The following is a 72,089-nucleotide window of genomic DNA, read 5'->3' as shown; positions in this document are numbered from 1 at the left end:
TTTATAGATAAAGTATCGTGTGTGTAGGGGTGTGTGAGAGAGCTTGAAGCCATGTGGGTTATGGGTAGAATCTGCCTGTCTTCCTTCTTTGCTTGTGACTGCTTCTGTTGGGGACTTGGTATGTGTTATTGGTGTCAGGAAGAGATGAAAAGAATTCTACAGCTGTTTAACCTTCTGCTAACATCTGGTTACAAGAAACGTTATTTCCAACTTCCAGCAGTTTGTTAGTGTGAAATATACAAGTTAGCTGTAAAATGAACCAGTTAAGTAAAAATATGGCTTTACATGGATTTTACCTTGAAAGTAGGAAATATAAGTTTTCCCCCTTGTATTTATTAATGTTGTCTGTTCCTTGAAATTACATGTAAAATTCTGAAAACACTAGATTCTGTTTCTGTTCTCTTTTTAAACCTTGGATCAATTTTCTCCTGGGTGAAGTTTAAAATAATAAAAAACTGGGAAACCATTTGCTCAATGCCTCCTGTTGCATAGCAATGTAAACAAACAGGTCCCTTTCCTCTGTTAGGAACATAAGAACATCCAGTGAAACAAACCACAAAGGTCGAGCTTTAAAAAGATGATTTCCAGGACATCTAAAAAAAAAAAAAAAAAAAAAAAAAAAAAAAAAAAAAAAAAAAAAAAACACCCAAACTTCCTTTTTAAAAAAAAAAAAAAAGCAGAGGGTTTGTTGTTATTGTTATGTTTATTTTTCAGCCAAAAGAACTCAGTTGACTTCTCAGGGCTTCACACCTACACAACTGCACAGATTAGAAAATGTTTTCATTAACTGGGTATCGTGGAGAATTGTCAGGAATTTGAGATCAGCCTGAGACACATGGGAGGCCTTGTCTTAAAGCAGCAGCAGCAGCAGCAGCAGCAGCAGCAGCAGCAGCAGCAGCAGCAGCAGCAGCAGCAAGTTCTTCCTTTAGTGTGAACCCAGAAGAGCTGGGCTGGACACAAGCCACCCAACTCAAGAAAACATCAGGAGCACCCTGAGCTGGCCTAACTCTTCTGCATGAGGTTGGTGCTTCCGGGATGCCTTGTCTCCTTACAGTCCTCTGGAACACCCTGTGTTCCTCTACTCTTTCTTACCTACAAGTATGGTCTCCAGAATAGTAGCAAAGAACTTATTTGCTCAAGGGCCCTAGCAAAGAGAGATGGGGGAGGATAAGATGGGTTATTTCTTTTCCTGGCTCTCTCCCGGCTTGCCATGGGCAGATTGGCTGTGTTCCTTTACCCAGAGTTACAGGCAGCTTCTTCCAGACAGCCTTCTTTATACACCTATCCTTCTTGGGCTCCAGGGATTTCTCCTTCCTCCTTGCCCCTTCAGGCCGACTGCCAGGAAGAGCAGGATGCTGTGGTGTTGGTAGCACTGCACTGAAGTTTTACTGCCAAGTCTTCCCACAATGCCTGTTGGGTAATACACTGGCTATCATTTTTACCGTATATACTCTAGTATCTTAGAAGCATTGTTTAAGATTTCATTTGTCTTTATAAAATCATGAGCTTTGGCACTATGTAACTTTGGCACTAACAGTAATCTCTGTCAATGAGGAAAGCTCACATGAGCTATTAACCTGGCAGAAGATCCCTGTGTTTAAAAAGTGAATGGACAACAGTAATGCCCACCTTCCGTGGCACAATAGGAATTCAAAGCTTTTAATATAAAATATGGCAGATAAATAGTTTTGTTACCCTCTATCCTACTGCTAAGGGCAAAAAACAAAAAACAAAAAACAAAAAAAAAAAAAAAAAAGAAGACAACAAAACAGACACCCCCCCCCCCAAAAGAACTGGCCACAATTTACTATGCTTATTATTATATACTGTTTTAAGCATTTTGTACCCATTTCCAGCAATTCTGTAGAGTATTTGGTCTATGGAGGCACTGAGGGATAGAGAGTTTAGGAAACTTGACTAAAGTTTACTAGGACATAGAGGAGATCACTAAATCCCAATTAGACTTTAGAGTTTTCAAGGCAAAGACCCATCACATGCCACATTTTGTCTTGCTTTTCACAATGTCCTATGCTGTCATCCCTACAGTAGGTGTTCAATAAATGTTGGTTTTATTCCAAGAGCAGAGGCAGTTAGATGTGCTTTGCAATAAGCAGGAGAGCAGAAACATGAATGGCCAAGCAGCTGCTGCTTTCTCCGAGCCCAGGAACCTGTGTGGCGAAGAGCTGGTAGGCCGAAATTCTGATAACCAAGAGTTAGGCTGCAGCAGACAGACAGAGACTGGAGAGCAATTGGGAGTGGAGTGGGGACGGCAAGGCAGGAAACCTAAGCCTAGGCCCATGGAAAGCACTACAAACTAAGCCTGAGCAATTCTCAGCATGGCTATTGGCCCCAGTGAGACAGTCAGCCTCGCTCTACTCCATGTCAGGCGAAAGCATCTTTAAGAATACCTAGCCCCCAGTGAGACAGTCAGCGTCGCTCTACTCCATGTCAGGGCGAAAGCATCTTTAAGAATACCTAGCCCCCAGTGAGACAGTCAGCGTCGCTCTACTCCATGTCAGGGCGAAAGCATCTTTAAGAATACCTAGCCCCCAGTGAGACAGTCAGCGTCGCTCTACTCCATGTCAGGGCGAAAGCATCTTTAAGAATACCTAGCCCCCAGTGAGACAGTCAGCGTCGCTCTACTCCATGTCAGGGCGAAAGCATCTTTAAGAATACCTAGCCCCCAGCTGATCAGACCTTCCTGCTCCTTTTTTCACCGGAGGCAACAGCCCCCTGAGCTTTCTGGGATTTCTGTGAAAGCATTTAGATCCCAGAATCCTTTCCCACCAACTTAATGCCTGCTCACATCAAGCCTAGGACATATGGCTGAGCATCTGGGAGGGGGCAGACTGTCCAGGAGTGCTGGCAAGCGGCACATGCTTTCATTATAATAGATGTGTCACAGTAAATCATGTAAATGTCCCCTCCCCCCTTCTTTGCATAGAGAAACATAAAGGAAGACAATTACTCAAGGCACTATGACATTGTTTGAGTATGCCAAAGCTTGGGCTGGAGGCACTTACTGACATCTCCTTAAATATCTTTTTAATATCTTGGCCCGATCAGACATACCAATGCCGTTACAAAGTTCGCAAATCAATGCCCCAGCTGTTTTGGTTTTTAATAAAACTGAATATGATCTATTTAAAACGATTGTTTTCTAGGGCTTTCCCAGAACAGGGCTGTGGGCAGCCCTGAAGGCAGGTCTTGGCTCTGACAGAGGTTCTCTTTCTAGATTCCACAGGGTGGGGTGGAAGCCAGGCCCCTGAAGGATTACTGCTGTCAGCCTTTCCTCAGCCCCCCAGCCTCACAAATGTGTGCTTCCCGATGAGTTTACCAAAACGTTACTGAAGAATCTTAAGGTTTCGGTTTTTAAAAATCACAGTTTCTCCATCTGGGATCAGTTCAAATGATTCCTTCGTAATTTTATTAGAGGTCCTGGGTCAGGCAAAGTCTTTTTAGCTGATTACTGCCATGGTGGAAATCAAAAGAGACTCTTTGAAAACAAATTTAACCCTCTTGTCCCCAGGAAAATAGAAGGAGATAAACAAAATGGTCACCTCGGCAACCATGATGTCCACAGTCCCCAAAGCTCTCAATTACAAAGTTCTCATGCAAAAGGGAGGTAGTCTTATCAAGATTGGGGTCTAAACAGAAAAAACCACAATCTAAGTGCCCATATATCAATTTTATAATATTGATAGTTGAACGCAACTCATTTGGGCCATAAATGTGACATTCCAATAAACAAGTCCTTTTGGGGGCTGTACTTGAAGACGATTCCACTAGTTTTGAGACACTGCGGTGTGATCAGAAATGCGTCACCCACTCACTCGGTTTGCTTTTATTTGCTACAGTTTATATAAAATGCCTAAGCCCATGTTGCCTGGGCTACTTGACTGCAGACCCGTGTTCCTGTGGCCTAGCCAAAGGAGAAGATGGAGGCCTCTCTGGAGCCTTCTGAGCTCTGACTTCTCACCAGCTCATCCCAAGCAACCGAACAGTCTTCTTTCTCCCTCTCTTTTCTTTCTCCTCTCCCTTCTTCCCTTCTTTTCTCCTTCTCTTCTTTCTCTCCATTTCCTCATTTTTTCCTAACCACAGGCAAAGCACTGTCTCCCTAATTCTCTAAAGTTATCTATTCCTGAATTTTTTCCCTTAACCACAGCAGAGAAGATTGAATAGCTGAGGTCGGGAAGTATGGGAGGAATGTCAACAATTTACCACTAAAATATACATTAAGAATATTTCCAGCAGTTTAATCTCCAGGTTGAATTTCTAAATCTAGGTTTCTCTTGTCACATGACTGCCCGTTTTCACATTTATTTGTGCCACTTTCAGCCATAATTTATCCTGTCCTAAATGAGCTCTCTGAGGGAGGTAGAGATGAACAAAAATAAACGAATCATATAAACCTCAAAAGGGGGAGGCTAAGATAGTTGTCTTTCCCATAAGCCAGTATATAAATACCATTAAACATTTTAAAATTATATTTGTTAATTTAGTCACTCACTCACTCATTCATTCATTCATTCATTCAGTGGGCACATCTGTGCTCTAATTGTGTGCAGTTCTGCTTACCACACATACCAGTTTGGCAAATAAGTGACAATATGTGTCATCATTGTATTAAATCTGAAGCAGACATTTTGTGGGTTTGGTCTTTCCAAGTCCGATTTTTAAGGGATTAAAACTATCCTCAGAGTAAGGACCTGATGACCTTTATCATGACATCTTTAGTTATAAAAAAATCACATATTATCTTTAGAACGTGGACTTTCTTTAGAGATATTCCCACTTCTATCTCCCTTTCTTACAGAATTTAGTAATTTTTTCAACATTTCTCTACATGCTCCCTAATTTGGGGGCATGAAAGTTTGAAATCCAATGAATAATTATCAAATATAAGCATAGTTTGATAGGGGCAGGAGAGATGGCTCAGCAGTTAAGAGCACTGGCTGCTGCTCTTCTGATGTGCTTGAAGACAGCAACACTGTACTCATATACACTAAATAAATAAATAAATAAATCTTTAAAAGAAAAAAAAGAAAATTGAATGGTTTGTCATTTTAATCATTTAAAAAATAGCTTGATAGCTTGGCACAAGCTGTTTCTTCTTCTTCTCCTTCTCCTCCTCCTCCTCCTCCTCTTCCTCTTCCTCCTTCTCCTCCTCCTTCTTCTTCCTCCTCCTCCTCCTCTTCTTCTTTGTATTTGACCTGTGTAATGTTTATTTATTATTTCTTGTCTATCACAATCCATTCTGAATCCCAACATTCAGTTTCCCATTAAAGAATTGTATTCTTCTCATTGTGTGAGATCTTGGAATTAATCTGAACACCCATTTCCTATTCTGGGAGTTTGAAACGAAAATTACTTTTTGTATAAATAATGTATACTTTATTTCATGTGCAGAAACTAGATTCTTTTTTTTATGTAAACATGCTGTTAGGAGGATAACTAGTTGGTGGGGTTGAGGAATAAGAGAAGAGAGGGAAGAAGAGAAGAAATATTATTAAAGTGTATTGTAGACATGTATGGAAGTCATTATACCTATTATCTTGTATAATTAATATAGAGTAATAAAAAATGTCCAGTCTCATAGACCTTTGGTTTCTTCTTTGATTAAAGAATTAAGAGGCAGAAAGAGTTTGAAAGTGAAACAAAGCCAAAGTTTATTCAAAGAGGACAAGTTCCTAAGAGTTTCAAAAAATATCCCAAGGTAGGCACACTGTAAATCTCAGCAGCTGCCTGGAGGAGGAAAATGGAAGAGAAAAGGAATGATGGCTTCTGGAACTGTGCTACAGACCATGAATTCTGGGAAATAAAAGTATAGTTGCTCACTGAGAGGAATAATTATTCTGCCTACTTCTTTAGCATAGATTAAGGTAAAATGGTATTCGGACTTCATAAGGATGGTCTTGTCTTCCTGAGGGGTGGTTTTTTGGCTAGCCGATTGGCTGACCTAACTGGACTAGCTTGTTTGCTTATGTTTTGGGCACTATGCACTAGATCTTCACCAGGCTGGAGATTTCATCCTCTTGACCAAAAGAACCTAGGTTTCCCTTAATGGACAATTGTTACTGCTGTGCTGCTGTCAGCTTTTCTGTCTGCCCCTGCTTCATTATTGTTTTTGTTCCTGCTGATATCACTCTACGGACATCCAGGACAAGGGTATTCTACCTAAATGCGACCAGTTAGTCTCTTCTGGCTTGTTGAACATTATGTAGTTGGCATGAGGACAGAGAATATACTTTCCTTTGCAATGTGAACCTATGACACGGTGAGGTCAACTTGACTAGATCTGCAACCTCTTAGGAGACAAACCTCTGGATGTGTCTGTGAAAGTTTATTTCCAGGGAAGATTAAGTGAAGGGGCAGAACTTAGATGGGATGATCTTCCCACAGATGGCCTAGATGTAAAGAGGTCTGAGTAAAAGACAATGTTGCTAGCCTGACTTCACCTCTCCCAGAGTGAGTGTGTCTCTTGCTGTGACTACTGTCATCTCCTACTGATGTAAGATTCATCTTTTCAGCATGGGATGAACATCAGCAACTCTCCAAGGATTGTCTAGGCCATCAGCACCAAACTGGGACTGCTGAAGCTTTATACACTAAGAGGTACCAGATTCTCAGCTTCTCCAGCTTGCATCCAGTCATTGTTGGACTACCCATCCCACAGCATGCAAGCCAATCTAATAAATCCCCTTTTATAATGTTTATACATTCTGACCATTCTGTTCCTCTAGAGAACCTTGCCTAATACACACTCAGCAAAGAGTGCATGAGACTGCATTTGAGATTTACAAATAATTAATAGCAAGGGTTCATGTAGCAGGACCATCTGGATTTCCAGCCTCCAAAGGTTTTCTGTATGCTTCTTAGCAGTGGAAATCCCTCCATTTCTCAGGCCAACTTCATGGCTTTATAAGGCCTTCAGTTGCTCTGTGCTCAGATGTCTCTCTTCCCCCATGCTTGATTCAACAAGTTTCCTCCTTGAAATTTATAGTTTTTGAACAAATAAATCCACATTTAAAAATTCTTCAAGGCTCACAAGTTATATATCTGCCTTCAGTCTTAAGGTGGCCATTATTCTGAGTCTTCTGATGATTCTACTGGATTCTGTATACTTCTACCATTTCTGTGCTTCTGTGGAAATGTTTCTTCTCTTTGGAACATGCTGATGATCCCTGTCATAAAGCCTATCACTCATATGATTACTGCTTCATATGTCCAGGTTCCATGACTCTCTGTTCATTTCTTCCTCACTATATTTTGTTTTGCCTAGGTTTGCCTGTGGTGACTTCTATTGCTTACATACAGCTAATGAAATAAAACTGGCAATCTATTACTGAAAAACTCTTGACAGAGTCTGCCCATCTCTTTCTTTCCTCAGAAAAGTTGCTATACTGTTGTGTACTAGTTACTTTCCCCTTATGGTAAGAAAACACCATGATCAAAAGCAACTTATGGGAAAAAGAGTTTACTCTGGCTTAGGATTTCAGAGAGACAAGAGTCCACCATGGCAAGGGGGAAAGGGCTGGCAGGACTAAGAAGCTGTGAGATCACATTAACTGTAAACACGAAGCAGGGAGAAAGTGAACTAGACATGGGGTGAAGTTACAGGCCTGCCTCCAACATCACACTTCTTCCTGCAAGGCTACATTTCCTTCCCCCTAAGTGTTACTATCAAATACCTTGATCCTATAGGAGACATTTCTCATCCAAACCATTTCAGGCTGTTAATAGATGTCACATACCACTTTCTTGGAGAATACCCATAACACATAGGACACCCGTGTCTCAATAAGTTATATCCTCTTGACTTCAAGGTAAGCAACCCACATAGAACCAACAACTTTTTATTTGTAGGAGCTCTGTACTTGGTCTATCATTGAAGGTGATCTGCAGGCTTTGTCAGAAAGACACTGTTGACACGGCACAGGGAAACTTGACCACATCAGGGGAAGCTGAAACCACAATGCACACATGGATGGCAGCAGAGGCAGTAAGGTGTCTCAGGGTATTTTTGTTGATGGTGGCACAAAAAGCAGAAAAGAAAAATGGTGCCTACCAGATGTCTCTTGAACCTCTGTGGCCCTTGTGGACACTTCAGTGTTCTATGAAGCTTGGGTTTATGAATATCACAATACTTTGTTCTGTTTCACTGTTTCTCTTCATCCTAAAATAAACTTAAAACACATGTCTCCGACACTACTCTCGAATTGGTACCTGTAATGAAACCCAGTGTACTTACTAATTTGACTTGAGATTCCGAAATTAACCTTCCTGAGGAATCGCTGTCCTTATTAACAACAGTGCTTCTGTGTGTTCTGGCTCCCCAGCTCATAGGCAAATGTAACAACTCAAAGCAAGTCAATCTAAACATGACAACCCAATAAAAGGGACTTCAAGTAGATTGCTTGCCACATGAATTGACTCATATTCAGGTTCTTGTGTCCTTTTTCCTTCTATGTCCAGTCTTTTACCTATATTTAGGACATTAGCATGTGTCACCTGATCCACCTGATTGAAGTTGGCTTTCCTACTTTCAGCCTTTTTTTTTTTTCACAACTTCATAATCTAGGAGCCTGTAGCTCAGTGGTAGAGTGCCCAACATAGGCAAAGCTTGAGTTTGACCCTTAGTACCACAAGATAACAAATATAAAGTGACATTGTTGTCATTCTAGAAAAGAAAAATAAAGAAAATAGAAAATTTTATACTCCCAAAGCAGGGAAAGCAATATTGAAAATTTTAATCAGAAAGTGAGATTCTACTGTTCTGAAGATGTGGCCCTAAGTTCTTTATACACACATAAGATTGTGAAGTAGCTCTTTCTTGCCTTTCAATTGTCTTATTTAGGGTTTTATTACTGTGAAGAAACACCATGACCATAGCAACTTATAAGAAAAACATGGAACTGGCTTACAGTTCAGAGGTTTAGTCCATTATCAGTATGGCTAGAAACATGGCAGCATGCCACAGACATGGTGCCAGAGAAGGAGCTGAGAGTTCTTTATCCAGATCAGCAGGTAGCAAAAGGAAAGAGAGACACTTGAGCCTGGCTCGGGCATTTAAAACCTCAAAACTCACCCCAGTGACCCATTTCCTCCAACAAGGTCAAACCTATTCAAACAAGGTTACATCTCCTAATGGTGCCACTCCGTGGTGACCAGGAATACAAGTACATGAGTCTATGGGGGCCATCCCTGTTCAAACCAGGAATTTGGGGTATTGCTGTGGTAGGCTGGAACATGCTTTTGCTTGCGGGAAATATGGGGGTTTAGACCAGAAAATTGATTGGACATTTTAAGCATGGCTTATTGGGCCATCCTAGTAGAAACATGAAAGACAGTGATATTGAGGGTGATTTGAACTGTGGGGGTCCAGCTCAAGAGGTTTCAAAGAAGAATATTATTTGTATGTAACCTACAGAACATTCTTTTGCCCTTGTTCAAAAAGTCTGCCTGAGGCTACAATGAAGAGTTTTGGGTTAATTGCATGGGCAGAGAAGATTTCAAAACAGCCTAGTGTTGACTGTGTTGTGTGGTTATTAGTGGCTTGTTTTATGCAGATCTATAATGAAAAGGAGCAAACTGAGCAAGGAAAAATACAAAACGAGAAGAAAAGGAACACCAGGAAATGTAAACAGATTAAAGAAAAGGCTGATGCTAACTGGAATGGAGGGAGTGGTGACCTCAGAGCAAGATCCCACCCAGCCAAGCTTCCAACTTATGACAAGAAATTAAAGTAAAAGCTCAGGACCAGGTGTGGTGGTGCACACTTTTAAATCTAGTACTTGGGAGCAGAGGCTGGATGATTTCTTAAGTTTGAGGCAGCCTGGTGTACAAAGTGAATTCCTGGACAACCAAGCTTAGGCAATGAAGGAAACCATCAAAACCATAAAGATGGTGAGAATCTATTTGAACATGAGGGCTATGTTCCAGCTGCAGCAAGCACCAGAAGTTGGGTGCTTTGGCCACTTGATTCTGACTTTAGAGTCAAGAATAGAAAAGAAAAAAAAAAAGGTTATGAAATGTCTCTCTGAAACTAAGGAAAGCCACTAAAGCCAAACATATGTGAGGGGTGTCCATGCAAGGAAGCCTAGAGTGGCCATTATGTGAAGCTGTGAAGGTGAGGCATGGAGTGCCTTGGAGACTCTAAGATGTTGGAGATACCAGAGCCATGGGATATCTTCAGAGGAGAGCTTCTAACAGGGGATGAAGCCATCCCAAGAGAAAGAAGTGTTTTGCAGTCAACAAAGTTGAAAGGAGTTGGAGGTCTGAAGAGTGTTTTGATATCAGACATGGGGACACAGACTTTGGAGTTTACCTAGATGGTTTTTGGGTTTGCTTTGGTCCAGTATGCCCTTACTCTGTTCCCTTTTACAATGGTAATGTATATCCTGTGCTATTTGTACATTAGAAATAGTATGTGATCTCCCTACTTGCTTTCTGATTTTATAGGGGATTACAATGAAAAGATTTCCATGAGTTTCAGAAGAGACTTCGGGCATTTAAATAGGGTTAAGAATGATAGGCCATGGGGACTTTTGAAGTTGGACAAGAGTATAAGGACAGGGATGAAATATGATGGTTTGAATAGGAATGGCCTCCATAGACTTACGTGTATGAGTGTCTGGTCACCGGGGAGTGGCACTATTAGAAGGTGTGGCTTCTTTGAAGGAAATGTGTCACTGTGGATGAGTATTGAGGTTTTTAATACTCAGGCTTAGTGTCTTTCTTCTTGGTACCTACAGATCCAGATGTAGAACTCTCAGCTCCTCCAGCAGCATGTCTGTCGCATGTGCATGCTACTGAGCTTCTGCCATGGTAATAATGGACTAAACCTCTGGCCCTATCAGTCAGCTCCAGTGAAATGTTTTTCTTATAAGAGTTGCTGTGGTCATGGTATCTCTTCACAGCAATAAAACCTTAACTAAGACACCAACCTTAACCTTACTACCTTATCTATGTGCACACCACCCCATCATACTCTTTTTTTGTTGTTGTTTTTTTTTTTTGTTTTTTTTGTTTTTTTTTTTTTTGTTTGTTTTTTTCGAGACAGGGTTTCTCTGTATAGCCCTGGCTGTCCTGGAACTCACTCTGTAGACCAGGCTGGCCTCGAACTCATATCATACTCTCTTATTAACTTAAATTCACTTGTTTGCCTATTTATCTGGTTTGTTTGTTTCTAAAGAGTTATCTTATATTTATTGTATGTGTATGAGTGTTTTGCCTGCATGTATGTAAATGTACCACCTGTGTGTAGTACCAGAAGAGGTCAGAAGACAGTGTCATATGCCTTAGAGTTCCTGAGACTAGAATTACAGACTGTTGTACATCACCATATGGTGATGTACACCTAGGTCTTCTGTATAAACATCCAGTGCTCTTAAACCTCAGAGCCATATTTCCAATTCTGCTTATTTATTTTTGATACAGGAACTCAGTATGTAGTCTTGTACATCCTTAAACTGTGTTGCTCAACTTCCCCCTGGAACACATTGTCCTCCTGTCTGGGTTTCCTGAGTGCTGGTGTTGCATGTGTGTGCAGATATTATTTTTTACATGAGTGTATTCCTGCTTCAAAACTTTTCCTTGTCTCTCTTCCTCATAGAATCCTATTTCCTTTTAAAACTGTTTTTGTTTGTTTGTTTGTTGTTTGTTATGGAAGGCATTGGAAAGGGCTAAGTCAGAGTCTCACACTGTAGGTTTTAGCTAGCTAGGTAAGTGAGGCTAGCCTCAAATTGGTGGCAATCCTCCAGCTTCCACTTCCCAAATGGTGGGACTGCAGATTTGCAATACCATGACCAGCAGAGCTTTAACTTAGGTGTCTCTTCCTTTAAGAAGTTCCCCTGAATCACAGAGACAATGGTTCATACTCATCACTTTCTATGAGAGGGCAAAAGGTAAACAGAAGGCCTCTGACAGACTCCTTTAATGCCAGTCTTCCTACTTGGACTTTCATAGCCCTTACAGGCCCAAGCCTGGTTTGGGGAGCTTCTGAGGAGCATGCACTATTGCATTGCTGCAGGTAAGAACAATCTATGTTCCATCCTTAACTATCCAGGCTGCTGCATGGTAAAGTTTTGAGACTATACCAACCCAAGCCTCAGAGGTAAAAGAAAACACTGTTCTTATAACCGTGTGTGCTTGTCCAGACTGGCCAAGTGGCCTTTATATCTATGTGATCTATGGAAATAGATGGGTACATTTTCCCTTATGCTGCAGACTAATTTATAGTTGGTGCTCAACTGATGGGCCCTCACCTGTGCACTCATGGAAACCAATGAACACTTGACTTTCAATGTTAGGCATCTTACACTTTTCTTAAAGCAAGTCTGCCCTGTCTGAGAGAACTTTGTCACAGCTAGTGGGCAGTCTTAAAACGCCCTAAAAACAGGTTCCTGAGACATGGCCCCCACAAAAGAAAGACTACTCTCTTTTGTAATCTGGGTTCTATTGCTGTAATAAAACACTATAACCAAACAAACTTGGGAAAGAAGAATTTATTTCAGCTTACAGTTCCACATCACAGTCCATAACAGAGAAGTCAGGGCAGGAACTGAATCAGGTCATAAACCTAGAGGCCAGAGTTGAAGCAAGAGGAGTAGTGCTTACTGGCTTGTTCCCACATACCTTCTTATAGCATCCAGGACCACCAGCCCAGGGATGCCACCAACCACAATGACCTGAGTCTTCCCATGTCAATCATCAACCAAAAAAAATATATCACAAGCTTGCCCACAGGCCAATCTGATAGGGACATTTTCTTAAATGATGTTCCAAATGAGGCTCTAGATTATGTCAAGTTGACATGGAAACTAATCAACACTACCCTTCAGAAATTATGAATGAATAAAGTCTTAGGGAGACAAAAAAAAAAATAGAGAATCCATTACTACCACTGGCCCTGTGGGAACTTCTACATTTGAGAGTTAAAGAAAGACAACTACAATCATGACAACACACAAAAGCATGGAACTCCCAAGTATGGCATATATAACAAGTGTTATCAAGACAGAAAAGTATCAAGTCTCAAAGATAATCAAAAATAGAGGAAGATCAGAACAAAGCATAAACAAACAGCCAGAAAAAAAAAAACAATTAATGACAGGAGTAAGTTCTTATCTATCAGTATAGTCTTTATGTAAGTAGATTTAAAATTCTTCATTTAAAAACTTTAGACTGTAGGAGGGAGTTGTGGTATATCTCTTTATTCCTAGCACTCAGGAGGTAGATAGAGGCAGGCAGATCTCTATGAGTTCCAAGGGAGCATGTTCTACATGGAGAGTCCCAGGCAGCTAGGGATGCAGATTGAGACAAAACAACAAACCAACAAACAAGCAAATAAAAACCTATTTTGGAGTGGTGGAATGGAGGCTTTTCTTTTCTTTTTTTTTTCTTTTTGTATTGTATTGTATTGTTTTGTTTTCATTTTTTTAAAAGAGACCCAAGATAGTGTGGTCCATAATAACGCAGACTAAAAGTAAAGAAAGAAGAAGATGTATCTCACACAAACCCAAAACAAAAGTGAGCAGAAGTACTTACACTTAGATAAAGCAGATGTATCCAAAATTATAAATAGACAAAGAAATGTCACTATAAAATGATAAGGGAGTCAAAATAACAATTACAAATATATATGTGTACTTTATTCTAGATCACACAATTACATAAAGCACACTTATAAATAAGTGGAAATACACTTAATATAATAATATTTAGAGACTTCAATATTCATTTTTATCAACTGACAGATCAGTCACACACTCCCAAACATATCACCAAAGTAACATTTAGATTAAACTATATTACAGAACAAATGGAAGTAACAGATGTTTGCAATAGATTCCACCTGTCAGCAACAGAATACAAATTTGTTTTATCAGCACATAGAACATTCTCTAAGATAAACTGTAATAGATCACAAGAAAATACCTCAAAGAATGTTTTAAATTGATCATATTATGTGTCTTCTCTAACCACGGTGAAATAAAACTAGAAATAAAGTAGGGGAACTTTGCGAATTGGGTGAACAATGTGCTCTGGAAGATCAATAGGTCACTGAAAAAATTCAAAGGAAAGTTTAGATTTTTCTTTAAACAAATAGAAGTGGAAACACAATATACCAAAGCTACTGCACATAAGCCAAGAACAAAAATCAATGCCATGAGAGAAATGTACCGGAATACACACCTACATTTAGAAAGATTTCAAGTTAACAATCTACTGATGCAACTCAAGACCCTGGAAGAGAAGAACAAGCCAAATCCAAAATTAGCCACAAGGAAAGCAAAAACATAGCTGAGATAAAGAAAAGATGGGCTAAAAATAAGCCAACACCACAGATTAACAAAAGGAAGAACTGGGATTTTGAAAGGATAAAGAAAATCAACAAGTCTTTTGTTGGTTTAGACAAGATAGGAAAAGGAAGAAACCCAAATAAATGAAACCAGGCCATTGTATAGACCAACGAGAAAGATATCATAGCACATAACCCAGAAACTCAGTGCATTGCTTGGAATCGTTTTGAAAAATCTGTACAACAACAAACTAGAAACCTGGAGGAATGGGTAGACCTGGGTACATCTAACTCATGGAAACTAAGTTACAAAGTCACACAGAGAGGTCTCATGAAGGAAAGAGACCTTCCTTGAATTTATTGGGAATTCTCAAACAAGTTCAAAAATATAAAATGAATGGAAAAGAAACAGTCTTCATACACTCAACCTATATGACCAACTTCATCCTGTTCCTTAAAAAAAAAAGATTCACTTTTCTTATTTATGTGCATATGTGTGTTGCTGGTATGGGTTTTTTAGGTTCCCTGGAACTGGAGTTATAGGTGCCTAATGTGGGTGCTGAGAACTGGGTCCTTTGGAAAAACAGCAAGTGCTCTTAACCACTAAGCCCTCTCTCCAGCCTTGAAAGGCATTTCTTATATTAAAACCAAACAAGGAAAATAAATATATAAATAAAACCAGACAAAGAGACAACAACGGGAAACTCTAAATCAACATCACTCATGAATAAAGATGCAAAAAGTCTCAAGAATTTAAAGCAAATCCAGTACTGCATCAAAAAGACCATATAATATGATCCAGTGAGGTTTGGCTCAGGGATGCAAGCGTGTTTCAGCATACACAATATTGTAAATGTAACACATTGCACATCAGTAGAATACAGGATAAAACTGCTATTGTCATCTCAATAGATGCCAGCAAGTATTTGATTAAATTTATTATAATTCATAATGAGCAGAAAAGTCTTCAACCAGTTAGGTACAGCAGGATTAGACCTTCACACAATGAAGACAGGAAAGTACCCAGGAAACATGATGCTGAATATGAAAAGCTGAAGCTGTCCCCTTGATATCTAGAATGAGAGCAAGATGTCCATTTTTGTTACGTTTACAAAAGAGGCTGGACTGTAACGATATACATTCTACAAAGAGGAGACTAGCCCAGTGCTTCTGAGGGAAGCTTCCTGGTCGGCCAGGCACTGACCCATCCCAGAAGATGGTACACTGGGAGAGAACTAAAGGAGCCCAGGGGCTTCTAAGTCCATAAGAATAGCTCCTAGTAGCTTCAACTGACTTTAATGGTTAGTGTGGGGTGTTGTTATTATTATTGTTGTTGTTTGTTGCTAGCTATGGGATCTTTAACTTCCAGCAAGAATTATAGCCCAGTAATAAAATGATCAGTTATAATACAAAAACATAAAGAAGTAGGCTAGACTTTAAAAAGAAAAGGGCAGACAGAACTTCAGTCTTTGAAGGCCTTCTTGTTGAGTCCCCCATAGGCTGCTACGTGCCAGTTAGGTTGATCACAGCTACCTGAAGTGTAATGCAAAGGTAAATACCACTTGTAAACTTACTAACCTTGTGGAGTTGTTCCTGACTTTATGATTCAGTTTGCATTGCGTTCCTTCTGACATCGTAACTCAACGGTTGCAATTTCACACTGTCTTCTTTTGAATGTGTTCCACCATTGCGTTCCTCCTTAAACATCTTGTTTGTTTTTGCATAGCTGGTGTTTCACTTTGTTTTGATTTGTTTGTATCTCACCCACACTCTGAGCTATGTTTTTGTCAACAGCCCAAGTGATCACACCAGGGAGAATAAGTTATGAAGAATGACTCTCTTGGGACAAGCATGGCCAAGGATTTCCTTGTTCTTTCCTTTGTGGCTGATCAGTTGGCATAATCATGATTTCTTAAAAAAAATTTTTAACCTTGTAAAGTGTGTATGTTCTAGAATATGCCACAATTTCAAACTAAACTCCTTATGATGTTACAGAGACATAGCAATTCCTAACACAAAGAACCCCAACTCCCTGTTTAACCAATAGGTAAAGCAGAGAAAGAGAGTCTTCTGGTCACTGAGCAGTGATTATGCACCTCATCTCCACAATAGAAGGTCTTCATCCTAAAGCTTCCATAAAAGATTTCTGGGACCACAGCTATCAGGGAAGTAGGGACTGGAGAAAGATGCATCAAAATTAATGTGTAAAAGTAGCTAGTTGACAGAGGAAAAAAGTGTTTCTTTGTGTGTGCGTGTGCATGTGTGTATGCATTGCAGGTAGGGGTCAGCTCTGTAATAATCAAATGCAGAAGGGAGTGCTATACAGTTAGCCCATAAAGGATCCGAAGTCACTAGCCCACTTCCACCCTGGGGAATTTTTTTTCTTAATGAGTTGTCTCTAGTTCTATTATTCAAAATAAATTTAAATTTAAAAAATAAAACTAGAAAGTGAGCTGAGCATCAGTGTTCTTTACCCCCTAAGTTCTGACTGTGGATCTAACGTGGCCGACTACCTCAGGCTTCTGCTGCTGTGACTTCCCTGCTATGATGTGAAAGTGGCCCTACTGTGTAAGCAAAACCTAGGAATTGAGTCCTTTTTATTTTTAATTAATTAATTAATTAATTAATTTTTAGGATGTCTGGTGAGGTGGACTTAGAAGCTAGGCTAAGGCTGGAGGACCTTGGAAGCAGTCCGTCTTATACTACAGAGTGAGACCGAATTTCAGAACACCGAAACACACACATAATTATTCTGGTTGAGGAGCACATCCCGTGAAATTGTTTGGACTGAAGGAGAAAGCACAAGCAGCCAAGCAGATTCCTTCATTTCTGTGGTAACAAATAAGAAAAATAAGAAAGCTGAGAATGCAACTTCTCTCCCAGCCACAGGGCACAGTGGATAGGTAAGGGAGTTGGCTTTTCATCCATAAAGGAATATTGGTTTATTTTCTTGTTCTTTTGACTAGACCTCCTATCCTTAGGAGGCTATGACATAGGCATGCAGAATGCTGACCAGCAACACTGTAATCAAGGAAGCAGAGAACAGATAACACTCTGGCGTCAGCTAGAGTTGTAGGTGCTTCAGCCATGAAACAGGACTGATGAAGAGCTAGCCTTCCCTGGTGACTGGGAAGAGAATGCTTCAGAAACAGCTCTGTACAAGGCAGAAGGATCACTACGGACCCTAGAGGCATGCTTACACCTCCCCAACATACCCCAAAATCATCTTCAAAGGAATGAGTTGGTGAGTATTACATTTGCAAGAATGTTTCAGAGCAGAAGTCAAAACAGGAAGCATGTGGATTGCACATCCTTTGATCAAATTAGTTATTTTGGATAAATTCGTTTTCATCAGCTGTGCTATATTCTCGGCATCCCAGGTAATCTTATAGAAATGTTATGTTACACTTTGTGCTTCTTGTTATCAATTAAAAAAAGAATTAATTTAATTAATTATCTTCTTTGGTAACCTATTTAAATCAGTAAGTTAGCAAAAACTGTGAGAGGATAATGGGAAGAAATGGAGTTTCCTCTTCTATTCAGCACACATGACGTGTGGAAGGAATGTTCGGGAATTTATTTTTATCCGGGTCTACCAAAGGTAGCTGTCAGCACCAGTTGGGGCCGGCCTCTGGATAATTACGGGGCACGTTCATAGCTATGTCCTCTTTCCATAGCACAGACCAGCAGGCAACCAGCATTTTCTCCCTCCTGGTGCCTGCAGTGAGCTCAGAAGCTGGCCTCTCCCAGAACTTCGGGGAATGGATCAGATCTGGATGAAACCTGTTTGCCGTGCTTTGTCTAAGCCCTGACCTTTATTAGAGGTTGTAACTCCTAAGCAACCACACTGTTGGCAGATATTATGTAGCTCCCTGCCATAGGGACTCAGAAAGTTAAACTAGCTGTTTGGGGGGGGGGGAGGATCAAGTTTATTCTTTCATTTTCATAACATTGGCGGTCTGCACTAGCTGGAATAAAGAAAACTTGATAGGGAAGTCAAACTAAAATGCCCAATTGTGATTTCAAAGACACCCACTTCTTTTCCTTTGGCTAAACAGGGAATTTGGACTTTCTGATGCCATTAACTTTAAGCAGCTGTGCCTAGAACTCACTTTTGTAGACCAGGGTGGCTTCAAACTCACAGGAATCTCTCTGCTTCTGCCTCCTGAGTGCCAGAATTAAAGGCATGTACCACCAACTCCAGTTTAGAACCTAGGCTTCTAATCGTAGTTAGAGTTAGTTGTCATTGGAGAGCTCAGGTTAGGGTGTATATACCAGTCAGGAGGACACTGTAACAGGTAGGGACTGAAGGATACTGGGAGAACATGGTGGCCAGCATCAGCATTGGTAAGTTAATAGGCACCTCAGTCGGTCTGTCCCAGGTTTGAAACCTAACAACCTCTATATAGGCACCAGCTCTATACAGAGGCTAGCTTGACTTCTCCGTGTTTAATGGGGTATGCAGCTGTTGTCTCTAGCAATATTCTGCTGTCAGTTTGTGGGGAGCAACCTTTAGTCTTGATAACAGCCTGAGTTGCTTGGGGATTTCTGTGGGTCCCAGTTAGATGTAACCCAATCCCCATAATAGAAGCTTCATTTAGTGACAAAAGATGCCCAGTTGGGGCTCTGTCTCTTTCATTATCTGGCAACTTCATTTAGATTGCCTTCATATTATTTAAGGAATATTCTACTCTACTCATTTTTTATACTACCACCCAATAGCCCTTAACTTTAGCTGTCTCTCCCCATATTCCCTCCCTTGTCCCCCTCTTCTCCTTCCCACTTGGTCCTCCCTGTCCAGTCCCTCTTCACCCACATCTACCTATCCTATTTCCCTTACTAAAGGACATCTTATCTGCTTGCCCTAGTTCCCTACTCTATGTCTATCCTCTGTGATTCTATGGATTGTAGCTTGGTTATCATTGACTTCACAGCTAATATTCATGTATGAGTAAATACATAGCATATTTGTCTTTTGGGATTTATATTACCGTCCTCAAGATGATTTTTTTTTCTAATTCTATTCATTTACCTATGAATTTAATGATTTCATTATTTTAGCAACAGAATAATACTTTATTGTGTAAATTACAACATTTTTCTTTTTCTATTCTTCTGTTGAGGGACATTTAGGTTGTTTCCACTTTTTGGCTATTATGAAGAGAGCTGCAGCTAACACGGGCGAATAAGTATCTCTGTGGTAGGATGAAGAGACCTTCGGGTATATGCCCAAGAGTGGTATAGCCAGATTTTTGAGGTAGGTTGATTCCCATCTTCCTAAGGAATTACCACACTGATCTCCACAGTGGCTGTATGAGTTTGCACTCCCACCAGCAATGGAGGAGTGTCTGCTTACTCTACATCCTCACCTGCATGAGCTGCCATTATTCTGTTAATCTCAATCTTTGTTTCACCGTTCTGACTTCTGACTTCTGGAAGGTGGAAGGTGGAATTCCAAAGTTGGTTTGACTTGCATTTCCCTGATGGCTAGGGATGTTGAAGATTTTGTAAGTGTTTCTCAGCCATTTAGGTTTCCTCTTTTGGTAATTCTCTGTTTGGATATCGTCTTAGTTTAGGGTTTGTGTTGCTATGAAGAGACACCATGATCACAGAAACTTTTAAAAAAGGAAAACATTTAATTGGGGCTGGCTTACAGGTTCAGAGGTTTAGTGCATTTTCATCGTGGCAGGAAGTGTGGTGGCATGCATGCTTGAGAAGCAACTGAGAGTTCTCCATTTTAATTGGCAAGAAGCAGTCTTCCTAAAACTATGAGCCCCTGAGTCTTGGCTTGAGCCCACCCTTTAGTGACATACTTCCTCCAACAAAGCCACACTCACTCCAACACAGCCTCACCTCTTGTTTGTTTACGTTTCATAGTCAGGCTACAGCTTTAGGGAGAGCTCCTGCTCCAGTTTTGGGGAACCCACAGGAACACTGAGATGCAGTATGTCTGGTTCACATGTGCCTGGGCCTCAGTCTAGCCTGCGTATGTTCTTTAGTTGGTGGCTAAAGTCTCTGAAAGCTCCCAGAGGTCCAGTGTGAATGAGACTATGGGCCTCATTTGTGAACATACACCTCTGTGGCCCTCCTGGAGACACACGTGAACCCTCCCCATTATCTGTCAAATTATTGCAATAATGGTCCCTAAGAAATTGGAATTTCCTCAGCAATCTCATGCTGGATGAAAGAAAGACTGTGGCCTGGCCTGGGGAGGGGGGCACTCAAAGGAGAAACATCTCCCAGGAGGATATTTCATATACTTCTGACAATTTATCAAATCACTTTTATAACAGAAGAGCAGAGACAAAGATGGGTCAGTGATGGCTGAGACTCTGCCATGACCAGAACTGTCTGCTTATGTATACTTCTTTTAATTTTTTATTGGATATTTTATTTACATTTCAGATGTTATCCCCTTACCCCATTTCCCCCCCACCCAGGAACCCCCTATCACATTCCTCCTCCTACTGCTTCTATGAGAATGTGCCCCACCCACCCCTACTCCCACCTCCCCACCCTCAAATTCCCCCACACTCGGCATCCAGCCTTCGTGGGACCAAGGATCTCCTCTCTCACCTATGCCCAACAAGGCCATCCTCCCCTACATATAGAGCTGGAGTCATGGGTCCCTCACTATGTGCTCCTAGGCTGGTGGTTTAGACTCTGGGAGCTCTGGTTGGTTGGTATTGCTCTCCTCATGGGGTCAAAAACCCTTTCAGCTCCTTCAGCTCCTTCTTTCTAGTCAGATCTCTAAAGATGGATCTGGGCGTGCTGTTAGAACTCCTTGTGGCTGCCTTACATAAGCTTTCCCCCTGTTTTTCATGCTTACTCGTCTCTTGATGTTTTGGGGTTATGTTGCCAAGCCTAGCTTGTTGGGTTTACCAGAGCCCAGGCTTAGACCTAAAAGCTGGAGCAATACCACCAGTGTCCAGCATCAACTGGGAGGTACAGACTGATAATAATTTACTCCTCACGTAAAAACATACCAACCACCTGAAATCTTAGCAAAGTATATTTAAAACATGGGCATTTAAGTGTATCAAAACCATATTTTTAAAAACAGGCCCAAAGACTCATCAAACTGGAGCTGGAGAGATGGCTCAGCAGTTAAGAGCACTGACTGCTCTTCCAGAAGTCCAGAGTTCAATGTCCAGTAACGGAATGATGGCTCACAACCATCTGTAATGAGATCTGAAGCCCTCTTCTGGTGGGTCTGAAGACAGCAACAGTGTACTCATACATAAATAAATAAATCTTTAAAAAAAAAAAAAAAAAACTCATCAAAGACACTAGACTAACAAAGGGTATAATAATCCACCCTCTTCTGGATTCCTTTGAAGGACAGCTAACCCTGAAATGGTGAAGGCCCCATCCACTTTTTATTCGACCATCTCAGAGAATTCCTGACTGTTCTGGAGACTTCAGATTAGCCTGGTCCCTACCACTTGGCACATACCACATGAATACTTTCTATTAATTCACGATCAATCCACCTATCCATGAATTCAGTCACACTGTCCTTCCCCTTTAAGGCCCTGCTCTACCCACAACTCGGCTCTGTATGCCTCCGGCAGCTCTCCATCTGAGCTTATCAATGTGTTGTCTAACCGTTTGCAGTGACTCTCTCTGCATCAGCTCTATACCTCTGCTTGCAGTAGTCCCTTTTGAATTTTAATGTCTCCTCAGTTCTCTTTTTTAAATCCTGAGCTTAATAGCTAATATTAACTTATTTCATCTCATACAGCAGTATATTCACAATATATATGACAGTTAAACACTGTACTTCATACAGTTTTATGTGTGTTTAGGAGAGAGAGAGAGAGAGAGAGAGAGAGAGAGAGAGAGAGAGAGAGAGAGAGACTATAGGCCACAGAATAGCAACGAAAAGATTGAAGAGGAAGCTGCAGAGACGCTCTAATGGTTACAAGCACTTGCTGTTTTCACGGGGGACTTGAGTTCAGTTCCCAGCACCCATGTCAAGTAGCTCACAACAACGTATGATTCCAGCTCCAGGGAATCTGACACTCTCTTCTAGTCTCCATGGGCACCCATACATATGTGGCATATACCCACACAGACACAAACAAATATACCTAAATGAAAAAAATCTTCATGCTACCACCTCCTTCCTGCTTCCCATCTTCCTGTCCACCCCCTGCCAGCCTCACACACACACCCTCCCCTCCCCATCCTACCTCTCTGCTGGGGACCTCATTTTTTTTTTTAGCTCCCTAAGTTCTTCATCCCATGGTTATGGTAGGTCAAGGGCTCCTCCTCCACAGTTCTATAGAACCTTCTGCATCTTATAATGTGTTGATTATCTTTCTCTCTACCTGCCCTTGCAGGAAAGAGAAAGGACTCCCCATGCATCCCAGATACCTGCCATCATGGTCTACCTGCAGCAGGCCTAGTGACAGACCCAGAAGCCAGAGTAGGATTCCTCCAGGTACTTGGGTGTTCACACAGTTTACATTTGATCTTACTACCTGTAAGTCTGTGCTGAAGCCAATAACATTGGATTATGAACCACCTGGAAAACATCAGAACATAGGATGAACTATATAGACTAAAAGCACTTCAGGAACATTAAAATAACACATGACGCCATCAATGGCCAATCCCTCCTTTTTGTCACACTTACAGGAACAGCTCTGGCCCTGCTCAGGCAGTAGCCTGGTTGTTTTTCTGCTTTTTGTGTGTGTGTGTGTGTGTGTGTGTGTGTGTGTGTGTGTGTGTGTCTTTACCTGAGCCCTGTCTGAGCTCTCACAGCCTCATAACTGCGCTACAACTAGATACGGTGTCTTCTTCCTCATATCCTTCTACCTCGACACACACTGACAACCATGGAGGCAAAGTTTCCAAACTCCATCACTGGTGAGTCCTCCAAGAATCCAGGACTCCTTCACACTCCTCTCAGCAATTTCTCTGTACTATGTCTGAGTGGGGACAACAGTTATCTGTAGGGTAGAGATCTGTTCTGACTGCAATGCCTCCTCCACCTGACTTGCAAATTTCCCACCCAAAATATTAGTTGTATTCTTTGCTTCTTTCTAGGACAAAGACCCCCTAAGGGATGTGCAAAAGCCTTAAATGATTCAGAAAATAATTTCTCTAAAGTAGACTGAACAAAGGGAGTTGGGGACCTCATAGGGGCCTGGGAGAAGCTCCATCAATCTGCATGTGCCTCTGTGTGTGTGTGTGTGTGTGTGCGTAGATTTCTCACTTTTCAGAAGGAATACGGGTGCCAAAAGGGAAGAAAGAGACTCAGCTTTGTTCTTTACCTATAGTTGGCTCTGCCATTATATCTCCTCTGTTAAGAATCTCCCTGATCACTCTAGCCACAAGCTAAAGAGCGCACTCACCATTGCTCACATCCTGGTCTGACCACTCCTGCAACTGTAAACTCCCACTGACCCAGATTCTTCTTGGCAGCTTCAGAGAGATGAGTCTACATTGATAAACAGATTAGGTCTTTTAAGTGAAGGCTGCCAAAGAGATGTGTCAGCAGAAGGCAGGGGAAATGTGCTTTGGATCAAGGTGTGCACTGGGTCAAGGGCTCACCTGTGGGCTCACTTGCTTGCTCCCACGTTCCTTCCTGCTTCCCTCATAGGAGACTACTTGGTCCATTGTCTAGCTATCAGAGCCTTCATACCCTAACCAGGTTCCCTCTAGTCTCCATGTTTCTATTTAATTGGATGATCCCTGCCTGAGAAACTGGGGATCAACATAGTACAACTGCAAACATGCGGGAGCATCATTTAGACCCAGCTCCTTAAGCTGTGGTGTGTAATCCCTAGGGGGTTACACAGTGAATGTAGGAGTCATGAAACGTTACTAGCACTTTGCCAAATGTCCATGACCATGAAGTAAAGGTGTCTGTGCAGCACTCGCCCACGTTGCTTGTGGGACTGACCTCACTGTAGCTTCGGTTGGTTGGGAACACACAATATGCACATTGTACCTGCTGTCACACCAGCAAGGCCAACCTGGAATATCACAACCAGGATTCGAGGCTATTGTGTGCTATATGTAAATTATGGTCTTTTTTTTTATTACAGATAGAAAGTTGTCTGCTTTTATGAAAACAAAGACCTTTAATGTTTTCTACCATTATTTTTCAGCATTTAAATATCAAGTTTGTATATTTTTGGATTGCATTCTGTTAGGATGCTTGATTTTTAAAACAGTGGTTTGTCTCTGTCCTTGAAGAAAACTGGCTTATGGTATGTTTTCTGTGTTCCCATGGGTGGTCCTGTACCCATGTACATATGGGCAATGCTAATTTGACTCAGTGGGTCATTAGCAAAAAAGAAAAACTCATAAAGGTTGGGGGGGAGTGGTGGAGATAGGGTCTGGGAGGAGTTGGAGGGCAGTTGTGAGGGTCTGTGAAGGAGTTGGGGAGGAATTGGAGGGGGTTGTGGGGAGTGGATATGATCTACATACATTATGTAAATATGTGAAATTACAAAATACATAAATATCAAGCAAAAGTATCCACAACAAGCAAACAAAACAAAACCGAGCAACAAAGCAAAGCAAAAAAAAAAAAAAGAAAAAAAAAAAAAAAGAAAGAAACGAAAAAAAAAGAGTGTTGTCTGTGTCACTGACTTGAATTTTACTTACTTACAAGATTGTTATTGGCTTGGGATTAGGACAGAATTTCTAACAATGAAGTGGAAATCACCTAAAACTTACTTCTCTAATTTTGTGCTACATATGTATGTGACATGACATTCTTTGTATAGATAATTATGAAATCAAAATATTAATCAATTCAGGAAAATGTTGGAGATGTTCTGTGTCCTGTAATATCAAATAAATGTTCAACTAAGCTTTTATATTTTTGCATATAAATAAACAGCATGTTTATCTCATTAATATGTAAATTTGCTTTCATTTTAATAAATGATTAAGATATATATATAATATATATATTCAAGAATTGTTTTAAAATAAGTTACTGCTTATCATTGCTGCATGTTTGATTTACATGTCTTTTTTAGACACCTGTGTATGCAGGGTCACTTAAAATTTTCCCAGGTAGAAAGGGGTTGTGAATGAAAACTAACTAAGAAGTCCTGATTTAAAGTGGTCTGATCCTGTGCTCCTCACATGGAATGTGAGGATTAATACAGTAAAACCTCCAGAGCTCTCTGAGCTCCCAGGGGACAAGGCTTGTGAATGACAGATTCTGTGGTTTAATTGGAGGCATTTAATAATGCCACTAACTGCTAGACTTTTCCTCTTAGGAGAATTTCATTGCAAGAATCTCCCAGAGGTCTCCTCTAAAGTAAAAAGTCAACAAAAGTGGAGAGCGCTGCAGGCCCTTCTAATGACTGACCCCAGGCTAGGTTCCGCTGACCTTGGGGGAGGGGGTACATTTAAGACATGGAGACTTCTTCCTCTCCACAAAGAGACTAGAGCAATAATGAGAAACACAAAAGGAAGTAGGAATGGTGAAATTTAATAAGACTGTGCATTTCTCTACCTGGTCCTCATATATATTCCATTATGGTCATTTTCAAGACAGACCACCATGAGGCTGTCTTATGCACTCCAAGGCAATGGAAGGCCAAGGCATCAGGCGTCAGGGGGATGACTGTCAAATCACAGACAATCTCAGCAAAACTTTGGGAAACAGGCTTGATTAGTATTTCTCAAAAAACAAAACAAAACAAAAAACCCTCACTTTTTACAGTGTCTTCTCATATAAAGAACTTAGTCCCAAAGTTCTTTAGATACTTAAAACATGACATTCAATATTAAACTCAACATTTAAAAAGCAGAGTCATAATTCCTTAAGATGACATCAGGAAAACTGGGAGGAAGATGGCTTAGGAAGCCAGCTATCTCTACAGTATTACAGGCAACGTGAAGCAGACAAGGGAGGGATGCAGAACTCAGCTGCCCAGCTTCTCTCTGGCTGGTCAAGACATTCTTTTTGGCACTAATGGTTAAAAGATACAAAACAAAAGACAAATACAAAACCCAAACAACTGGGTGTGTGGGCAAAGGTTGTAATCCCAGTACTGGGGAGATAGAGGCAGAAGATCAGAAGTAGAAGGTCATCTTTGGCTACTTAATGAGTTTAAGGCTAGCGTGGGTTACACGAGGCCTTGTTTCAAAACAAAACCAGAACTTAACAGTTTGCTTTGAAACCAAAGCAGCTTCCACTGGCGACTGCTAGAATGTTGAAGGCTGGTTCTGGGCTTAGCCAGGCCCAATCAGTGGAAGAGTACATGACTTATGTAAGGCTGCAGTACCCTCCAACAGAATGAGTAATTTTGTGTTATTTTTGGATGGTGCAGTTCTTTAAAACAAAGTGATAAATTAAAGTGGCCTTGGTAATGCAGCAAAAATGTTGAGTCGTTTTGAGACAAATGGAAAACGTGGCCTCGGGGATCAAAGGCGGCATCGATGAGAAGCTCACAGTCCCCTCTCGACTCAGTTAAAGAACATCAACTAGTCAGTCTGGTACAGAATTGTAGAAAGTGCACTGTAGCGAGTCTTACGTCTAGGCCTGAGGAATTACTAATGAGAACTGGTGCTTGCAACCGAGCCCCAGCTGGCAGAGAATTCCTTGAAGGCAGGCAGACCATTTGCTTTCTTACAGAGCCAGGCTAATGTCCCTCCTCTTGCGGTTCAGTGGCTTGCATGCTGGCTTCGGCCACCTCTCCTCCAGTCCAACCCTCCTGTTCCACATGGCATGTTACTAAGTCCTGAATCCCACAGATTGAGTCAAACTTCAAAAAGGAGTTATATGTTTTCATGTGGTACCTTTTGGACCTTTTTCCAAAGGGTCCTCACTTGCTTCAGATTTCTCTAAAAAACAGAGGTGCTGAGGGCAGAAGGGGCGGTCAATTATTCTGCTGTTCCTTACTTGTGTTAGGATTTATTTGTGTCATGTTTAGTGTATTCCATGCGCCCTACGTTATAATTTACTTACCTGAATGTAAGCAAAATAAAGTAAAATAAAAGCATTAAAAAGGAATCTATTATTTATTAAAGAAAACATTTAGATCATGTTCTCATATCAAGGAGGTAAAACACAGTGTTGAATGTTCAAGCTGCAGCCAGATATAGTGGCCGATGCCTTGTAACCCCAGCACTGCGGATGCTGAGGGAGGAGGATTACTGTGAGTTCAAGGCCAGCCTGGGTTATATAGTTGTCCTAGCCAAAGTTCTATTGCTATGAAGAGATACTGTGACCATGGCAACTCTTATAAAGGAAAGCATTTAATTGGAGCTGGCTTATGTTTACAGGTTTAGCCCATTGTCATCTTAGTGGGAAGCATGGCGGCGTGCAGGCAGATGTGGCGCTAGAGAAGGACCCAAGAGTTCTACATCTTGATTGGCAGGCAGCAGGAAGAGAGAGACATTGGGGGGCTTGGCTTGAGCATTTGAAACCTCAAAGTGCACCCCCATTGACACATGTACTCTAAAAAGCCGCCTCCACTTCAACAAGGCCACACCTCCTAATACTCTCACTTCTGATGACCAAACATTCGACATAGACATACTTTTTCAAACCACCATAATAATGAAACCCTGTCTCAAAAACCAAAACCAAGCAACAAAGTTGAATCTATGTGCTAAGAACATAGCTGAGTTTTAAAAGTCTTTTATTTCCCTTTAAAGTCAGTGCCTAGGTAAGTATCTAATTTGTTTGAATGTTCTAAATTCTGTAAAACTTTATCTGCTCGTATTTGTTGATAATGTCCTCGAATGAGCCAGCTTCCTGAATTTTTTCCAAGGAAGCTTGACGAAGTGCATGTCCCTATTTTGCATTTGATTCATGAGTTCATGGCCATAGGAAGCTAAGCATCATAATTGGATGTGTGAGGAGGAAAACCTTGGTATACCACATTCTCTCTCCCTCCCTCCCCATGGTGGCAGGAGTCACTCATGGATCACAATGCCCTTGTCCCTGTCCTCAGTGTTAGCCTTCCAGGCCACCACCATATCAGCAGGAGCCTACAGTAAACCTTGCTTTCCTTGAGGGAGCAGCCATCACCCCATCTTGGTATCTGGCTTCTGGATGCTTGTACCTTGCTTTTCTGTTTCATTTTGCTTGAGGGAGGAAAATCTCAGGAGAGAGACAGAGAGAGAGAGAGAGAGAGAGAGAGAGAGAGAGAGAGAGAGAGAGAGAGAGAGAGAGAGAGCTACTCAAAGTGAAAACTACTTTCATCCCCAAATGGTTTCTCAAACTTAAGAGCTTAAGAGCTGGGAAATTACAACTGTTAAGTTGGCATTGTCAGAAGATTTTAGTGAGCAGGCCTGCAGGGGTTGGAATGGAACTAGAACCTGTGTCTTCTTTCCCTGATGCTTTCCCTGAGGCTGGGCTTTATCAGACAGGATGAAGACAATGTTCCTGGGGCTTGACACTTGTAAAAACACTCCTCCATCATCCTGGCCATGCATGGCAGCCTGCCAAGGCAGGAACAAGGCCAGATTTAGCAGGTCCTTCAGCACCACGTCTGTGGCTGAAATGATCACCTGATGGGGAACAGGGAAAGCCTCCCTCTCCCCCAAAAGTGCTGTCTCCCAAGCCCAAAGCGTGGGGTAACTTATGCTCTTGATCCTGGCTGTGGTGGTTTGCCAGCAGTTGCCAGTCACTTGTTTGTGGCTGCAAAGCAGCTTTGCAGGCCTTCTAACTTGGATGCTGTACTCACACACAAATCCCAAACCTTAATTGTTTTCCTGGGCTTACTCTTTAGCCTGGTTTGCTTTGAATCTAAATGGCATTCTTAGTCTTATGTTTTAAACACTGGATTCCCCAGTTTGGCAGGGATGGGGGTGGGGGGTGGGGGTTAGGGGGTTGGTTTTGAAGGCTGTAGACTCCGGAGGAGATGCTAGTTAGCATAAATGGGCCACTAGGGGCAGGCCTGTGATGTTTACACCTGCTTGTGGCTCTAGTCTTGAACTCTGCTTCCTGGACACTGGTCAAGTGAAGAGCTGCCCATGCCTCCCCTGTGGTGATGGATTAAAATATCTCTTTAATGATGAATCAAAATAAAATTTCTTCTCTTGACTGAGTTAGGTGCCCTGAGGTAGCAATGGATAAGTAACTAATACACAGTATTAGTTCTCAGTAGTGAGCTAGAGACCCTTAAAAGGATGTCAAAGATTCTGGGCATTATGGGCAACCAACTGCCTTAGCTTTTTGAACCTTAAAAATTAGCACCTGAATCAGCTGGTTTCTAAGATCACTTGCCTTCAAACCTCATGACAAGGTATATGTGAGGAAACCTTTGGAAGACGGAAAAGGCTGTTTTCTGTATCTCACAACACAGTCTTACCTGTATAGTAAAGAGGCCGGAGTCAGGCAGGACAGGTCCTGGTGCTGATACATCCTCTGAGGATGACACCAGTTTGCTGCATTCATGCTTTCCTGAAGAAACTGCTTTTCTTCAGATCCCCTGTGACTGAAGGTTTGCAAAACTCAGTCACCAGTTGCTCCGTCTACAGTGGCAGGGGCTTCCCCTGCCTGCTCTTTATTTACAAGCGATATGGATATACTTTAATGAAAAGATCATCGAGAAGGTTAAATGCAACAGCCCACTCTGTGAATGGCGTTCTGGAGTTTTGCCACAGTGGCCCACATGACTTGTAACTGTTTCAGGGGATCCTGTGTGGACTCCCCGGGTCTGTTCACTTCTTTCCCTTAGCCCCTTGTCCACTGCTGGATGTTTGGTTTGCTTCTAGGCTTTGGTTACTGTACAAATTGCTTGAATAAATGCATGTTTTAGCTGACGTATGTGAGTGTGTGACAATTTCTCCGTGATAGATATCTGGAACCAGAAGAATTGGGTTTACTGGTAATGCCCGTTCTACATTTTGAAAACTTATGCCAGATTGTCAGTGCAGTAGCGCCAGTGGCAATAACCATGCTTCCGTGGATATCCTGCTTTTGAATGGATGATTTCACACGTGTTGGGGCATGAACAATTTTCTCACTCATTGCTTATTTTTAGTCTATGTTCATTTCTTTCAGTTATGTTGCCTTTTCTCTTAACAATTTGCAGATTTTTTTTAAAAATGAAGCTAAAAATGGTGGTGCCTGTAAAATCCCAATGCTTCAAAGACTGAGGTAGATTGGGCCACACAGTGAGCTAGCCTGGGTTATACAGTGAGACTCTACCTCAAATGGAATAAAACATTGTCTTAATAAACACACGTATTCATCACTTAGCTTCACTATTATCTAGTCCTGGACAATTCAGTCCCCCATCCACTTGTATTCCATGCTACTATTATTTTGAAGAAAATTCCCACATACCACTCACACATAAACATAAAGAGAATTTTCACAATGTCAACAAGTAAATATCATTCATATTTTCTTCATTATCTTTTATCTTTTTTTTAAAAAAAATAATAGATCCAGACAGTTAAATTCATTTGCTTCAAATATTTTCTTTTTTTGCTGGAATCAGTGTGCAATGATGTCCTTAATTCTAATTGGATAAAAAGCCATAGACAGACAGACGATAGGTGGATAGATAGATAGATAGATAGATAGATTGATTGATAGATGATGGACAGATTCTTTCCTCTGTCACTTGAGAATTCTGATTGTTTTTCCTATGAAGTTTTCTTAAGCCTTGATCTTGTGATTATACCTCATGGTATCACTTAACGTCTTCCTTTCCTTCCAAATATTTGGTTAGATCCAAGGTTTGGCAAGAATTGGGCTTGATATTTTGTCAAGAACATTTGAACTGTTATGTTATAGATCTCCAGCAAGGCCACATGATTTTTCTGTCTCTCCGTGAAGTTATCACCCTTCATTGTCATTGGGCCTACTTTGGGAAACAGGAAATTATACAGTAATTTAAATAGCAGAAATTTGGTGTACAGAATTATTAAAATAATAGCTGTGGAGATGTAAACTTGCCTCTGCAGGACACCCTACATCTGAGAGAGAACATCAAAGAAAAATAACCCTGACACGAGGGCTCCCCCTAAGGCTGGGCTTTGACATTGTTGAAGAGGAAAGCTTGAGACACAATAGCCAGTAGTTGGAGACACTGGGCTATCAGGCAGAGGCATGTTCATATGTTCATACTTGCCATGCAAGGGAAGAACCCCAAAGATACAGGCGAGCTGAGGCTAAGGCTGTTTACCTACTACATACAGTAGGAAGTGTAAGGCCTGGTGTGAAGCAGTCACACTTGGAGCGCTTTAAGAAACAAAGTCTTGTGGTGTCAGCCAGCCGTAGGTAGAAAGGTGGTTAGGAGATAGGACTCCATTGTAGGTGTAAAACTTGTACTTCACAAGGGCGAAGGCAAGGGGTCCCCGAGTCCAGGCAGAGGATCTGGGAGGACTGTACACTGTAGGGATCTTGTTGGCATGCGGCATGGCTGATGAACCTACATGCGCACTCCTGGAGGTCAGACACCAGGAGTAAAACCGAAAGGCCCCTTGTTCCTGTAGTGTCTCTTTAGCGCCCTCTACTGATGAAGCGTCAGATCATGCGCATTGGGAAGGAGAAGGGTTTGGAATTCCTTTATTGAGTGGCCTCAGAGCAGGCACTGAAAGTGTGGACTTCGGGCTGAAAGGCAATAAATTAGTAACTGATATAATGGTCACTGTTTACCTTCATTGTTTCTTTGGAGGCTGCAAAAACGGTGGTAATTTGGTTCTATTGATCTTCCTGTATTTACTGGGTGCTTGTACAGGGAGAGATTTCCTACATCCTCTTGAGTACCCAAGGCACCATGTATACAAGCACCTGGCTCTTTCCCCATCGACAGGATTTTTTTTTTTTTTTTTAAATATTCTTCTTTCTCCATCCAGGCCTGGCTTCGTGTGAGAACTATTTTCTACCAACCACATCTTTCTGGGTGAGTCTTGGTTCTACCCACAAAGCCCCTAAACACAGTGTATGGAGATAGAGCTGTTGGTTCCCACCTCCTGTAACCCTCACCACTACCTTATGAAATGGATATCAGCCGAGAGAAACAAAACAAGGACTTCCAAGTCACCCAGCTGGTGACGGGAAGAAATGGGGTTAGAACACAGGCGGTTTAACTCTGAGTTGAGCCTGGAAGACCTAATATTCAGCTTGTTTCTCCTGCGGTAACTTCAAGCTCAGGTTTCCTGGGTCTTCATCTCTTCTCTCTTTGCTTTTGAATTTCCAAGTCGTGGCTCTTAGCATCACTGTTGAAAATGGCCAGTTTCTCTTCCAGGGTCACACACTCCAGTGGGATCCAGGTCTTTATCGAGAGGGCCAGTGCACGCTGATTAACTACCACTTCTTTTCTTGTCTCAAATGGGTGGGCAGATGCTTCCGTCCTCTGACCCTGGCAGTGACATTAAGACTGTGGCTTCTTCCTTCTCCATTTCCGGAAGCCATGATCCAGCTGAAAGGACAGACACTCCAGTTACATGAACCGATGAAAATCCTGTTTCAGTCTGCTTCTCCTTCCCTCTCTTCTCCGGGTCAACTCCCTCCTCCAAAAACTCACTTAATTCCTCTGGAATCTCTGTAGTCTTCCCCAGAGTTGCCAATCCTGCTTGTTAATCCTCGGCACCCCTCTGATCCCCTCCCCTACGTGCTTTCCTTCCTCCTACCCAGGCTTTCCTGGCCAACAAAAAAACAAAGACTGGGGAATAAGTAAACAGCAGCCTCCCCTCGCTTGGGAGTCCCTGGAAGTGCTTCCTTCTTTTACACTGATGAGTCTCTATATTTCAAAGTGCCTGGCACTGCTTCAAGGCCAGTTACAGCTGGTCATTGTGTTGAGATGAAGGTGAATCTAGGCAGTTTCTATTTTTAGGCTCGATTGTTTCTGGAAAAGGTTGCACATCACATAATAGGAAATCCCAAGAGTGTGAAGACTGTTTCCTGCCAGTTGAAGCGTTGTTGTGGTTGGCTGTTCTGACCATAGAGACACTGGGGTAAGTAGGCAAGGGTGGAGGGCAAGGCCTGGCTGTGCTGGGGGCAGACAGGAAGGTTAAGTGCAGAGTCAGGGAAAGTGGGATTGCAATCGCCAGGAAATTTAGAGCTGAGAGAAAGCAGAGCAGTTGTAAGAGGATGCAACCATAATATCTTCCCGCAAGTCTGCCAGGGCGGGGTCAGCTAGCACCAATTATTGTCAACTGGGTTTGTGTTGTTTGTCGTTAGAAATTATCCTGTGTAGTTGAATATGTAAATGATTCTGCTTGAAGCTGATAATGTTAAACAGAAGTTGATAATGGCATCAGCTCACGTTTTCAGGATGTCAGTAATAAATATCTTTTTTTCAGTACAAAATTCCTGGAATGAAGGCCTGGGATATAGGCCCTGGTATGGGACTTGCTAGCATGTGTGAAGTCCTGGGCACCACCTTCCACATCCCATGACCGAGGTGTGTGGACTCTCAGGCATCATTCAGAGGTTCCTGAAGGTTAGAAACATAAGCTTGTTTTTCTGTCTTGCTGTTTTGTGACACTGACTCACACCTTACCTCTGGTTCAGAGCCCCTGCTTGGCCTCCCGTATTACAGAACAGTACCATCCATTGACAGTAAGCCAGGTTCCATCATACCATCCCCTGCAGATAGCATTGCCCTAGGAACACAACTGTGGCTCAGTTTCCTGGCAAACCTCTGTCCTCCCTGAGGACTGCTTCTCTTTCCAAGCTCTATGTGTGGTCATAATTACTGGAGGGAAGCCACCCATTCCCAGTATATCGAACACATCCTAGGAAGTAAGTATTTGTTTGGGGGACAGGACACTTCTGCTACTAGAGGTTTGTGGGAATCTACAGGAACTTCCAAGTACCATCTTAGGTTCTCATCCTGTGATTCAGGTTCTGCTCTGTATCAGAGCCTTTATGTTATGTCCCCACAATAGGAGTATCAGGGTGTAAATTCAATTTCCTTTATTACTCTACTGCTCAGGATATCAGGCTGTGGACTGGATTCTCTTCACAATCTTCTTCCTGGCGGCAGGAGATGGCAGTGGTTAAAATCTGTGGCAGAAACTTGCTGCCTCTGGCCCCGTGTTCTTAGTCTCAGTCAGTTTGGCAGTTTTTTGTTGCAATTAGCACCTGCTATTTTTTTTTTTTTTTTTTTTTTTTTTTGCCACTTAACTCTGGAGTGCCAGAGATGTGTAAGTCAGCACATCTCCTTCTAGGGGATTCTGCCTCAATTACTGTTCCGTTTCTACCCGGCTGGTAAAGAATCCATCCAGTTCCAGAATTCCCTCTCCGTTTGTGTCTGCTTCCTCGAAATAGTTCTAGTACTAGTTGTCTTGGGTTGGACTTTCCTGGAATCGGTGTCCTACATAATTTGGATTTGTGTGCAGCAGGGTGCTTATGGAGGGACCCTAGGACGCAAAGGTAGAGGCAGATGGGAAGGAATCTAACGAAGAAGCATCAAGGAGGAGAGACACTGGGTTAATACGATGGGAAGGTGGGCAGTCCTTAGCTTATTAGTCAGCATTCTCTAGAATCAGAGAACTTTGGGACTGATTCTCTCTCGAACTATGTATCTATGTATCTATCTATCTAAAGGGAAATTATTGGAATGACTTACAGGCGGTAGTCCAGCTAGTCCAACCATGGCTAAGTGCAAACAGAAAGTCCCAGCTGGTTCTCAGCACGTGCTGGAATCCCGAAGAAGGAGGCTCCGGTGCCGGCGAAGGAGTGGGCGTACTGGCAAGGCAAGGTGAAGGTAGGTAGGCAAGCCAAGAGCATGTGCTTTCTTCTTCCCTGTCTGTAGATGAGCTTTCAGAAGACATGACCCAGTTTAAAGGCCTGTCTCCTACCGTAACATCCAGAACACAGGTGTGTGTGTGTGTGTGTGTGTTTTCCTATCTCAAAAGTCTGGACTAAAAGTGGATTAACCCACTTCAAACCAAGAATAAAATCTCTCACAGGTGTGGTCTCCATACCTAGATTGTAGCTCATTCCAGATATAGTCAAATTGACAACCAAAGATAGCACTCTAGTGGGCTGTTCCCAGAGTTCCCACCTCATGGATGGGGAAACAAGTGTATTATTTACCATACCTCATACCTCTTCTGGCACTGCAAAGGCTGGTCTGGGAACTTGAACTAAATAGCAGCAAAAAAAAAAAAAAAAAAAGAAAAAAAAAAGAAAAAAGAAAAGAAAGAAAAAAAAAAAGAAAAGTCCTCAGCAGAGAAGAGGGGGTTCATATGATCAGCCACTGTCATTGAGATACAGCTTAGTCATTGTCAATCTCGGTCACAGACGTGTGCTACAGTACTGAGGTAAGGGCCACCCCAAAACAGCGGCAGCAACCATGCTGACAAAAACATCCAATAAACCAACCAGCTAAACAAACAAACAAACAAACAAACAAACAAACAAACCAGGTCTTGAGCATATTCAGACCAAATGGGGTGGTACTTGGGAAGTCTCTGGGAGAAACCTGGTAGAAGGCCAATGGCCACAGTGCTGGAGGCATCACATGGCTCTGGAATCATGGTTTTGGCAGAAGCGAGCCATTTCCCATGCTGCTTCAGTGAGACACCAGCTGGGTTCTATTTGATTCTTAGCTCTATCCAGGAGCATTTATTCATGGATGAGCCCACCCCACAAACCTTCCCTTGCACTCTAGTGGGTATGCAATGACCTCCTATAGCCACAAGAGGGAGCCAGTGATGTGAAGAGCCAGGCTTAAAAGCATGGCCTGTGACAAGGACCTCCAAGAACTTCAACACAACCCAAACTGAAAATATGGGAGGAGCCCCCACACTAGGAGGGAGGAAGTCTCCAGAGAGTCTGAGAAAAAACAGAAATGTAGGCTAAAACAGTGGTGTGGTGACATTTTAATCATACCAAAAATTATATGTGGAGGCTTCTTTTTACATTATACTATTGTTATTTTTCAAAATAAATGTATGTGATTTTCATAAGAATGAATCAGAGTCAGGTATGGTGGCACAGACCTGTAATTTCAGCATTTGGAAGGTACAGACAGGAGGATGAGGAAGTCAAGGTCATTTTGGGCTGCATAGTTCAGGTTTGAGGGCATTCTGTGCTATATGAGATGTCTCCAAATCAAACCAAGACAACAACAACAACAACAACAAACAAACAAAATAGCCCAAGTAAATAAATGGGGCTGGGAGTATAGCTCAGAGGTTGAGTATTTGGTTAGCATGCATCAGGTCGTAGCTGGATTCTAAGTACCTCCAGAAAGAAAAAAGATGTGTAAAGAGTGAATATGCACGTTAAACTGAAGCAAATAGAACAAGTTAAAAAGCAGTGAGCCTCCCCAGTGCTGGGATCAAAGGCCGTGGGCCACAACCGCCTGGCTTGCACTGAAGCTGTTAAGACATCAGTTCTATTCCTTCATAAAGATAAATCCCCTAAATGAGCTATAAATCTAATTGTTAGTCCCTCATTAGAAAGTAACACCATCTTGGTTGCCTCTCAGAAGCATCTGAGGCAGCCAGAGACCAATGAGGATATTTTTAATTAAGCCTCTTACATTTCATATCTAATCGGCACTTTCCCTGCAAACCACAGGAACCAATGGGATTACCGGCAGACATACGCAAAGCATTGTGGTGTTTAGGAAACTGCCTGAGTCCACTTCAGAAAAATACAAAAACAAAATCAATTTATGGCATGCCTCTTTGGGACTCTAAATGTTATTAGCCATGTTAAAATGTCTCTTGCTCAGTTGGATTTAGCTGTGGGTGATTCAAAGCATTTCTGGGCGTTCATCTTACACCGAGGATTAACTCACCCTCCCCAACTAGATGCTGTTGTGTCAGAGGACTGAGGGTTGATCAGCACGGAGTCCTGCTACCCAGGGGAAGAGGAGCCTTTAAGGAGGGGGAGGTGGGATATCTAGCAGTCAGGTTGACCACCCTCTGCCTGGGATCTGCTGTGCTGAGGGAAACCTGGGTACCACCTCTGCCCCTTCTCTCCCTCTCCAGAGGCAGGGTTGAATGCATCTGCATCCCTGGGAAAGTGTTGCTTGCATGGTCTCAATACCATCCAAGCTTTGCATATCAAACAAGTCCGTAGAAGGAGCCAATGTTTGTGTGAAAACCAGAACACAAACTGGAGCTTAGGGATATTTGAGGTTCTATATGGGTTTCGATATACAGAATAATCTGCTGTACACGTTTCTTATGTGCTGGTAAATTCTGGGTTTGTATGAAACTTCCTGCTCTTTTGACATTTTAAATAAGCAGACTGAGTTTGATTGGACACTGTAATTCTTCTGTCTTGCATTCAGTGCATACACTGACTCCTTGCAGTGGTTCCTCAAGGCTAAACTGATAAGCAGTTTGAAGGTTTCATCATGACTGTCATTGGCTTTATAAATCTGAAGATAATAAAACATTTTAAGGCCAGTTTTGCTGTTGAGGCCCACACTGCCTGGCTTGGGGGCCACTGTGTCCCGTCCTGAGCTGCTGCTCCGGATCCAAGGGTCAGGGTCTAGCAATAGAGAGAGAGTGGGGATGGAGGGGAAGAGATGCAAAGAATGGAGACAAGACATAGGTTCTGATCACGTCTCTTTTATTGAAAGGAAATCCGGGGTATTTATATGCTTTGCCACGTGCCTCGTAGGTGTGGATACCATGTGAGCCTTGCAGGCATTTATATCACGTGCCTTGCAGCCGGGGGCACTAAACAGCAAAACAAGATATGTGGGAAAAACAAGATGTTTATCAGAGTGTGCGCAGCTGCTGTAGGCTGTTGAAAACAAGTCTGTCAGGGTATATGGCTCGGGATGGTTGCGAAGATGATAGCCGCTTTCTGCTAGGAGTCGGCTCCCAACATTTTGCTACCATTCACGTTTTTACAACATTTGAAATTATAATAAAAGTTAACCCAGCTATTCTTCCTTTGGTTCCTCAACAAAGACATTGTTGGCATTACCTGTGAAAGGGAGGATGGGTTTCTCAGTCCAATGGAATGCTTTAAGATCAAATGTATTAAAATAAAGGCCTGTGGGTTTCTGAAGATACATGCATCAGTAGGTAGCATACTTAGCTCCCAAGATTGCTTTTCCTCGATACCAAGGCTCTATGGTGATTAACCCTCAAGATTGTCCCAGGGATATGAAGACAAAGATTAAGGAGCCTCAGAGGCTAGGAATCCCACCAGGCCTCCACAGGAAGCTGGATGCTGTCTTCCAGTTTGCATTCAGGGAGTCTGCTTCATTCATACCTCTGAACAAGCTTCTCTGGTAGAAAATTGAAAGGGTATTTCTGGCCATAGGCCTGAATATGTCATACACCCTCAACTGGCTTTGGGTCAGAGCCCAAGTTCTCTTGAAGGTCTCTGGGGTTCCCCACACTCACAGGAACTAGATGTCATAGGGTTCTTGTTTTAGAGTATAGGTTATTACTGAGAAGTGACCAACAACTTATTTGCTAGTTTATGTGAGATAACGAAGCACTTAGCTTAGCTGAAATGACAATATCATGAGCTAAGTACCCACCTTCCCTGGGTAAGCTTTAAAAAAATGTCACTCAGGTGGACATTGAAGTTCTTATGCCAGAATTAGCCAACTATCTCTATCCTTAAACATCCTCTTGTTTTTATGTCAAATGTAAAGTCCTTCTGAATTTTAGAAACTCATTTTAATGACCAGGTGAACGAGCTCTATGAGTGGGCACCTGCTGAACTTCAGTCATTTAGTTTCATGTTTCTCACTTACTAGCAATGCCCTCACTGATAACAAATTATCCCAAGTTAGCAATTTGATTTGACAGAGCATAGTCTCAGTGGGGGTACTTCCTGTTCCACCAGGAGGTGATGGGCTTTGCTGTCCTCTGAAGACTCAATAGGGAGAACCATGTCATTGGCTCACTCACACAGCCATGGGTAGGAAATTATACTTGTGGGTTGTTAGGCTGAGGACTTCAACAGCCCAACCTGCTGACAGTTGGCTGAAGCCTCCCTTCCCTTAGTGCCTGCCATGAGGGTCTTAACATAGAACAGGCTCTCACATAGTAGCTGGTATACCCCCAGAAAGAACCAGGGAGAAGTACTCAAGATGAAAGCTTGTAAAAGTATCTTTAATTTGTCTGATATAATTGTCATCTTGGAGACTTGCTGCCTCTGTATGCTAACAAAAGTCTAGTCCTGGAAGCTTCTAGCCTCCATAAAGTCTTATCTAGGCCTAGAATGTTTTCAACCTCTGAGACTTACTATCTCTAAGTTCACCCTTTCTTGTTCTTTCTGAATTCTGGCTGGCTAGTTAATCTAGCTGTTCTGGCTCAAAACTTCTCTCTAGGCTGATTGATTCAAACTGACTTCTTTCAGCTTCTGACTAAATTGCTCTGCTTGCCCTCATACTAACTTTGTTAATATGTTCTAACCTTTTGGCTTCTTCTAATTCTCTGGCTCATTTTTTTCTTCACCTGTGTCTTACTTGTTCTCTCTCTGCAACTTGTCTCTCTACAACTGTCCTGGTAAAATCTCTCTCAGAAGTAGCCTCTCTTTTCTCTCTGTTCTTGAGAGTTGGGCATATCCTATTCTGACAAATCTTTCTCTGATTCATCTCTTTGTCTGTCTATCAATTACACATCACTTTCAGACATGGGTGATTACTTCTACTTTACCTTCATTGTTTGGAATTAAAGGTGTGTACTAAGGACATGCCTATATTCCAGCCAGAGGGATTAAAGGTGTGTGCCAAGTGGGTGTCTATATTCTAGCCAGAGTAGCCATGTTGCTGGACTAAAATCCCTCTATAGAAACTAGTAGATTTGAATCCCAATCTTGGGTGTTATTTCTTCAGCCATAAATGACTTCTTAGAAACACATTTATACGAGTATGAACACCAGGAGGCAGGCTCAGTGCCATATGTTATGGAAGATAGCTGTATTCTTAGTCTTCTAGGATAGGAATATTACTTGATCCTGTTAAAACTCACCTTGACATCCACTCACTCACTGCACCTTTAAGCTAGATGGCTCTTCCATGTATTTAACTGTAGGTAAATACTTGAAAAAAAAACGAGATCCAGCTGTATAGATAGATAATTCTTGTTGCCATTCCCCCAAACAAAATGACTATTTATATAGAGTTTACATTAGTAATTATGTATTATGAGTAATATAGAGATGATTTAGAGTATATGAGAGGTTGTGTCCAAGTTATATGCAGATATAGCAATTTACATAGGAGAATTGGCTATCCCACAGATTTAGGAATCCCGGGGATAGTTCTAGAACTAATCCATCATGGATGCAGATAAGAAGTATGCATGGAAGGTCACTGGATGTCACGTTCCATGCTGGGTCCTGGGGAGCCAACAGAAAGCAGGTACAACCTGCAAGCATGGTTTCTTCCTTCTGACTTAAATCTGTGGCCTGAGTAGTCCATTCAGAAGCTAGCTAGAACCTGGGTGACCATAGGGATGGACCAGGTCAGAGATGCTATAATACATGCCTGCTGGTTCTACGAGTCTACCTCTTTTTGATACTGCCTCCATCTGGTACAGGGTGTAATGCCAGCATGGTGTCCCTCCTCTGAAGTCTTCAGCTCAGCCTACCCTATTGCCTTCTGATGGAGCCCCTGACAGTCAGTTCCCTCCAGAGGAATAATGAGATAATGTAAAAGTAAATGGTGGTTGGGAACGGTTAAAAAAATGTCTTTCTTGATTTTATTCCATACACTGGGTCAGGCAGCTACAGATGAATCACAGAATCATCCCTCTGTGACTGTGTGCATAGGAATCTGGATTAAAGACTACTTCCCTTGTTTCCTCCACCTTAATAGCTAATGTAAGCTTCTTTCTTAAAAGTGCATCTCATTTCATTATGGAAACTCAGCAACTGTGGTTCTTTGTTTCACAGGTTTGGTTCACGAGTTGCTGACACAGCGAGCAGGATGAGAATCACGGTGGAATGAGGAACGCAGGTGGCAGCTCCAAGCTCCTTCATATTGCGGGATTGTAGCCTGTTATTGTGGCATGCGCTGGCTTTAGGGGCCACAGAAGGACAATTTGCTCGAGGTTCTGTTTTCTATCCCATGAGGACAGTGCACCTCCAATGTCCCATGGTAAATTCCAGTCCAGCAACCATGCTCAAAGTGGGATTCTCTTCGAGTTAGGTAAGGGAAAAGTCCCGGATGGATTTGTGAACAGTGCCTCACCATCAGCCTAGCCCGAGTCTCGGCAGGATTCCTCCAAGCTGCTAAACTTAGATCAGTGCCTCGATTCTGCCAGCTGCTTCCATTCCACAGAGCAGACATCCATCGCCGGCTTATGTCTACCCTCGCCTGCCTGTGTCGCTGCTGTGCAGCTGTGTATAAACATGCGGAGAATTAGGGTCCCCTGGCTCTCCGGCTCACTTCTTGTGGTACAGATAAATGTTTGTGTTCTCATTTTGGCCCCCTATATGTGGCCAATAAAGAAATAATTAAGAAAGTTAGAATGCCTACTGTTAACCACGGGACAGAGACACGTGGGGCAGTGGGGGAGCCTGGAGTGACGGCAGAAGCTCTCTCTCAGTAACAGCCACAGTTCTTCAGGGCTTTCTAGCAGGTAGGCTGTGTGTAGGAAGGCTCTTCCCCTGGTAGGCACCCTGTCTGCCTAGTTCTGATATTCATCTTGCTCTTTCATGAGTTTCTTCTTCCCTCTCTTTTGTCCTTCAACACCCTCACTTCCAGTGTCATTTCTTCTACAGTACTATGTCATTTGTGTTCACCCCCTTATCCTGATATCCTGTCTGAGAGGAATCCCCTCCAGATAGGATAAACTGTGAAAGGTATCTTGGCAGATTGGGGCAAAAGTGTGTCACTAAGAGGGGAGAGTGAAAAGCTGTCTTGGAGTGGGGACATGAGAGATAGAGACAGACATAGACAGAGAGACCAGAAGACAGAGAGAATGAGAGAGAGACGCTCCCCCCCCACCCATACACGTTCACACCCACACACATCCACACACATCCCCCCCCCCCAGAGAGAGGCAGAGAGACACAGACAGACAGAATGAGAGAGACAGAGACATAGACAGACAGACAGACAGACAGACAGAGAGAGGGGGTATGCCATGATGTTCAGAGGGACCTTATAAAGGGTGTGCATGTTGCACTGGAAAATAAGCATCTTGCAGCGACAGTGGAAGCACACAGCACCTGGCGGTGGGTGATGACTAGGACCTGCTGGTGCTGAGTCACTGAAAGCCAGGTTGGCAGAGCACCTGATTTACGACACCTCCCATACTGCAGATCCTCTGGTCTCCCATACTCCTCTTGCCTCAAGCGCCGTCACTCTGCTGAGGCTGTGGGTGGAAATTCTGCAGAAGACAGTGGAAGTGGTTGGAAGCCCCTATTCTGTGTCAGGCAGGCTAACGGCGCTTTGGTGCGTACATGGGAAAAACCCCAAGAAGTAGAGCCTGCACACAATTATTTAGAAGAGAGCTCCGGGCTTCAGGTAGGTGGAGGGGGTGCTTAATGACCTTAGTTCCCTCACGTATTGTACCCTTTGCTGCAGCTACTTTTATGGCTTTTATGAAATGCATCTCTGGTGGCTTAAGTAGATCTAACCCCCCTAGATTCATGTGTTTTGATGCTTGGCCATAAGGAGTGGCACCATTAGGAGGTCTGGCCATATTGGAGGAAGTGTGTCACTATGTAGGTGGGCTTTGAGGTTTCCTATGCTCAGGCTCTGCCCAGTGCGGAAGACAGTCTCCTTGTGGCTGTCTTCGGATCAAGATATAGAACTCTTGGCTTCAGCACCATGTCTGCCTGCACGCTGCCATGCTTCCTGCTATGATGATAATGGACTAATCCTCTGAAACTATAAGCCAGCCCCAGTTAAATGTTTTCCTTTATAAGAGTTGCCTTGCCCATGGTGTCTCTTTGTAGGAAGCTGTGGTCAGCGGTGATATAATTCGCCATTCCAAGATGGCATGGGCATCTTGTCCTCCCAGTAGTAAACAATTAACTGCACAGGTGCAAAAAGGCAAAAAACGCGCCAAAAGTCACTGCCCATCCCGGGGCGTATTATGGGTAATGAGTGAACAGCCAATCAGAAGTGAACACGTCACTCTAGGGTGTATTTAAGCTGTGCCTCTTCCCGTCTTTGGCCCTTCCGAGTTCTTCACTTCTGCTGTTACAAGATTAAACCCTCGCTGTGGTAACCACCCGAATTCTGCCTCTCCTGTCTCTCTTCCACGGGCGAAAGGGGACACGGGAGGTGTGTGGAACATCTCTTCACAGCAATAAAACCCTAACTAAGACAGCATCTTTTTCTCCAGCTGTACCTTTAAGACTGGCAAATGTGTGGCTGAGGATTAGACGTTCACTTAGGATGTCTCCAGGAACTTCTACAGCCAGTTGAGTGGTGTATGCCTGCAATCCCAGGAAGCTGGGACAGGAAGATCTCCAGTTTGAGGCCAGCCTGGACTACATAATGAAAACCTGTCTCAAGTAAATGAAGAAAAGTTTAAATAATCAACCTCGTACAAAAAGAAAAACAACCAAAACAGAAATTTCGAGGACTCTAATATTATTTCTCTGAACAAGACACACAAATGGCCAACAAGTGCATGAAAAGATGTTCAATATTATTCATCGTAAAGAGAATGTCACCAAAAGTACAATGAGTTGATATCCCATATCAGCCTCAACAGTTATTATAAAAAGGAAAAAAAAAAAGGTAAAAAAGAAAAGCATCAGAGAGAATGTGGAGGAGTCAGAGCCTTTAATGTGGTGGTGGGAATGCAGAATGGTAGTTCAGCATTTCTTCAAAACTAAATAAAATGACTCCATGACTTGTGAGTTCCATGCTTCTCAAATCATAGGGAAGGGGACCTGGGGCAGATGCTCGTATGCCTACTGCAGTATCCTTTCTAATAGGCCTGAGTGGAAAAACCCAGTCAAAGACAGAACTCCGAGGGGCGGGTGTGGAGCGTAGGCTCTGCAGAGAGGGAGTCAGAGGTTCACTTCACTTACTAAGGTGGCCATGGGCAAGTCATGATGTCTCAGGCAAGTTCAAGGCCCTCCTGGCTTTCTTTCCCAAGAGGCAGTGCAGTGGTTCTGAGTTGCTTGGGTGGGCCCAACTTCGGTTTGAACCTGTCTGAATGACTTTGCGTGAGTTCTCAGGTGCCCTTGGGCTGAACAGCTAGACGCAAACAAGGCGCTTATCTCGTTGGGTTTTTGTTATGATTGGTTGATTTGTTTTGTGTTACATTCTTCAAGTAGTCCCTTGTTTTATTGAGTACCTGGTAAGTACTCAGAAAGCATTTCTTATGAAAAGAAGGGTGGGACACTGGGGGATTACTTCAGAGAACATAATGAACAAAAGGGGCCCCTTTTCAATTACAATGAAAAACATTAACATGTTAAAACAAAAATTTTCACACTGTCTTAATATTTCTATGGCTGTGATAAAATACTATGACCCAAAGCTACTTGGGGAGAAAAGAGTTTACTTTACTTGATATCTCCAGGTGTTCATCTTGAAGAGAATGAATTCAGGTCAGGAACTCAAATGGAGGTCATGGAGTAATACTCCTTATTGGTTTACTACTCATGGCTTGCTCAGCCTGCTTCTTTATATGGTCCAGGACCACCTGCTCAGAGGTGGTACCACCCACAGTGAACTAGATCCCCCCACATCAATCAAGAAAATGCCTGACAGATTAGATTACAGACTAATCTTAGAAGATATTTTCTAAATTAAGATTCCTTCCTCCAGGGGATCCTAACTTGTGTCAAGATGACATAAAACTAACCAACCAACACACACACACACACACACACACACACACACACTCACGAAATGCCTTTATTCCCTCCCAATATTTTTATATTTACTTTAACCATGTGTATGAGTGTTTTCCTTGTATGTATGCAAGTGCAATACTGACTGCAATACCAGAGGAGGCTGGAAGCCAGCATCAGAAACCCACCTCCTAACTGGAGCTATAGATGGGAGTTGACTGAACTTGGATCCTTTCCAAGAGCAACAAGTGCACTTAACCACCGAACCATCTCTCCAGCCCCATCACTCCCCTAAATCTATAGAGTTTGCAAATTCCAGGTAAATTTGTTGAAGTCTACACTTTTTCATCTTTTATTTTCTGTCCATGTGTGCATATATTTATGTGCAGGCATACGTGCCTGTTCATGTGTTGTGTGCATGTGGCTGCCAGAGGTCAACTTTGAGTGTCACTCTCTAGAAGCTGTCAACCTTGTATTTTGAATAGAATATCTTACTGGTACATCTAGCTTGCCAGTTGGCCTAGGTTGGCTGGTTATGGAGCTCCAGGGATCTTCCTGTTTCTGCCTTCACAGAGGGCACATAGGGGGTTACAAGCACAGGGCTACCTATAGGTTCTGAGAATCAAACTCAGGGCCTCTCAAGCTGGTATAGCTATCATTTAACTAAGCCATCTGCCCCACCCCCATTTGTGTGTGTGTGTGTGTGTGTGTGTGTGTGTGTGTGTGTGTGTGTCTGTTTCTGATGTTCTAAGCACTTTATAAGTTTGCCTAAGTAGTTATTCACACCAGCTGAGGGAGAATCAACAAAAACTATTTATAACAAAAGATTGTTTTAAAGTTTGCAAAACTTTCCAGGGCACGCGACACTCTTCAGTCCCCTGAGACACAATGTTCCTTTTTATAATAGTTGTCTGGATGCCCCTAAGACTCCTGTCACCCCTAATATCATGTGCCAGTCTGCACAGTCCCTCTGCAGAGCGTGCATGAGCCAAGTGAATGTGGTGTGGTGTATCAGTCCTGTGATGTTGGTTGCTACTCGGCTAATGACACAAGAGAGGGAATTTTCCTGTGTGAATTTGACCTCTGGAAGATAATAAAGCATTAGAAGACTTCTCTGGCTGGAACAAAGCAGGGTTCTTGGTTGTGAGAGGTCTGTAGGAACAGCCATCTGGCAAGTCCCATAAGGTAGCCTCTCACTAGTGAGGAGAGCCCAGGTGGGCTCCAGAAGGAAGCAGGACCTCTGGGGAAATCACAGCTGCATGGAACTAAATCTTGCCAATACCCAAGTATCAGTGGAAGCTGGTCTTTTCAGAGTCAACCTCACGCTAGTTTCATGCCGTCCTGAGCAGAGGACCCTGTTGAACCTCAGCTTGACTCCTGCCCACGGAACCTGAAAGAAACCAACATGGCTTTAAACCACTAAGTTCTTGGTAATTCTTATGTACCAACCAGTAGAACATTAATGCTTTCTTTTCCACTTTGAACTAAAATTCATAGATAAGCAATCTACTTATACACATAATTTTAAAATACCATAAGTATATAATAAGGAGAAGGAAAGAAAAGAATTGCTAAAAAAAAAAAAATGAAATGTGTACTTGGATTGGCTGGTTTTGTGTGTCAACTTGATACAAGTTAAAATCATCAGAGAGGAAGGAGCCTCAGTTGAGGAAATGACTCTGTGAGATCCAGCTCTAAGGCGTTTTCTCAATTAGTGATCAATGGGGGAGGATCCAGTCCATGGTGAGTGGTGCCATTACTGGATTAGTGGTCCTGGGTTATATAAGAAAGATTCTAAAGCAAGCCCTGGGAAACAAGCCAGTAAGCAGCACTCCTCCATGGCCTCTGCATCAGCTCCTGCCTCCAGGTTCCAGCCCTGCTTGATCTAATGATGGAAGTGTAGCCAAATAAACCCTTTCCTCCTCAACTTGCCTTTTGATAGTGGTGTTTTGTTGAAGCAATAGGAACCCCAACTAAGACAGCACTTATATTTCAATAATAAAGTACAGAGGTACAGCCACAGTTGAAGACTTATCCAAGAGCCAGAGGTGTGCACCTGTGCACAGAAGCATCCCTGGCAACACTCATGGAGGACTGTCCAGGGAACCCTGGCTCACAAGAGCCTGGGGTTCTGCAGAAGATCGAGAGTGTAAAAGCCCACTCTCATCTAGAGAAGTGATTCTTAGCCTGCGGGTCACACTGTGGAAGGCACAAATTTCCCATAGGAATTCCCAGCCAGAAATTTATTTTTGTTGCTACTTTGTAACTGTAATTTTGTTACTTAGCCATGTCTCAGTTGCTAAGAAGAACTATGCCTTTTCTGATGGTTTCCACACACAGGTTGACCACTGAACTAGAAGTTCCCTCCGAGCAACGATCCTTGACTATGAATTGATTTTTGACTATGTGTTAGAGCAAACTAGATCAGGAAACTCGTTGTTGGCTCTATGTTTTTGTTGTTGCTTTGGTTTTGAGTCTTGTGTGTCTTATCTATCATCGTGTGTTCTGAATTGGGACAATATGGAGCTCCTGCACGTGTAGCTCCTGTAAGCCTGGCACAGCCTGTACTGTCCAGCCTCCTGCCCGAGTCTAGCTAGCAGAGAAGCTGGGCTGTTATCTGAACACTTCTACAATGTACAAGATTCACAAAATACAGTACTTAGGGCCAATGAGCAACTTTGAAAAACTCAGAGTCTCCACAGGAAAGCCAGGCACTCCTTCTCTACTACAGAAATTCCAGCACTGGAGGAGGTAAGAAAAGTTTTGTCTGTTTATTTTGAGTGTATGGACGGATCTGTGGCTTCCGATGTACACCAAACATGGAGAGGAGGCAGAATTGCAGCAGGCTCAGTTTTTAAAAATGTAAGAATACACAGTGGTCATCGCACACTTGCTTCTGACTGGTCTCTCCCTTAGATGTATAACTTTACTGTGTTCTATCTATGTGTCTTGGTTATAGCTTAGCTGCTACTGTTACAGCCAGTTACTGTGTTTGTTTGAATGTGTGAGCTTAAGGGATGTTTTGTGCCGTTCTACTTTAGGGTCCATGATTCACTGAAGAATGATACCCCGGACTCGAATAGTATGTAAACGAGTGTTTTATTCTACAGAAGTTCAGCATGCTGGGGCCTCCCATTACCAGAATAGAGAGACAACCACGTGAGCTTTCAGGCCTGATTTAAAGCACATTTAAAGGGAATTCTGAGGTAGGTGACCTCTTATGTTAACCTGTTGCAATGTTCCATTACTGGGGTGCAGGGGCTAGAAACTTGCTGGGGAGGTCTGGAAACTGTTACTGAGGAAGTAGCTGAGGAAGTCTGGAAACTGCTGCTGACCCATTGTCTTTGTCTAGGGCCAGGTGGCAGGGCAGTTTCTGATGTCTGGACTTGCCTGGAATTGCCCAGTTATTGGTAACAGAGATTTAAGCCTAGTCTCCTTAACTGCCCATTTGAAGGCTGTTATGGAATCAGCCTAGCCTTCTCACTACTTTATTGAGACGCTGGCTCTGGAATTGGGCTATGGTTCACCCTTCTTCAGATTCGGACATTCTTTTAAAGTCTCTGTCCAGGGTTAGAAACTAAAGAGATTATTGGCTTATAAGTTATTGAGTATGGTTAAAAATCTGTAACAAAATGCTAACTTAAAACTCATAACTTGGGGTTGGTAATTAAAAGCCTATGCATAGATAATTTTAAAGGGACCACGTGACATTCTGTTCTGGGTGGCTTGCTGACACCTTGGGCAGCAACACATGGTTGGTCAATATCTTTGCTAGGGTTGGAGAAGGCAGACATCATAGCTTCACCACCATTTTGACCAAGGGCAACCATGGTGGTATGGTCTGACCAAGGAGACAACAGATCTCCAGAGATGCTATAAAATTGGGATAAGATTTTTGTATTATTACTGTCCTGTCTTAAAAAAACAAGTTTATATAAGATAAGATTTAATAACTTGTTTAATAAGTTATTAAAGTTGCGCCTCCATGTGTTCATATACAAGAATGTAACTTGCTGACAGCCAAACGTTGTAACATAAGAGTAACCCATTTGGTATTGATTTTAGAGACATTAAATTGTTTGTAGCATTAGAGTTTGGTTTTGCCTTCTGGGAATTATGGTTGTGCTCTGTGTCTTCACTCTTTTAAACAGGTACTTTATTTTGATTTTTCAGGAACACCTAGTTGAAAAATTTTAAACTTCTTTTTAGAAAGTCTTAGAGTTTTAAAACTAGATATTTAAAATAACAGCTTTTAAAAATATTTAAGTTTATAAAAATGTGGGACATTTCAAAGCTTATAAGATATTTTATTATAGTGTATTTATTAATGTATGATCTTAATAAATAGATAAGTAAAAGGCTAAAAATTAGAGCCACAGCTAAACATGAGAGACTGAGGAATTCCTATCTTATGATACAGTAAGACAATGACCTTAACTGATCTGATAAAGAACTTGGAACAGTTTCTCAACTTATGTATCATCACACACACACACACACACACACACACACACACACACACACACCTTTATTTTTTCATAGGAGTAGCTTAGGGTTGCCTTTATGTTGGATGTTTACACTTTGATTCATAACAATAGCAAAAGTACAGCTATAAAATAACAATGCGGACAATTTTATGGTTGGGGTCACCAAACATTAAAGATATGTGTTAAGGTTTAGAACACTAAAACGGTTGACATCCATTGGCTTAGAAAACATCTGTTCTTACCTAAAGTCTATTCAGGCTAACACAGACTGACTTAAGGACAGATGTCTAACTCTCTTGCTTTTGGTAGCCTTGTTAGGCTGTAGCTATTTTGGTAAACTGAGTCATACAGGAAACTGTTATGTTCTACAATGCTACACTGTGTAAGAATCAGGAAAGTTTCCAGTCTCCTTATATACTATGTTTATGAGTTAAAAGTTTTATTTTGTTACTAAAAGAGCTTCAATTTAAAAAATCATTATTTTTAAGGCTAATCCTAACAGGAATGGAAGGTAAGTCCTAGTCTTATGGGATCTACTAACTTACTGTAAACTGTTAAGGATAATTAAGAAATGTAAGTTAATAGTCTGTCACCTTACACGTACCCCAGATGTTTAATATGTTCAAAACTATATGTGTAGTTATACTAAGTACTGATGTAGTTAATTACAGGGATAAGCCTTATCTAGCCCTCTGTAGTATGTTTTCAAGGTACAGTCTAAAGCAAGTAACTGAAAGCAGACAAGGATCGTTTAACTCATAGATGCTTAATAGATATTGTTCTCAAACCTGTCAGAGATCTGCTGAATATGGTGTTTAAAATGTTTAAACTTTGCCTAAACAAAATAGGATTAGTCCCTTCCATATTCCTTCTCCACAGAGAAGTTTCTCATCTTCTGTGTCTGGTGGCTGAAGACTGATGCCTCAGGCTCCAATGCCATAGAGACCACAGGAGCCTGGGACTACTGTCTAGGTAATGGACTATGCACTAACCTCTGTCATTTTGAATGATACATCGGACATTTAGATTATATTTATTCTTCTCAGGTCTCTGAGCATATTGATGTCTAAGCTAACAATTGCTTTATCAGCTAGGGAACAAGAGGCAACTAGCTCCTTCTTCCAAGGCTGCACCCACTTTGTTAGCTCCTTAGTGAGTTCATTAGTTAAAGCTACTATGTCTCTTATTTAAAAAAAAAAAAAAAAAAAGATAAGCAGGTTTCAAATGTACCTTTCCACTAAAAGAACATGCTTTGCAATGACTTCTCAGTGCTAACTACTCATGTCTCTGGTAAATGGCTAAATAAAGAAAAAAGGTTCTAAGGTACATAAAGAGTTGAGGATATAAAAGCTTAAATAAATTCTAAGGGTCTCACGAATGATTTAAGGTATATAAAAACCATATTTAAAATATTTCAGATTTCTTTCCCCTTCTATGCTATTGTTATAGTAAGCTTTCAAAGGTTCAGAGTTTTAACATTGATCAATAGGGTTATGAAAAGCGGGTAGAGCACTGAGTGCTTGTTATTCAGTCACAAGCTCAAGATTTTGAGCTGTCTTTGGTTGTATTCTAAATATAGACTTAAAGATGCTTTCCATGGGGCTAAAACATCCCTGTCCAATCTATATAGCTGGCTCTTTGGACAAAAGAAAACATGGCCGTGCTTTTTAACCTAAAACTTTTGTTGGGACTCCAAGGCATGACTACCCCTACTGCCTCACAAACACCTATTAATTGTTTTTTTTTTCTACAATGTGGATTTCAACACAATGGTAATGCTAATATAGCTCCTTTTGTAAGCTAATAATTCATGTAAGCTTCAGGGACTCAAAGAAAGCATAAGTCTTGGGTATACCTATCACAGTTCAAAGAGACTCCAAACAAGCACAGTCTAAGTTTCTGCGCCTGTCTTTTCCTGAAAATGGGACTTTCCTCTGGCCTTGGGATTCTTCCCCTTCTCTAATGACTAGGACATTTTAACTTCTGTCCCTAGCCTATATTTGTCTTGGCAAATTTTCACTTGGCCAACAGACACCGTCTAGGAATCACCCAAGGACTATGAACTTCTGCGTTCTGGACTTGCTGAAAGCTGATATAAACCAGCCCAACCGATGTGATTGCTCCCTGTCCCTTCAGCTGGGTCAGCTAACAAGATGCTTCTGATAAATGCCCCATTGCCCAGCCCTTGACTAGCTTTTCAGTCTCACTGGGCCCTGACAGCAACACTCTAATTTTATCTAGAAGCAGTTACAGAAGAGAGTGTGTCTTCCTTTGCCACTGCACCTCCTCCAGCCCCCGTCCCACCCTCTACCCCCAATCAGGTTAAAACTCTAAGTCAAAAGGAAACTTCCTGGCATAGGGGACAAAATGGCTACCTATAATGCCAACTGACATACCAGAAATGTGGGCCCATATTTGTTAACTGGTAGATTCATTAATGAAAATAGTTCTACAATATAAGTGGACATTTGCCCTGCTTTATGCAGAACAAGGGAGTACTATATAGCTTTAAAGCAATTCTTATTTCTGTATAATCCATTTAGGATTATAATGGGGCTGTACTCAGAAAACATTACAAAAAGAATACCTGAGATAAAATAAGTAACTGGTGCACTATCCATTTCCAGGCTCCTAGGTAGTAACTCTGAAGTCAGCCATCATAGGGCCTTTGGCTCTTTTACTTCTACTAATTACATTTGACTCTTATGTCATTGGTACAATAACTAAATGATAATCTCTATCTGGGTCCCATTAAACTGCTGGTTATAAAATTTTAAAATAAACAAGTACCCATCACAGAGTCAAGGATTTGACCAGAGACACAACTTCAGTGAGGGGATGTAATGCTCAAAATTAACCCATAATCCCCATCTGCCCAAGGACCAAGTAACGTCCTAGAATGCTGGGAGCTGTAGTTCTTGGAAAATAGTAAAGTCACATAAGGAAGTATGGTGGCCTATAGGTTTGTCTTTATAAACCCCTGTAACCTGTCTCAGGGCCACTCACCTGGGAAATTCCAGGGAGTGGTCCTGACCAAAGTCCTACTTGCTCAGTATTTAATATTTTGCAAGATTGCTTCAAATCTGGCCCAAAATGGTAGAACTTGCTTTTCTCTGGTGAGTCTCAGGATTAACACAATCTTCTCCCCAGCACATGCTCATGCCAAAGTGTTTCCTCTGCCCCATTATCAAGGAAAGAAGCAGGAAGGCCTGGATGTGGACCTTGTGAAAGAAATATAGACTGAACAAGATCAGCTCCACAAACTAGATTCTAGAAAGCTCTCTGATCTTAAATGCATTGATTCTATTAGACTCTGGACACATTAATTAATACAAATCTTTGTTTCAGTCCTGACATTCTTGGCAGTTGCCAAATAATTCTCATTTGTGGGCTGTCCTGTGACTTGTTGGACATTCTGCAGCATCTCTAACCTCCACCTACTAGGACACTTTATTCACCCCCTGCTATCATGCTAATTAAAAAAAGGTCTTCAAATATCCTTTGAGAAACCAAACCTCAGAACTCCGGCTGAGTGTAACAGTTATGAAACCACATAGTAAGAGGGTGACAACCAGGCTAGAAAAATATCCCCATAGAGGGCAGCGATCGCATTAAGCCTTTTATTGAACACATGGAACATATAAAGCAAATGCTGATGAGGAGCATTTAAAGGCAAGAACCCTAGGGCCTTGAGTGAGCACTAAATACCCTTCACTCACCATGGAGTAGTAACCATCATCAATTATTTAAGAGCCCTTGGTTGAAGTTGGGTGGGAGTGAAGAATACCGATCTCTGGGAGGCAGCTTTCCCAACACAGAGAAAGCTTTGCTTTTAGTTATTCTTTTAAAAGAAAAGGAAAGAAAAAACACAAACATGTCATAGAGAGAGGGAAGAGAAGGTGAGAGAGAAGGGATTGGGGTCAAGACAGTAGATTTGTCGAATTCTGTAATGAAGAGCTGGGAGTGCTCACCTAGCAGGTGTGAGGCCCTGAATACCATTCCCAGCATCACAAAATAACCCGGCAAGCTAGCAAACAAACAGACAAAACAAACAGCTAAAAAAAAATCCAGGAATGAGGAGTGAAAGAATACTGGAACCATAGGCTGGCTGGACCTGGTAAGCTCTGGGTTCAGTGAGAGGCCTTGCTGTAATAAATGAAATAGAGAAGTGTGAAGAAAGACAGTGGTGTCAACTTTGGACCTACACACACACACACAGCTGCACACATATGCATATACCTGTGCACACACACATACCTGCATATACACACATGCACACACACATGCACTCATGCACACACACATGCACACACAATTGTGAACACACATACACATTCACACATACTGCAAACACACACACACAAATAAATGAAAAGTAAACACAATCAAAATGAAAATTTAACTTTATATTATAGTCACGCTTAGATTCTTTCAGGAAGACTAAGAGATTAAATTCTAAAGGTCCATTTATAAAAATTACTTTATATTTGACTATAAAAACTGGCTCAGTCTAAATGGCTCTGAGGCATGTTGGGTATGGGTTTGTCTTAGAAGTGGAAGAGTTTTCACTCTGCTATCTCAGACCCTCTTATCATCAGCCAAGCCCTAATATTATTTATTTATTTTTAACACCACTCCCTTCTTAGTCATATAAATGAGATTGAAGTATCTTGTTCAAGATCATTGCTCTGGAGGACTGTGCTGGCTAGTTTTATGTCAACTTGACATGTAGTCATCTAGGAGAGAACATTAATTGAGAAAATTCCTCCATCAGATCAGGCAGGTCTCTAGGGCATTTTCTAAGTGATTGATGGGGGGATGGGAGGGCACCAGCCTATGAGGGTACCTTCCCTAGGCTTGTGCTTCTGGGTTCTATAAGAAAGCAGGCTGAGCAAGCCAGTAAGGAGCACTTCTCTGTGACCTCTGCATCAGCTCCTGCTTCTTTGTTTCTTCCTGTTTGAGTACCTGCCTCGGCTTTCCTCAGCGGACTGTGATCCAGGATATATGAGCCAAATAGACCCTTTTCTTTTCAAGTTGCTTTTTGTAATGGTGTTTCATCACAGCAATAATAACAGGGGCTAAGTCAGGGCTGAGTCAGGTTTGTGACTTTCAAACACTCTATAGTGTGCTGTGAGTGGATACCCATCCAACAACAAATATGGAGGGTTTTGAGGCTCCTTGCTGTTGGCATCAACATTCCTTCTAGCCTTGTATCTCCATGGAGGTGTGTGTGTGTGTGTGTCTATATTTGTGCATTTTCTATTGCTAAAACAAAATACCTTAGGGTTTTATCCTGTTGAGGGTATCTACTCTCAGGCCATATCCATGATACAGCCAGAGGCCATAGGTCTGTCAACCTATAAATGCCTATAAAAATGTAAGCTTTAGCTGGAAGGCAAAGGCATGGAGAAATCTGCTGCCGGTGGATATGGTGTGCCAGCATAGAGAGCATCGATTAGGAGTGAGAATTCTGATGGTTTTCAGGTCCCGTTCTTATCTTTATGAGTTCTGGGGCTTTGGGACAATAACTTATCATCTGCAGGTCTCAGTTTGTTCTTGGGCAAAGGTAATAGTTCTTGCATTATTAGCAGGGTTGGGATTGGATAGAGGGCAAGAGGAGGGTGTCATTACTTATAGGAGGCAACACAGAGAGACAGCAGTGTGTAGTTTGTGGCTAGCTGGGACCTTGTTGGCTTTGTTCTCCAACAACGGAGGCATGAAGAAGCCTGTGTCTGACAAAGAGCCAGTGCTAGAAGAGCACCCTTGGAATTGATGTTCCCTTTGGGCTGGTTTATGGATGGTCAGCCCTTGCTGACATGTCGAAGTAGTGCTTAATGAGTTATTCATGGAGGCAGATCCATGCATTACCAGGATAGCATGTTAACTGGTCAGGCCTGCCTCACTTCAGCTCAACATGCTGAAAACACAGCTTAGACCCTCTGCAATGCATTTGGGCTGATGGACCACAGGGGTAGGACTTGTGTGGGCCCACTTACCCACTCACCCACTCACCCACTCACCCACTCACCCACTCACCCACTCACCCACTCACCCACTCACCCACCCACCCACTCACCCACTCAGCGAGAACTAGGAGGAAGTGCTCATACCCTAAGGCTAGAGTTATTTTCCCAAAGTTGCCTGTGAGAACTGCGCCCCCTTGTGGGTGACACAGTCTGAGGAACTAGATGCCAGTCTGACAAGAATAATTGACAACCCAAAACTCCACTAAAGTCAAATATTACAGAAAGCATGTATCCCCACTCCCAGTGCTTAACTACTATGAAGAAGCAGGGAATTTTACCAAGTACTATTTGGAAAAAATAGGTTGGGGTTCTAAAATTAATAACAGCATTATTTGGTTTGCACTTGAAGATAGAAATTAAACCACAGTGTCTCTTCCCGTTTTCTCAATGTTTTTTTTTTCCACACGTAAATGATGAAGTTAAATGACAATTTCCACCCATCTAGTATTAATGATTGTAATCTCTCTCTCTCTCTCTCTCTCTCTCTCTCTCTCTCTCATATTACATTTCTCTCTCCAGCTTTATCTATATGTAAATGGCCATAACCAAGTCTTTTTCTCTATGTATGCATGAAAATGTCTGTCTGTCTGTCTGTCTATGTGTCTATCTATTCTTGATTTAAGAGCAAGAGGCAAATACGACACTTAACCTCTTAATACTTAAGCAAACATATCCCAAAAGAGTGAGCATCCAAACTCTCTTAAGAAAACTGCAGTGGTTTGAGTAGGAATGGATCCCCACAGACTCACAGGTTTGAAAGCTTGGCCCCAGGGAATGGCATTACAAGTGGCCTTGTTGGAGGAAGTGTGTCACTGTGTAGGTGACCTTTTATACTAGGCTTAAGCTCAGCCTAGTATAGAATTCCAGTCTCCTCCTTTGGATCAAGATGTAGAACTTTCAGTTCCTCCAACACCATGTCTGCCTGCATGCTGCCATGCTTCCCGCCAGGATGATAATGGACTGAACCTCTGAAACAGTAGGCCAGTCCCAATTAAATGCTTTCCTTTATAAGAGTTGCCTTGGCCATAATATCTCTTCACAACAATGGAAATCCTTTCAAAGACAAAAATTAGCAATTAAAAAAATCATCTAATATTAATTCTTCCAACTCTGTGATGATTAGAACCACTTGTCATCTTAACTCAGGAGGCACCCAAGCATACCTTTGAAAGATTTTTCATATTAAGCTTATATTTCCTGAGAATGTCTGTAAGGGGTTATCTTGATTAAGTTAGTAATATGGGAAGATCCATATTAATTGTGAGCCAGACCATTCCCTAATCAAGGGACTCTGAGCTGAATGGAAAGTGTATAAAACATGCACAGTGGCATGCCTGCACTGGGGCTTGGTAGGAAGCTCAAGGTTCCTTCTGTTTCTCTATTGTATCAAGCTTAGCACTAGAGTCTAACCTTGCTGCTATAGTGTGACCACAAGTGGTTGCTGGAAAGCCAGCAATCGTACCTGCTTTCCACATAATAACAAGAAAGTGAGAGTCTGCCCTCTTGGAGAGACTTGAAGTCCCAACAGATTACTTGTCATCAACTTTAATTACAAGAAGGGGTTTGGGAGGCAAGGCCTTTATTTTAGCTGTTCCTTAGAGAATAAAACTGGATATCAGTCAGTGAAGAAGAAAGAGAGAATATGGATTGAAAGAGAAATACCACCTCTCTCTGCCAAACCATCCAAGCTAGGTTGTATAGCCAAAAAGCTAGGTAAGTCCACAGCAAGCTCTAAGAAAGTAGCATGGAGAGGGATCCGGCCTCATGGGAAGAAGCAAGAGCCAGGAACTGCAGGCTACTAGAAGTCCCAGTGGCCACGCTGGGTATGTCTGACAGGGGTTGTGTGGTTTATACTCTTTTCTTTGCTCAGCATCCATTCCTCCTGGTTGCTTGAGTATTTGTTTATTTGTTTGAGACAGAGTATCTTGATGCCGACCATTCTCGACCTTGAACAGCTCATGTGGACTCCTGCCCCTTTCTTCCCTTGCTGCTGAGGTTGTCCCTGTGACACCCAGCCCCAATCTTTGCCTCTCATCTTAGAGAAACTGGGGAAGATGTGAGGTGTCTTCAGATTCTGACAGCCACTTTCCCTAGAAAGAGAATCTGGTGCCTTCACTTTAGTTAAACCTTCTTCTTTGGGGTCAGTGGCCACAGTGTATCTTCTGCAAAGACTCTACCCACCCACCCCCATTCCCCACTCTACTCACTCTGTTCTCTCTCTCTCTCTCTCTCTCTCTCTCTCTCTCTCTCTCTCTCTCTCTCTCTCTCTCCCCCTCCCTCCCTCCCTCCCTCCCTCTTGAATTAGCTGCTTAGGTCAGAAGAGTCCTTCTTAAAGGAACTTTTATTACTAAAAAGGACCAGAAAGTTCTCATGCAAAGAGAAGATTCTCTAACTATGAAATCTTAAAACCTGCAAGCTGGAGATAGCTCATCAGTTAAGAACGCTGTCTACTTATTTAGAGAACCTGGGTTCAGTTCCCAGAACCCACATGGGGGTTCACAACTGTCTGCAGCTCTAGTCTCAGGGGATTTAATACCCTCTACTTGCCTCTCAGCATCAGGCACACATGTGGTGCACAGGCATACATGCGGCAGAATACACACACACATAAAAATAAAAATAAATCAATTTATTTAAAGATGAAAAAATCCCAAGGCCTAGAAATGGTATTTGAATCAGTACATCCAAAAAGGATGGACTGAATCCTGAATCTGTCTTTAGTGCATTTTTTTTAAATCATTCTGAACCATTTAAAACCCTGTCATTTAATTCTGAGCAGGGTGTAGGTTCTCAGCTCACCAGAATATTCCATTCCCTGGCCTGCCAAGTAAACATGGGTTTACTGTCTTCCCGGAGTCAGGGGTGGGTTCCTGTCAAGTAGGCCCCACATTTCCCTGAGCTTTAAGATGCTGACGATCAGCCAGCTCCAACCCACTGACTGTAATTGTTGACAGCTGCATCTTGAAAAGCATTCCTTTTGTTGTTCATCCTGCTGAGTGAGTCAAATTGCTTCATTAACATTTAGGCCGTGTTACACGTTCAAGTGATCACAAGGTATTTAGACTTCAGAGCAGAGGGGGTGGTTTTTATTTTTTTTATTTTTTATTTTTTTTTTTTGTGGGTTCTTTATTTTTTGTGCCAAACATGACAAAGCCCCCATTTTTTGTAATGAGTTTCTGTGTCTGCGGGTGCTTTTGAAAGTGGATTTACATCTTTGTTCATTTGTCACACAAAGACATGTGCAAGTGATTGTTCCAGGTTGGCCTAGTTATTAAGGCCTTTTATATCTGTGAAGAGCAAGAATAATGACGACTAGCTTGCTGCTTCACCGCCTGAGGAAGTGTCATCTCCAGCGGCCCAGTAGATGTTTGACAATTTGACAGGAGTTGGGGGGCCATACTGCTCTTACAAAAAAAGTTTCTATAGATTTCACTAAGTCATCTTAAATATACCACGTAAGGCAAACACGGTGAACTTTCTATTGCAGCTCAACTTAAGATAAATCCTCCTACCTATTCACCCCGTGACATTTATGCTGTAAAGCATTTTCCCGTAAGATCTCAAGAGCTATGGCCGTTGCTCGTTTGGTTGAGTCTCCAGAAGAGAAGGAACTGTTTGTTGCACATGCTCATAACTTAGCTATGTTATTCCTCCTTCCTAGCAGAACCCAATTTCTGTGAAGGTGATGATGCTCTGTGCCAATAATACTTGCCCTTCAAACTCCTTCTGAGCTAGACGTGGGTCATATGACCCCCATCTTGCCAATGAAACGTAAGAGAAAATCGTGGACTACAATGCTTAAAAGAAGCAAGTTTACTTGGCAGTTCCCCGGGGGTTTGTTCTCATATTGTTTTTTCCTTGCCTCTTTCTGTGCCTTAGAACAGGACTACGCCAGCTGGAGGTCCTCCTGGGTGCTTGAGGAGGTTGGAAGGGGCCCGAATCTCTGTGAACAGCCTAGAGAAGCTATACTGATTTTGTCTGCCCAGTTCTGGATTCTATTGTCCGTTTAAACCTCTATAACAGAGTCCCCATTATTTTCAGTCAAACATTCTTTTTCCTTTTACATTTTTTTTTTTAATACAGCTAATGTAGTGAGAAAGAATTCTGGGAAGTGGTCATAAAAGTCACCGAGAGTTGAGGTTGTTTTGGTATTCTGGTTGCCTATTCTAGTTGTCTATTAATAATTACTCTTAAAATGTAGGACTTAAAGCAGCAGCCATTCAGACTGCTGACTTTGTAGTTGGGATTTCAGGTAGTAGATCTTAGCTGGACAAGTTTTCTCCTCTCGAGATTGATTTAAGTCACTGAGTGATGCTCAGCTGGCAGATTGGCTGGACCAAGGCAGCTTCACCCACGTGTCTGATGTCTTAGCATCAAAATTCATAGAGCACGGATCAGCAGGGTCTCCCAGCTACATTTACATGTGGCTTCTCCAGCAACAAGAATTCACCATGGCCAGACTATTTAGAGAGAAAGACTTCTATAAAGACAAGTCTGCAGCTCCTGAAGCCTGTGCCTGAGAAAAGGCAGATGATAGTTTCTCCACTGGTATGTGAACCAAAGCAACCACTGAGCATATGTAGATTCTTAGGCAAAGGGGATTTGGATCTGCCCCCAGACAGGATTGTCACCAAAGACTCTGTAGTTACTAGCACAATGGTCACTGTCACACTGACAGAGTTTATTTTATACACCTACCATAGACAGATAGGATGGCAGAAAGCAGGGATGAACACATATGTCTGTGTCGCTCCAGGAAAAGCAATGCAGCAAATTGATAATGGAATGAGGAACACAATCTATAAAATGCATTTCTCTTAGGTTTGAGGTTATAGAAAATGAAAAAAAAAAAGTTTTCCCTTCACTTTTTGGTGTTCTTTAGCTTGGGCTACAAATTAAATCAATATAAAACAGATTAGTTAGAAGAGAAAAACATATTTAATTACATACACACACAGAGCACACACGATTCATTCCCACAAAATCTCAGACCCAAAATGGGCCTGGTGATCCAGTCTTACATAGCATCTTGAGCTGTGTGAAGAAACAGGGGCGGTGGCTGAGGCACTGAACAATGGAAGAGGACTGTATGGTACCTGCCAGGTAGCACAATCTGCCTTTATGTTTAGCAACACTTTTCCTGTTAACAGGAACTTAATTTAGACTTCTTTGTAAGTGTAAATTCTTTTACAAAGGGTATCCTTTTAGAGCCGCCTTTATGTCTGTACTTTCCTAGAATAATCATCTGAAAATACACCACAGAAGTATATTTTAGGGCAGCATATCCTAGTCTCCGGCAGACATAGAGTGGCATGTTTTGATCCTCAAGGTTCTCATTGGTGTTCCAAAAAGTGTAACACTTAAAAGGTGTTTCCTGAAAATGTGTGGTGCCCCAAGGTAGCTATCACGGGACAGACAGACTGCTCCTCAGACCTGGAGTCCTTGGTTTCTTTCACCACCCAGTGCTAAGGGTGTGTGTGACAATGAGTCAATCCAGCAATGCCTTGGGGCTGCCATTTCACTATCAAAACGATGGCTGTGGTTTGTATTTTCTGAAGTCCTTTCTGTCGTAAACTTCCATGGACCCAAACAGTCACTACCTACGATTCTGAAAATGCTGAAGTCTCCATTTCTTTCCTTTCCTTTTAAAAATAACAAGCTTCCTCTGGAGTCAGATTCCACTGGACTTTTCTTCACAGACTTAATTTGTTTGTAGAGCAGACCTGAGAGAGAACTTGGACAAAGGCAATATTTTTGTGAGAACTAAATATGCCCAGTTAATTTGATTTCCCTAACTTTCCCTGAGAACTCCTTCTTTCTAAACTTCCCCTGCTGTTTTCCTTCTTAAAATTATAGTATACAGTGTCTCCGTCAATTTGTGCATTGGAACAGGACAAACACACTGAACAAACGGTCCAGGCTTCATTGGTTCCCTCTACACTTGGGAACTGAGTGGTTCTAATAACAAAATGAATGGAAAAGAGCTTCAGAAGAAATAACTCGGGGTTCAGCGGAGAGAAGGGGACCCAACATGACCAACAGATGACTGTCTCCTGGGAGCACAACACTGACCTTGGTGAGGAAAAACTTTCCATCTTTCAAAGAATGTGAGCAATTTTTTTCCATAGAAAGGATTTTTAGAAATAACTCGTATTTTCGTTTCACAAGCATTTGAAACAGTTAAGTGACTTCTTGGGCATCGGAGTGACTGGAGCATAGTGAGTTTTGAGAATTGAGAGATGGAAGAGCCTGGCTTCCTGAGGAGCTAAAAATATGTGTGACTTTTATCTTAACATCCTGCAGCAGCTGGTCAAATCTATCAATTATGTTATGATTACAGACAAACAATATTTGGCTTCTTCTAGAGCAGTGGTTCTCAACCTATGGGTCACAACCACTTTGGGGATCAAACAACTTTTTCACGGGGGTCACCTAGGACTACAGGAAAACATAGGTATTTACATTATGATTCATAACAGCAACAAAATTACAGTTGTGAAGTAACAACACAATAATTTTATGGTTGGGGTCACCACAACAAAAGGGTCACAGCATTAGGAAGGTTGAGAAGTACCATTCTAGAGGGAATGCCCCTGTAGTAGATTTTTCATGATCTTAATAGGATTTCCCACTACTGAGTGCTGTAGTTTGTTTCAGCAAATAAATGTACACGCCAGGGTCTTCTTGGGCTCTATTTCAGATGGCCTTCACAAATAAGACTGCTGCATATCAGCAGTTAGCGTCCTTTGGATATTTTGTCCCCCAAAGCATTCTGAGTACGCAAATGTTGTTTTGCAAGTGAATAATATCATACTGAAATTTCACCAAATAGTAGTGCAATCATCAGGATATTTACCAAGTGATATCTCCAACTATGGCTCCAAGACCACCCCCCCCCCACTTCATGCACAGTTTAATGCTGAAAGCTCTCATGTCTCCACCAGAAAGGCTGCAGTCCAGCAAGACAGTCTTCACCCCGGTGAGCCCTAAGGCACTCATTCTAAGTCTGTCTGTTCTTTGCCAAAGCCTGAGATGTTTCCACTGCTTGTCTTTATCCAATTATCTCTTTGGGGGTAATGCAAATACCGCTAGAACAGAAGGTACATTTGAAAACAAACAATTTGTATTTTGTTGACTTAGTAACAAAAGACAAGACAATCAGGAAGTAATTACTCCCTCCAAAGCTTAAGTGGTAAACACCCATTGTCACCAATTTCTGGATTTCTTCGAGTGTCTTTTTACTTCAACTAAATGTTTTTTTCTGAGAAATCCACAGAACCAGTAAGGCAGACAAGGACTGCCTGGTGGGTAGAGTTAAACCCTCTTCATCAAATTCTTAGATCTTGAGTTTGCAATTAGAGGCACCTCCCACCTCACCCCACCCCCAGCCTCTCCTGTTTTCTTCACTTGAGGAGTCCCCGCACCCCCACCCTGCATTACTCTTTCTTTATTGTTGCCTATGAGGACTCTCTTCTGGAAGTCTATCTGGCTGCCTAGGGCTACTCATTTCTGTTTTCTCAAGACCAGTTAACACAAGCAACCTGAGAGAAACTGCACTTTCCATGCAACGCTTCCTGTCTTTCTATCCTCTAAATCAAAATCTTGATTCATTTTTCTTCTTTCCTCTGTTACATGGCTTTGTAGACATTTCATTTCAATTTGGCGTCCCTGTCATCAAGTTGTGAAAAACAGACATAAATATAAACAGTTACTTACTTAGAAAAGACTTCTGCTAAAAAGATCGACTCCTCTGTGTGGGTCTGCAGGATAAGAACCTGGTGTTGCTGCTTCCATTTGGAGTCTGACCCCTTTATTTAAAGTGGACTGTGGCTCAACTCAGCACACAGGTATTAGGTAGTGAGACAGACATTATCTAGATTATAAAACATTCGAGTTAGAACTTTTTCTCATCAACAGCTGGTATAGCCAAGCACTGGAACTGGAGACTGCAATTATTGGCCAGAGGAATGTAAATACATTTCCAAAGTTCAAAACCTCACAATATTATTGTCTAGCAGGAAACTTTCAAATAAGGTCAAATAAGGGATGCTCAAATGGGGTTCTCAATTACTGATCTAGGAAGACACCTTCAGGAATGATTTCTGTTCCCGAACATTTAAGATAGTATAGAACCTGCTTAAAATGTAGATGGAGTCTTTGGATCCATGGCCCGTGCTTAGTCGTTAGACTGCTTTGTGTCACTCTAGAAATGAACTTTACCTATTTCCACACTACCTTGCATATGTGTTTAATCTGAATGTTTTTCAGATTCATTTTAAATGTTACTTGTGTGTGCCATGTGTTCATGTGTGTGTGTGCATGAGCAAGCATGTGTGTGTATGCGCATGCACACATGTACGTGTACATGTGTGCATCTGCTCTCAGGTATTTGCCAAGGCCAGGCATATTTGATCTTGTGGTGCTGGAGTTACCAAGGGCTTCTAAGCCACCTGACATAAAGGCTCAGGCCCTCTGTGACAGCAGGAAACACTCTCTGTCCCATAAGTCATTTCTCCAGCCTGCCTCTAAATTCTTTTAATGGAAATCACAGGGAACGGAGGAGAATCCAAAGCAAGATCCCAGTGAAAGGCACATTAACCAATAAAGAAGTATATTTCTAAAACCATCTTATGCCCTAAAGGCCAAAGGCACAAAGCTAAGGTAAAATACTAAGGTTTTGTGTGTGTGTGTGTGTGTGTGAGCTTTGACAATATTGTGCTCTAGACCTTTTGAAAATGACTCTGAAAGTACCCAGTTATTACCCTAAACCTATAGTTAGTTTACACTGGAACAGAAAAGCTTCTAAGATAGGTCACCCCATGATGGAAACTGGGGCCAACTCTGTACAGAGTAGGAACAATAACCTCAAGAACACTAGGTTGTCACTTTAAACCATACAGACTTGTCTGATCTCACTTTGTAAAACCAGGGTTAACTAGATCACATGGCTAACCAGATCACAGTTTGACCAAGATTACTTCATTCTTCATACCCCTTACCCTCTGCCATAATTCTTTCTCTATTTAAACTAAAAGCTCATCTTGATTGTATCAGTCAGGGTTCTGTGGAGGAATGATGTACTGACTTACACGATCCACTCCTGGTTAGTCTAACAACAGCTGCACACTTCAGAGGCTGACAACCTGGTATGTGTTAGCTCCAGGATGACAGATACCTTAACAATCCTAGTCTGTGATAAAGGTCTGGAGGATCCCTGGAGAGCCACTGGTCTCTGTCCATCTTGTAAGAATTAGAACCTGGACTCTGGGGTCATAAAAAAAAGTTAGAAACCCTCACCAGCAAGGGACAAAGATAAGCAGGCAAAAGGAACAACTTTCTCCTGGTCTCCGAGTATCTGGGCTTCCAGTGGAATGTACTTTCTTCTCTCAGTTAATCCTTCCAGGAAATAGCTTTACAGACTTACTAGAGACTTACTTCTCTCTCTTATGGTTCCAGATCCAATCAAGTTGACATCTAGAAGATGAGCCTGCAGTTTTCCAATAAGACCCTATTGGCTAAAAACTTTCTCTAACCGCCCCCATTATTTTCTGGTGCACATGGCTAGAACTATTTTGTTGTAATCCTCTCTGGAGTCAGACCTCTAGCCTAGGGCTCCAGCTACACAACATGCTAATTTGATGTTTACTGGAGACTTTTACAAGGATTTTGAAGAAAGAAGAGTGGGAAGGTAAATGCTATCTTGCATAGACAGAAATGTGTGTGTCTTTCCACAATGTCAGAGTTTACTGAATAACTTTAAATATGCAGGCTCCATTGGTTTTGTTGACTGTAATTTACCTAGTAGACCTCTGCTGGTTGTTCCTGTATAGGTTATTCTATAATAATATTAGTCACCATTATTAACTATCAAATCGCACAGAAATTGCAGTGTGTGTGTGTGTGTGTGTGTGTGTGTAGAACTGTTGCCACTGCAATACATTGCATTACACATTAAAGGTCTCTGTTTCCATTGTTGGTCTGGTTTATTCAATAAGTTCTTGGACTGGTTTTTGTAATATGGTCTACCCAGTGCTCAGACATTCCTGATCTTCCATATTGGTAGTAATGAGTTATTTATCACTCTGTGTCTCTTGGTTGATATTAGACAGGTGGTAATATCTACACACACACACACACACACACACACACACACACACACACACTGAGAGAGAGAGAGAGAGAGAGAGAGAGAGAGAGACAGAGACAGAATGCAGAATCATTCCGAGAAACGTATAAAGGAAAGTTTGATGCCTAACTGAAGCCTCTCATTCCAGCACAATTAACAATATTTCCATTGAAGGTTACCATATAGAGAAAATACCTATTTCATATAGAGATAATTTAAATAAGAATATTAAAAATAACAACGAACCATGCTTAAAGCTAAGGTGTATATGACCTTTGAGGATGGGCTTTCTCTGCCCAGCTATAGGGCTGTAATTTTCTAGGACTCACCAGGTGTGAACCAGGAACTCATTTGCAGTAAAAGGCATATCTTAACCACCTTCTAAAACCCTTTGTGACCCATATACTTATTTCATTAGATTGTAACCCCAACCAAGGCACCTTCAGAGAAACCTATAATGTTATTTCTTTAAAGGAGTGGTAGTGGTGGTAGGGTGTTTCTTAGCAACCGTTGAGGTATAACTTGAGAGCCACTGAGATTGCTTATGTGATTACAGCTGAGACAGATGTGCAGCTGCCTTTGGGAAGCCCACACCAGTCTTGGATGTCCTTTGCTGTTCCCAAGCACCTACTTTTCTATTAACCACGATATTTAAAAAATATATTAAAATCTCTTCAAAATTCCAACACTGCTGCTGTAGTCACACAGATGGAAAAGGAAGAAATAATGCCATCTACTAATGTTTATGTAGACAATCTGTAGCAGATTCAGATTGGGATTATGATGATGTGTCAACACAAGCCTATCAATTACAGCAAGTACCACACTCTACAGGGGTGGTGGTGCGCCGTTGTGTGTATGGGCTGCAGGAGGGATGTATAAGAAACCTCTGTTCTTTCTGTCAATTTTTCTGTCACCCTAAAACCACTCTACAATTTCTATCTTTAAAAAAGAAATCTTATAGAATCATAAAATGTCAAGTACTCAGAGATAAATCTAGAAAGACTCCATTAAAATTAAGAGCCCATATTCATCCAGATACACCATAGATTCATCCAGATAAACCATTTCTGATAGACAGAAACAGGAAGCCAGGAGAAGAGGGTGATCCCACAAAAACATACTGATAAAGGTCTCTTAGCTAGAGTGTGTCAGGGACCAGAGCAACCATTAAAGAAAAGACAGATATTAAATAAGCAAAAAAAGATAATGTCCATGTGAAACACATGGACACATGTGACAATCAGACATGAGGAGGCGTCACTCAAACCACCAAGGAGTATCATTACCATAAGCAAGAGAACCCCAAAAGAAAGATTGCAATACCAAGTCTGTCTCAGAAGAGAAGGAGAAAGGGAACTTTTGTATACATTGGCCACTTTAACACACACACATATACAACCACACCCCCACACTCTCCTACACACTTACAGACTCCACATACCACACACACACCACATATATACCACACACACCAACACATATACATATTATACAAACACACCACACATATACAACATATATCACACACAGATAAACACAACATACACATACCACATAACAAACACACACATATACACAACATACAGACACCACATACCACACACACCACATACCACACACATACACCACATGCTACATATCACATACTTACAACACTATACACACTTTATCACCACAGACACATATACCATATATACACACAAATATATACCACATATACATACACATCACATATATGCCACATGCCACAGATATTAACATACAAACCACATACCACATGTCACAGACACATACACCACATGCCACATACCACACACTGCACATACCACACACGTACTATATCACCACACACATACACCCCATATATACACACACTACATATCACACACACATACCACAACATACACACACTACATACCACAGATACACAATACACATCACATATCACATACCACACACATACACACACACACCACATATCACATATGCATACTTGCCCTCTCCCCTCTTCTCTCTTTCTCTCTCTCTTCCTCTCTCCAGAGATTGGACTTAGGCTTTGTTCGTGCTGGGCCATGTGCTACATTGGGTCACAGCTCCATCCGTTTTTTCACATTCTCACTAGGTAACCCAGACTGGCCTTGAGCTTGTGTTCAGTCTGGACTCAACCTGGGGTTTTCTAGCTTCCGCCTCCTTTCTAGCAGAATCTCCCGTTGCCCACAGTTTGACATTGTATTCTAATGTTCAATGTCTGAACATCCTATGTGACGGATCAATTATGAAAACAAAGGTCCAGAAGCTGTCTATGAACTGGGCTCAGTGTAGGCGCCTCTCGAGGTTCCTATCTGAGTTGACCTGTGGCTTCCTCTTCTCAGCGTCATTGAATAGGCAAGATCTTCAGACAACTCGTTCCTCCTTCGTTCCTGGTTCCAATTAGTCACATCGTGCCACTTCCCCACATATCAGCAGCTTTGGATATTTTTCGGGATTTTGGGGGGGGCGGGGTGGAGGTAGTATTTTTTTATTGTGTGAAGGCAAAGGTGAATTTGTTCCAATACTGCCTTTCCTTCTGAAGAGGGTTAACGAGTCTGGATGCCTTTGGTCGTGCTTGGAAGGGACACTAGGTGGCGCTCCTCCTTTTTCAGTCTCCGCCGCCTGCTGGCAGCTGAGCAATCGGGTTTTCCTGCACCTGTGAGCTAGAGCCCTCGTGTTGCCTGAGAAGAGGACAAGGTCATGTCGGCCAAACCAGAATGGCGTGGAGAAGTCTGTCCTTTGAAGGAGGATGCAGAACATTCTTCCTCATAACAGCTAGGGGATTAGCCGGCTTACAGATAGCTGTTCTTTCACTTCTAGACAACCAGAAACTGATCAACCAGCACTTCCTTCCCGTAGGGACCCAAGGCAGGCAGAGTCCACGAACTCGCTCTCTGAATAACCTTGGCTCAACCCTTCTCAGGGGCAAGCGTTTACTGGTAGCACATAAAGGGCTCAAATAGTGTGTGTTGTCCACTGAGGGGTGACATTATATCATCTTTCTGGGAAAGGGAGGCCAGGTCTTCAAACTACACGTTCTGAGTCCTCTACTTTCCCTTCCTAGCTGCTGGGAGACCCACGAACAAAACTAACCTACGTGGAGCTTGGCACCAAACTGTCTCCAACTGTCCTCCACCCCAAGTGACTGTAAAGTTCTGAAAAAAAAAAAAAATCTCTGCTTCAATACTTCCTGTGCTATCCATACATCCACCCTCCCACCCACCCACGGTGGAGCCTCCAGGCTGGCCATACTGCCTGCTTTGCTTTCCCATCTTCTCATTTATCTCATTTTCCCTGTTGTCTGTTACTCCATGAGGTTGTGCGTGCCTGTTGTGGTCAAAGCATTGCCAGTAAGCACACAGATGCTTTGTAATTGGTCCTGGGTGACCCAGAGCTCCAGCCGGATCAGTCTTCTGTAGGCCTGCTCCCACATGTATAAACTGCCCTATTCCAGTTTGTCAGTTTGATTCTCTCTGTAATACAAGCCTTTCCTTGAAAAAAAAAAATCTCATAAAAGTACTTTTGATCTGATAACCTCCACCGAACATTTGGAAAAAAAAAAAGAAAAATGACCAGACAGTTTAATCTTGAACTTTGTGGATGTAACAATCCCGGTCGGTACCTGAGGCTACCCTATTTATCCCCATCTCATGAGCCTCTCTGGCACCTTTGGATCTCCCCAGTACCTATTCCCAAACCAAACTTAAAGCTGAAGTTTGCTCACCTAAAGCCCACTGACATATTAGTCAAAATGAAGAACCATCCTCTATTACAAACCCAGAGAGCAGAGATAGGACAATCCTCTCTTATGGCAGCAACCAACTTGTTTCTTTACAATGAAGCTTTTCACCTGCTCATCTGATTCTGTAACTTTACACATCTATGTCTAAAGATAGACTACCCAGACCTCTTCCTATCTGTTCATAGTTTTATCTAGAACAAAATGCTTGGAAAGATGGTGGACAAAGGTCTCCAAGAAGATCAATAGACCCTCTAAAAGTCTGGGATCTGAAGCTAAAGCTTTGAGCTTGAAAAGAAGGGAAACACCTCTTGACTTTGCCATCATGATTGTCTAAAGAGGTTTGAATAGTTGTATTTGTCCACACTAGGTTTCTTATTGTTGGAAGAGGAGTTCAAAGGGGCCATGGTCCTCATTCTAGAATTTTCTCTGCTCCCCAAAGACCTCCCCTGACTTATAAATATGTTCATAAGGGAGTTGTTGCAGTAGATGCACCTAGAAACCTCAGAGTCTCGCAGACCTCTGCGTATTGTCAGTACTGCAGGCCAAGGTAGTTTTACGTGCCTTCATTAAGAGGTCCCGTTCGTTCCCTCTACGAGCCTGGTTCTTCTTTGTCTCAATCTTTACTGTTGCTAGAAGACAGAAAAAGATGGCAAAGGAGACGTGTCTCCTGCGTCTGTGCATTGTGGCGCTTTACAGAAGCTCTGCTCACATTCTGAATGGCTTGCTACGGATAAGCAGAGGGTTTGGAAAGCTTGGCTGGTTGGGAGGGAGGCACATGAACCTCTATGGGACAATTTGCTGTTTGTCACTGGTTGGGAAACTAAATTCCCATCTGGGTTTCCGTTCCATGTAGTGGGTCTTTCCACCTTTTCTGGAAACATTTTTCATTTTTATTTTCTTAACTAATTAATTAGTTGATTGCTTTTTGTGTGTGATGTACCTATGGAGTCTGTGCATTTGCATGTGAGCAGGCACACAAATGCACATGCAGAAGCTAGGAGTCCATGGCAGGTGTCTTTCTCGACTGTTCTCCATCGTATATTTTGAGGCAGGGTCTCTCACTGGCCTAGAGCTTGCTGAATTTACTGATTAGCGTTGTTGAAGCTTTTAATCCCAATCCAGGATTTCTACACCCCCACCCCTTGATGATTCAGTTCCCAGATAAAATATATACAACTTTTATTATTTACAATAAGTCTTAAGCAGCATAATAGCTGAACAGATGTCCAGCCTCTATGCTATTAGAATCTATTCTCCTATCAATAACCTTGAGTTATTACTTACTATGTTTCATCTGGACTGTTCTTAATTGACCAACCCTCAGGGCCACGTTTTCATGGCTCACCTAACCCATGGCAGCTTGTCCTCCATTCATTCACCTTCTTCTCCCCTTAATGGTTCTTATCCAACCCCCAAACCCAGGAGTCCTAAACCTCACCTATGTCTCTTCTGCCCAGCTATTGGTTGTTGGCATCTTTATTCACCAATCAAATAACTTGGAGGCAAGGTCACATAGCTTCACTTGGGTTTACATGCAGACTCTCTCTTCTCTCTGGGGCAACCAGGTTGTGAGGAACCAGTATTAGCATTAGAATACAAGCAACATCAAGCCAACCCACTACAGATTAAGCTGGGCTGGCTACCATTGAGGCCCAGTGATCTTCCTGCCTCAGCCTCCCCAGAGCTGGGATTGCAGATGCCCATTGTCACACGAGCATTTTATGTGGGTGCTGTGGATCTGAGCTGAGATTCATATGAACGTTACCCATTGAGTCATCTCCCCAGCCGTTTCTCATTTTTAAACCTGAAGCTTTAATAGTTAATCCTTTACCGACTCTTGGAATGCTTTCTCTTCTCTCAAACTTAAGACCTTTGTTCACACACACACACACACACACACACACACACACACACAAAACCCTATTGAATTTTCCTTGATTTAGCCTTTCTCTTACTGATCAGTTCATGTTTCACTTTCTGATTTTTTTTCACAAGTGTGTTTCCACATACCTGAGGATCTTAAGACTCAAAGTTTCCACCAAGGATATATTTCCCAGCATTCCCTACTCATACATCACTCATGTCTAGCTGGGCCTATTGACTAATTTTCAACAATTGGATTTGAGCAACATAGTTTTGTAAAGATATGGGGATGCAGGTGTCAATGGCAGCACATGTGCCTTTTCCATAGTCTCTTTCCTCATATGCAGATGCTAAGAAGAAGAAAATATTGCTGGATAGAGAGGGCTGGGCTCTGACAGGCCATAGGGACCATAGCCTCACCTTGAACTATCCATAGCTATCCTAGGAAGATAAATTCTACAGGGATTGCAACAGAAACATGCAAGTTTGTGTTGCAGCCTCATCTCTTTTCTGACTTGCCTTTCTTCTGTCAACCATCTCACTGCTCTCTCTCTCTCTCTTTCTCTCTCTTCCTCTTTCTCTCTCTCTCCCCTCTAAATAACCTATTGAAGGTTTAATATCTTTCAAAAAACGGTTCTTTAACAAACTCTTGAAATTAGAAAATATTTCAAATTTTTATGAAAAGAATTTGGAATTGTAGAACCCATGAGAAAGAGAGGGGAGGGAGGAAGAGAGAGAGAGAGAGAAAGAGAGAGAGAAAGAGAGAGAATTATTTTACCATAGCTTTTAATCATCTATAATTAATACTTAATCATTAATTGACACTTGCATACATTTTTATTGACATTTACATGCATT

The 72,089-nt window shown here is 42.1% G+C and overlaps 2 long non-coding RNA genes across 4 annotated transcripts in view; one reads left to right on the top strand and one right to left on the bottom strand.

Moving 5' to 3' along the window:
* Positions 1 to 17,097: 17,097 nt before the first annotated feature.
* LOC143441992 (uncharacterized) lies at positions 17,098 to 44,002 on the top strand. 2 transcript variants are annotated; one of them, XR_013109836.1, is made up of 8 exons: positions 17,098 to 17,546; positions 19,436 to 19,559; positions 32,102 to 32,148; positions 33,082 to 33,202; positions 33,551 to 33,690; positions 34,824 to 34,959; positions 41,082 to 42,660; positions 43,487 to 44,002. It is a non-coding gene; the product is annotated as an uncharacterized LOC143441992 (long non-coding RNA). The 2 variants fall into 2 exon arrangements; XR_013109835.1 differs by having other exon boundaries at positions 17,102 to 17,546; positions 41,082 to 44,002.
* A 16,409-nt stretch (positions 44,003 to 60,411) lies between these two features.
* Positions 60,412 to 72,089, bottom strand: part of LOC143441991 (uncharacterized) — a 13,773-nt gene continuing 2,095 nt past the window's right edge. The window contains exons 2-3 of one of the 2 annotated variants that reach the window (XR_013109833.1): positions 63,184 to 63,340; positions 60,412 to 62,555 (exon numbers count right to left, since the gene is read on the bottom strand). This is a non-coding gene — a long non-coding RNA (uncharacterized LOC143441991). The remainder of the gene's footprint in view (positions 62,556 to 63,183; positions 63,341 to 72,089) is intronic. The other variant, XR_013109834.1, reaches the window with a different exon arrangement.

Source organism: Arvicanthis niloticus, chromosome 4 (genome assembly GCF_011762505.2).
Source record: "Arvicanthis niloticus isolate mArvNil1 chromosome 4, mArvNil1.pat.X, whole genome shotgun sequence".
Classification (NCBI taxonomy): Eukaryota; Metazoa; Chordata; class Mammalia; order Rodentia; family Muridae; genus Arvicanthis; species Arvicanthis niloticus.
Note: the sequence above shows the minus strand (reverse complement) of the source record. Positions and strands in the feature narration are given on the sequence as shown.